Source organism: Ictalurus furcatus, chromosome 15, assembly GCF_023375685.1.
Source record: "Ictalurus furcatus strain D&B chromosome 15, Billie_1.0, whole genome shotgun sequence".
NCBI classification, from domain to species: Eukaryota; Metazoa; Chordata; class Actinopteri; order Siluriformes; family Ictaluridae; genus Ictalurus; species Ictalurus furcatus.
The window spans coordinates 13,240,338-13,312,426 of NC_071269.1; positions in this window are offsets into that span (position 1 = coordinate 13,240,338).

Here is a 72,089-nt window from a genome sequence, read left to right on the forward strand (position 1 = left end):
CAGTGAGTGTAATGTACGTTCTGGGCAACTGGAATGTGGGGGCAGACATCCTGTTGAGGCAAGGGCTGAGGCCCAGAAATTGGCGGCTCCATCCACAAGTGGTGGCGTCCATATGGCGGAGGTTTGGCCAAGCGGAAGTCGATTTGTTCGCCTCCGAGGAGACAACACACTGCCCGCTGTGGTTCACCTTCACTCCTCCCACACCATTAGGGCTGGACGCTGGACATGTGGCCGAGGTCACATCTATATACTTTTCCCCCGATTGCTCTGCTCCCACAAGTTCTAGCGAGAGTTCGCCAAGACTGTCTACGTCTGATGCTAGTAGCACCTTATTGGCCAGCTCAAATATGGTTTTCAGAGACAATATCCCTGCTAGACGGCACTCCTTCAGAGATTCCCATCTGCAGGGATCCACTGTCTCATGCCGGAAGGCTGATTTATCACCCTCGGCCGGAACTATGGAAACTGTGGGTCTGGCCCCTGAGGGGCACCAACTCATAGATTCTGGTCTGAGTTTACAACTGAGGTTGTAGAGACCATGTTGAATGCTATAATGCCATCCAAGATGAAATTGTATGCACTCAAGTTGCAACTTTCTGTCTCATGGTGTGAGGAACGTCAGCTAGACCCAGCAAACTGCGCAATAGCTACAGTCCTGGAGTTCATACAAAGATGTTTCTCAGTGGGCTTGGCTCCTACTACAATCAGGGTCTACATGGCCACCATTTTGACCAGTCCCCTATTTATGGAGCCTCTGTGGGGCAACATTGTCTAACTTCAAGGTTTATGTGTGTGTCAGGAGGCTTAGGTCCACCTGCACACCATGCATAACTTCCTTGGACCTTTCTGTGGTCCTGGAAGGTCTGTCAGGTGCTGAATTTGAGCACTTAGAGTCAGCCTCTGAGAAGCTTCTGACTCTAAAGGTAGCTCTTCTGCTGGCCCTGACATCTCTCCAGCGGCCTTCCTCTATCCTAGGCCGGATTATATTCCTAAAGTGCCTACATCTGCTGCCCAGCCAGTAGTATTGCAGGCTTTCTGTCCTCCTCCGTTCCTCATATGAGAAATTGTACCTGCGGTGTCCAGTAAAGGCTCTTTGTACTTAAGTCCACCACTCCGGCCAGTGGCGTAAGTCAGAGCAGCTGCTGCTTTGGCGGTGACAGTAGAGTTGATGCTGTGTCGAAGCAGCACATCTCTAATTGGATAATGGAAGCAATCTCTATCGCTTATGAGGCGCCTCTGGCATAAGGGTTCATTCCACTAGGGGGGTCGCCTCCTCGAAGGCTTTGTCCAAAGGGGTATCCTTATAGGATATGTGCGCTGTTGTGGGGTGGTCTATGCCACACACATTCATTCGATTTTACAGCCTGGATATACATTTCGACCTGGGCTCGAGTGTCTTGCAGTGACCCTCAGGCTCAGATCTTTTTGAACAGGCTGTACCCTCAGTATAACAGAGTGGGTATTCTTCTTCCCACAGCATTCAGCTAATGCAACGTGGAGTTCCCTTTGAAAAGGAACGTCTGGGTTGCGCATGTAACCTTGTTCCCTGAGAATGGAACGAGACATTGCATAGCTTTGTCATACTGGGGCATGCCTGTGAATTGCGTCTTCACTTCAGATAATAGAGGCTGACGGCACGGTTCACAGGTCATGTATATATCATGTGACACGCTTAATTGCCATGTCACCTGATCACGGCAGGCTTATAAATAAGCATGTTACACAAGCTTCAGATAACGATCACGCACGAGGGCGCTTACCACAACATTCAGTTAACTCAATGTCTTGTTCCCTTCTCATGGAAGAGGGTTACATGCGTATCCCAGATGTTTGTTATTCTGGCTGTCCACAGAATGCGTAGCAGACATCTCCAGCACCACAGTTCAAATTCATCGATCTTGTCTGCCTTTTTCAGCGTCCAGGTTATGTTGCCAAAAACTATCACACTGACCAGTCTGCATTTGGTTGCAGGGCTGATGTCTTTGCTCTTCCAGGTGTTGTTCATACTGACCATCGAATTTCTTCCAAGTGCCAGCTGTTTTTTGATGTCAGGGGTGCAGTTGGCATCGCAATCAATTTTGGAACCAAGAAAGTTGAATTCTTCACTTCAATTTCTTAATTTTTGCTCTTGATTGATGTTTGCATTTTTTGCTGTTGTCATGGTCTTTGTCTTCTTGATGTTCTTGCACAGTCCAACCCTCTCACTTTCTTCTTTGACTTTCGTGATCAGATGTTCGAGAACGTTCTTGTTTTCAGCCAGCAGAGTGGTATCATCGCCGTATTGGAGGTTGTTGATTCATTTGCTGTCTATTTTCACTCCAATGTTGGACTCATCCAGGCTTGCTCGCCACATGACAGCTTTTACGTACATGTTGAAAACTGCTGGTGACAGGATGCATCCTTGGCAGTGTGCCCTTTCCGATCTTGAACCGATCCATGTCTCTGTATGGTGTTTGGACTGTAGCTTCTTGATCTTGATAAAGTGATCTTATGTGTTCGGTCAGGTATGGTGGTGTGCCCATTTCCTTCAGGTAGGTTGAATGCCTTCAAATAATCAACGAAACATATGTACAGATCATTCTGATACGCCCTGTTTTTTTCCATAATCCATCGAAGGTTGGCAATCATGAGTGCCTGACGCCAGCTTGCACATCTGGAATTTCCCCATCGACGGTTGTGCTCAAGCACAATGCATAAAGTCATGTGCATACAGTTTAAGACCTTGATATCAAACAGGAGAATGGAGGAAAATGTGACCTCAGTGACTCAGTGCCAGGTGGGCTATTTCAGAAACATATCTCCTGGGACAAGAATCTCTAGAGTTTACACAGAATGGTGCAACAAACAAACAAACAAAAAACAAAACTTACAGTTGGCAGCAGTTCAGTATGCAGAAACATCTTGTTGATGAGAGTAAAATAAGAATGGCCAGACTGGTTTGAGCTATTAAATATCAAACAACCACTCTTTACAACAGAAACAGAAACATAACAGGTGAACAGAAAACCATCACCGAATGCACATGTTGAACACACTGTTTGGGTTCCACTCCTGTCAGCCAAAAACAGGAATCTGAGGCTACAGTGGGCACAGGCTCAGTAAAACTGGACAGTCAAAGTCACTGAGATCACATTTGTTCCCCATTCTGATTAATGATGATTGCAATTTGCTACTGCCACGTGATTGGCTGATTGGATAATTGCATAACTGAGCAGATAAATGTGTTCCTACACTGGAAAAAAGCTCATTAAATTTATTTAATTCAAATGTGTACATTGGTTCCATGTGAATAAATTTAGTTACATTAACACAATTTGTTTTCGTACATCCAATATGATCTGATCATGCCTATTCAAAGCCCTGGAACAAAAGCAAACTCCACACACTCAGGACTGAACTCAGGACATTGGCACTGTGGGGCATTAAAGTTACCCACTGCAATATTATGCCACACATGATTTAAACAATTTAACATTATGGTTATTTCATCCTGTCAGTGCCAACATTCTTCTGAGACTTACATAAAAATCATAATTGGATCATGTTAGTATTACATAAACTAATAACACTCACTCTACATAATTCAAACTAGTAGATTTTGGTAAATTAGTAAATTTTGGCATAAGCAATGAAATTATGTTTTGATGAGAAACTAAATATTTCTATGCAAACTATACATAATATTTTCACTTAAATCTAAATAATCACATGTTCCTTTTTTTCTCCAGTGCAATAAAGTGGACAGTTAGTGTGTATATTTAAGAACATTACTGTTTGAGCTAAAATACCCTGGTATTTATGATGATGATTGCCGCAAAACAGCTCTGACACATCACTGATCCACTTCCACATTTTACTGTGGGTATCAGGTGTTTTTCCTTCTGTACAGTTTTTCTTTCACCACAACACATGATTCCAAATTTATGTAGTGTGGTGTGTGTCCTGGTTAAAACGTCACCCTATTAACTACGTGGCCAATGAACTATCTTCCTACCACAGTATATAAGTGGATGTTTATGCCTCCCAGAATGCATCACGGTCGAAAACCCGCCTCTTTCTTTTGTTGCTATGGACTACAGAGGTATGTGTTTTTAGCTTTGTCGCTTAGATGTTTGATGCTAGCGTTGTCCACTTACCATGCGATTTACTTGTTTAGTGTGACGTTGGACTACAGAGACTGTGTGCATGGGTGGTGTGCTGCTTACTCTCAGTGCGGTGTGCCGTCAAGGCTCCATCGGTGTAGCATGGTAGTTTAACGTAGCCCAGGTTGGAGCACCAGCTGTTGCGGTCACAACTATTAAAGATGCTATCATGATTTTTGTATGTGCCATTGTGAGTACCATGTCATTGGATCACGGTAGGTAAATCGTTTAGTTCTATTACGCGAGCTAAATGACTTTGTATGCTTTCCAAGTTGAGGTTGTAACACTTGTTTTTTATTCTTAGGGTCCTCAATTTTGCATGCGTTAAGGCGGGCTGAGTGAGATGTGGTCGTTTCGGTATATCTCCTCCCCCTCACTCGCGGAGCCACGCTGCTTGCTTGATTCTGTTTGGTTTTGCTGCTTCTGTTTGCTTTGCTTTTACTTTGCATTTGCTTGGTTTGGGGCTGCTTTGCTGCTTTGGCTGCTTAATTTTGTTTTATTTGTTTGTTACTGTCACTAAGATCAGTTTTATTGAATTCAACTGTAACAGTCTTTATCAATTATCCTGATACCGCTATGTGGTAGTAGTGGTTTTGGTCAGTCTTGGTAAACTTGCTACCTATAATCAGTTTGAGCTCGGGGTTATCTGTGTTTTTGTGACAGTAAGTTTGTCTTTGTGTTTTATTCTTTCGTTTGTCTGCTTTGAGCATATTGTAATTGATTTTGTGTTTTTGTTTTCTCTTTGTAGGAGCTGAGTGCTTCCTGAGTCTGGGGGGAGTTCTTGGCTGCACCTTAGGCTTTACTTAACCAAGGGTTGTTATTATTGCTGTGTTTATTTGCAGTGAATTTTGTAGAACAAACATTCTACATAAAGTGCACATGCAGACGTGTGCTAACAACACAGGACAGTACAGTAACTACTAAAACAGTACAGTAGGCACAGTAAGTGACAGTGTAGCGCTGAACAGTACACAGTTTTAGTGTGGATGTGTCTGATATACAGGTAGTGCAAAAGATAGGTGCCAAGAAGTAACAACATAATTTAAAAATGATATAAATGTAAACATAACATGCTAAGATTGAGTATTCAGCAAATTAGCTTATACCAAATATGAACATACCAGTTATAGTGGTAGCATCCAGGTAAAGTGTATATAAAGTGTATATAGTGACAATAAATTGGATACTATATTTCTATAATACAGTAGCAGCAAAAAATGCAACAGTGTCAATGCAGAAATGTGCAAATATTTCAATGGGAGTTGGATGTGTTCAGTTCAGAGTGTGTGTGGGTCTTGCGATCCGAAGAGGTGCAATTTCCGAACCAGACAGTGATGCAGCTGCTCAAGATGCTCTCAATAGTTCCTCTGTAGAATGAGGTGAGGATGGGAGGTGGGAGATGGGCTTTCCTCCGCCTCTGCAGAAAGTAGAGATGCTGCTGGGCCTTCTTGGCTATGGAGCTGGTGTTGAGGGACCAGGTGAGGTTCTCCATCAGGTGAACACCAAGAAATTTGATGCTCTTGACGATCTCCACGGAGGAGCCATCGATGTTCAGTGGAGAGTGGTCTCTCCGTGCTCTCCTGAAGTCAACAAGCATCTCTTTTGTTTTGTCCACATTCAGAGACAGGTTGTTGGCTCTGCACCAGTCCGTTAGCTGCTGCAACTCCTCTGTATGCTGACGCATCCTTCTTGCTGATGAGACCCACCATGGTCGTGTCATCGGAGAACTTGATGTGATTGGAGCTGTGCATTGCTGCACAGTCGTGAGTCAGCAGAGTGAACAGCAGTGGACTGAGATGTTGTTCCTGATCCGGACTGATTGAGGTCTCCCCGTCAAGAAGTCCAGGATCCAGTTGCAGGTGGAGGTGTTAAAGCCCAGCAGGTTCAGCTTTCCAGTCAGGGGCTGAGGAATGATTATGTTGAATGCTGAACTGGAGTCTATGAACAGCACTCGAACGTAGGTGTCCTTCTTGTCCAGGTGGGTGAGGGCCAGATGTAAGGTGGTGGCGAAGGCATCATCTGTTGAGCGGTTGGTGCGATATGCAAACTGTAGCGGGTCCAGTGAGTGGGGCAGCAGGGTCTTGATATGCCTCATGACAAGCCTCTCGAAGCACTTCATGATGATGGATGTGAGTGCAACGGGATGTTAGTCATTGAGGCAGGACACTGGAGAGTTCTTCAGCATGAGAACGATGGTGGTAGCCTTGAAGCACGTTAGAACGATGGTGCTGCTCAGGGAGATGTTGAAGATGTCAGTGAAAACATCTGCTAGCTGATCTGCACATCCTCTGAGCACTCTTCCAGGAAGGTTGTCTGGTCCAGCAGCCTTCCGTGGGTTAACTCTGCGAAGAGTTTTCCTCACATCAGCTGTGGTTAGACACAGCACCTGGTCGTTGGGAACAGGGATGGTCTTCCTCGCTGCCACGTAATTATGTGCCTCAAACCGAGCGTAGAAGTTGTTCAGTGCATCTGGAAGGAAGGCATCACTGTCACAGGCGGGTGATGTTGTCCTGTAGTTGCTGATTGCCTGAATGCCAACATGCACTGTGTGTCGCCACTATCCGTGAAGTGACTGTGGATTTTCTGGGCATGTGCGCTTTGCCTCTCTAATGGCCCGGGACAGTTTGCCCCTTGCTGTTCTTAGGGCCGCGTTGTCACTGCCCTGAAAGCGGAGTCTCGGGTCCTCAGTAGTGCTCACACCTCTGCAGCCATCCACGGCTTCTGGCTGGAGCATGTGCTGATGGTCTTGGAGACGGTGACGTCAACAGTGCACTTCCTGATGTAGCTGGTCACTGACGCCATGTATTCCTCCAAGTTGGTGGAGTTGCTGTTAGTTGCAGCCTCTCTGAACATGTCCCAGTCAGTGTGCTCAAAACAGTCCTGAAGAGCAGAGATGGCTCCTGCTGGCCAGGTTTTCACCTGCTTCAAAACCGGTTTGGAGCGTCTGACGAGCGGTCTGTATGCTGGGATTAGCATAATAGAGATGTGGTCTGAGGTGGGGGCGGGGCTCCGCCGTGTATGCACCGGGGATGTTTGTGTAAACAAGATCCAGCATGTTTGCCCCCCTTGTTGCAAAGTCAACATGTTGATGAAATTTAGGGAGCGCTGACTTGAGATTCGCATGGTTGAAATCTCTGGCAATAATAAACAGTCCATTGGGGTCTGTGTTCTGCAGTTCGCTAATAGCCCCATACAGTTCACAGAGCGCCTCCTTAGCATTAGCGCTGGGGGGAATGTATAATCTGATTATCAGAATAGTAGTGAATTACCACAGCAAATAAAATGGTCAGAAACAGTCACAAACTCCACCAGCAATGAGCAGTAACTAGAAACTAGCACCGAGTTCTTGCACCATTCCGTGTTGATGCAAACACACAAGCCACCACCGCAAGCCTTACCACACAGAGCTGCATTTCTGTCGGCACGAAACGAGGCGAGCCCGTCTAGCTGAATGGCGGTGTCCGGAACACGGTCGCTGAGCCACGTCTCAGTGAAAACAAAGACGCAGCAGTCTCTAAACTCACGCTGCGTTGCCTGCTGGAGTCGGATGTAATCCAGTTTACTGTAATGATAATAATGAGATAATGAGTCTTTATTGGTCACATATTAGCGCACTGTGAAATTCTTATCTTTGCATACCCCAGCCTATTGACCAGGGAGCAGATGTTGGAGAGCAGGATGGATGGGAAAGCCGGCCAGTTAGGGTTTGCTTTTAGCCTTGCATGGACCCCCGCTCTTTTCCCATGCTTCCGCTTCCACACGCACCGCTTTCAATGTCCCCTCTCCCGGCCACCAGCATCAGGTGACGCCGAGGACTGGAGGCCTAGTCTCCGGAGCAAGCCGAGATCACGTAGCTTCTCCAGCAGATCATCATGCAGGTTGGTTGTTGCATGATTTCTGTATTTTAGCCGTATCTGGTGATGGTAAACATGAACACCTGTTTCTCTGATGTCCATGTGCTGTAAAAAGATGGGGTACAAGACAAAAATAGAAAAAATAGCACCATTTTGACCTGGAGAGGCCGCTGCGTGCTAAAGCCACGCCGCCATCTTGTGCCATAGTTGATAACAGTTACCAGCTATATTTTTTAAATCAGATTTACTTTAGATTTTGGATTTGTTACAACCCAGAAAGGTCATTAAATTTCACTGGACACACTAGCAGAATCTACTACAATGCTGGGACATAGTGGTACCACTAGTCAGAATGTGGAATTTCATTATAATGCTTGTATGATTTTTCAGGGAGATTTATTTGTTGTAATAATGATGGAAAATGACAAAAACATGTGCCATGAATGTACAATTTGTATAGAAATATGATCTTATTCTGGAGTTCAGTAAGTCAGGCAACTGTGGTAAACCAGTGATGATAGACCAAAAACAAATAAACAAAATAGTTTACATATTTGTATTTGATTAGAACATATCATCTGTTCATTTTGAATAAAATATTCAGATTTTGTTACATCTCTACTTAGTTCATTCTCTCTCACATATATAGCATATATAGCTTCAGATAAAGTGTATTTCTATCCCTGTCATCATGACATGTTTTTCTGTACAGAAAATAAGCTTCGGTTAAGGGCAATAGAACAGGCCCCCTCGAAACACCCACTAACACCTGGTGTACAGTATATAGTATTATAAGTCAGGTGCCACCATTAAACTGTGCTATACAATTGATCATGTGTCCATATAAACATATGTACTGTGTTTAGGATTCTGGCTTGCCTGCTGCTGGCTCACTGGCTTAGTTATGGATGGAAGAAAGAAGTCAGTGCACAACTCAATTTTGATTCATGATTAACATAAAGTCATAATACCCGGATTGTGTTCACATATAATTGTATTTTTAAAATAATACAATAAAACATCCATCCAAACAATCAAATGCATTTTGATTGACTCCATTTGTTAACCCTGAAGTATGGCAAGTGTGCCCTGGAAGTAATTTGATGGTGAAGAGGCATTACATTGGATGACCACAAGAATCAAGAGGAATAGGAAAGCAGACCTTTATGTCACTTACTGTATGTAAAGGAGTGACAACCATGCTCTTGTTTATTTATTGTCAAGAGAAGAAGAAAAAGAGGAGGAAAGTGTAGAGGATGTAGGAAATCCAACCCAAACTTACTGCTGCTGTCAATATGCATTACAGAAATAATCACAGCCAACAGCAACAGCACCCTTCAAACTTTCAACAGAAATAACATTCAGCATTGTAAAAAAAAGTCAGCAAAAGAAAAAAAAAACAAAAAAACAATAGAATTATTCTGGGAATCAAATACAGGGAATTTTGACATGAATATCAAACAAACTAAAAGAGCAGACATAATTTTCTATCTCCGTACTACATGAGAGTTTTTGTTTAGCTTGATACCAAGTGAGAAAAGCTAGAGCATAAAAGTGATTTGCGTTAGACCAGTTAAAATTGAGTTAACACTGGCAGGAGTACAGTTTTCTCTATGAAGTGTGACCCTGGGTTGCTGCTCCATGATGAGAAAGCAGTTGTCCTGCAAGTATTTCATTTAAAAGCACATTTTAAGGTTTTCCTAATGCCAATCTTCCTTGTTTTACACTCCAGTAATAAACTACCATTATGTTTTGCTTCCTTTCTTACCTGGAGGATTGTCTGGAGGTTTACATCCATTCTATGGGTTATAGAAATAATGATTCCATACTGAACCTACAGTACAGTTCAGTACAGGCTATCATGAGTACATAACAGTGGTTCATATGTCTTTCTACGTCCATGACTTATTTGGTATGGCCACATGCTTAATGTGAAGCATTCCATTTAATATAACCACTTAAAATGCCATGTCCAATTCTATTCTTAAGTTCTATTCTATTCATTAAATAGGGTGACATTTGATAGAATTTTGAACATTTAAGGTTGCATATGGATAATGTAATTAAGAATTCATGCAGTAGTCATAAGGCTCTGCAACATAACTGAGAAGTTGATGGTGTCATATCACAGCAAACCAGTGACTACATTTCCCATTCTGCACTGCGGCCTACAAACATGGCCGCCATGGACGGCAATTCTCAGTATACTCACATTCATTCTAATCACGCACACCTGAATCAAATTCACAGCACTCACAACCACAATATAAAGAGACTGTTTGAACACAATGACTTTGTGAAGTATTGAGTGTTATCACCATACGAAGCATTTGTACCCTGTTCCTCGTTTTGGTTCATGTTCATTGATCTTGTTTATTGTTTCTCGTTCTCATTTCTTGCCTTCCCTAGTTTATGCCTGTTTGCAGATCGCCTGACCCATTGCCTGTTTTTTGACCACGCTATTGCCTCATGATTTGGATTTGTCTGCCTTCCTCTCTTTATTAAAAGCTCTTTTCTGCACTTGCATCCGTCCTAACCTTCATTACGTGGATTACATGACAGAATACTTTGCCTCACCATGGATGCAGCAGGAAGACAGAGAAGACATCACGCTAGGGAAACGAAGCAAACAGTCCCAGCTTTGGATTTGATCCAGTTACCTCAGTGGACTGTCATAGATCTTCCAGATCCATATGATGGATTTTTTGCCTACCCTGAATATTTTCTTGTTGACTGCCAGTTCTATTTTGCAAGCCTAGTGGACCCCATGCCCGACGAGAAGCAATGGCAAGGTTCATGTTGTCCCGGTTTTTTGGCCCAGCCCGCCAGTGGGTAAAGCGTCTAGTGACCATGGGATCCTGGGGACTTGATAATGTAACTCAGTTTGTGGGACTATTCGTGACGGTGTTCGGGAGTCCAGAATTCAAGGCCATCCTGGAACAACTTTTGGGAGGGGTCAGCCTCGCAGATAAACCAGCAGACAAACAGGGTGACCTCCTCCCCAAGGCTCCAGCCTGAGACCCAAGAGGTGGTCTCACCTGCCAAGCTCCAGCCAGAGGTCAATGTGGTGACCTCATCTCCAGAGCTCCAACCTGAGAGCCACACGGTGGTCTCACCTGCAGAGCTCCAACACAAGACCCACAAAGTAGTCTCAGCTCCAAAGCTCCAGTTGGAGGACACCATGCCGACTTCCTTCCCAGAGCTCCGGCAGGAGACACAGGAGGTGCTCTCATCCCCAGAGCTTCAGCATGAGACCCATGATATGGTCTCATCCGCAGAGCTCCAGCATGAGACCCACGAGGCGGTCTCATCTCCAGAGCTCCAGCATAAAGTCAAGTTTCTGTCTGAGGTCGAAGAGACGACCTCTCAAGCCAAGTTCCTGTCCCAGGTCAAAGAGATGACCTCTCAGGCCAAGTTCCTGTCCCAGGTCGAAGAGACAACCTCTCAAGCCAAGTTCCGGTCCCAGGTCGAAGAGACGACCTCTCAAGCCAAGTTCATATCCGAGGTCGAAGAGACGACCTCTCGAGCCAAGTTCCTGTCCCAGGTCGAAGAGACGACCTCTCAAGTCAAGTTCCTGTCCGAGGTCAAAGAGACGACCTCTCAAGACATGTTCCTGTCCCAGGTCGAAGAGACGGCCTCCCAAGCCAAGTTCCTGTCCCAGGTCGAAGAGACGGCCTCCCAAGCCAAGTTCCTGTACAAGGTCGAAGAGACTGCCTCTCAAGACATGTTCCTGTTCCAGGTCGAAGAGACGACCTCTCAAGCCAAGTTCCTGTCCCAGGTCGAAGAGACAACCTCTCAAGCCAAGTTCCTGTCTGAGGTCGAAGAGACGGCCTCTCAAGATATGTTCCTGTCTGAGGTCGAAGAGACTGCCTCCCAAGCCAAATTCCTATCCCAGTTCGAAGAGACGACCTCCCAAGCTAAGTTCCTGTCCCAGGTCGAAGAGACAGTCTCCCAAGCCAAGTTCATGTCCGTGGTCGAAGAGACGGCCTCCCAAGACACGTTCTTGTCTGAGGGTGACAAGGTGGCCTCCCACGCCAAGTTCAAGCTAAAGGTCGACAAGGTGACATCCCACACCAAGTTCCAGTCCAAGGTCACTGAGATGACCAACCAAGTTCTCCTTATGCCTGAAGCCGAGGTCACAACCAACCAGGTCCTGCCCACGCCTGAAGTGGACGTCACGACCAACCAGGTCCCGCTCACGCCTGAAGCCGACGTCATGACCAACCAAATCCTGCTCATGCCCGAATCTGCTGACACAGACAACCATGTTCTGATCACGCCCGAGTTTGCTGACACGGACAACCAGGTTCTGCTCACACCTGTTGATACAGCCAACCAATTTCAGCCTGCAGATCGGTGAAGAATGACACTCAGCCTCTCTGCGTGGCTGAGGATGACTCTCCGCCTCCCTGCTCCCCTGAGGATGTCGCTCTGCCTCCCTGCTCCGCTGAGGACGTCGCTCTGTCTCCTTGCTCCACTGAGGACGTTGCTCCACACCAAGTCAAGCCCCTGTCTAAAGCTGTCGACACAACTTCCCAAGCCTGTGTCTCGCCTAATGACCCCGGCGAACCAGCCACAGCCCCATATCTGCACCTTGGCTCCTTGAGGAACCTGCTACTTGTTGGACAATTCCTGCATTGGAACCTGAGGGGCTGTGTGAACATTTTGCCCAGAGGACCAGGACCGCTGGGGGAGGGAGTGTATTTTGACTGCCCTGGGTGTTCTGTCATATCACAGCAAACCAGTGACTGCATTTCCCATCCTGCACTGCGGCCTACAAACATGGCCGCCATGGACTGCAATTCCCAGAACACTCACATTAATTCTAATCATGCACACCTGCATCAAATTCACAGCACTCACAACCACAATATAAAGATAGTTTGAACACAATGACTTTGCGAAGTATTGAGTGTTATCACCATACCAAGCAATTGTTCCCTGTTCCTCATTTTGGTTCATGTTCATTGATTTTGTTTATTGTTTCTCATTTTCGTTTCTTGTCTTACCTAGTTTATGCCTGTTTGCAGATCGCCTGACCCATTGCCTGTTTTTTGACCACGCTATTGCCTCATGATTTGGATTTGTCTGCCTTCCTCTCTTTATTAAAAGCTCTTATCTGCACTTGCATCCATCCTAACCTTCATTATGTGGATTACGTGACAGATGGCAAACAGGTGTGACAAGTGAAAACTGTACAGTCCAGACATCAATTCTGGCGAGCGGGACAGGAGGAGTGTTGCAGGGAGCAATGTGACAGAACACCGGATCAGTGGTTACTGAAGGTCAACCACCTCTGTGTCTGAGCCTCTCACTGAATCTCTGGTGTGTATCCTGATGAGACAGAATATACGTCAGGACAGTAGGTCAGTAGGAGGTCTGGAATCTGCCTATTTACTGGTTCTGCCATTTGACTGGATTGTTAAACTGTGGGTGATAACCTGATAAAAGGCTCACACTGATATTCAGATAATATATACACTGATCAGCCATAACAATAAAACCACCTGCCTAATATTGTGCAGGTCCCCCTTGTGACACCAAAACAGCTCTGGCCTGTCAAGCCATGGACTCCACAAGACCTCTGAAGGTGTGCTGTGGTATCTGGCACCAAGTAGTTAGCAGCAGATCCTTTAAGTCGTGTAAGTTGCGAGGTGGGGCCTATATGGATCGGACTTTTTTGTGCAGCATACCGCAGACACTCGATTGGACTGAGATTTGGGGATTTTGGAGGCCAAGTCAACACCTTGAACTCTTTGTCATGTTCCTCAAACCATTCCTGAACAACCTTTTCAGTGTGGCAGGGCGCATTATCTTGTGGAAGATGTCACTGCCTTAGAGAATACAGTTGCCATGAAGGCAGTACTTGTTGCAGTACTTGGTCTGCAGCAATGTTTAGGTAGGTGGGACATGTCAAAGTAACACCCACATAAACGCCAGAACCCAAGGTTTCCCAGCATCACATTTCTGTGCTGGCTTGCCTTCTTCCCTAATATATCCCACCCCTTGACAGGTGTCATTTTAATGAGATAATCAATGTTATAATATCACCTGTAAGATAATCACCTGGCAGTGTTATATAACAAATCAAAAGGAAAACAAATCTCAAATCCCCTAATTGTTTTTTTCTGTGGACAAATCATTTCCAGCCAAATGTCTATTAAAGATTCAGTAGTTATATTTTTCGTTAACAGTTACATTTTTAAAATATATATATTTCATTTCTTATAAATAATCTGACAAATAATTAAGAAATGAATAAAAAAAAATTAAGCCGTTGTCTCAGCACAAGTATTAAAAAGAAAAAAATCTGTTTGGAAACCTGCACTCTGGTCTGGAATGTTTGTTTGTATTTGGATTGGCTTCTTGTCCGTCATTTTATAGACATGCCCTCAATGCCCCTTCAAATCCTCATAGAAAGTTATGAGGAGAAGTTCCATGTTTATGGAGTTGTAATTTGGCTTTCAAGCAGTTTGACAGTGATGCCATGACAGTCCTTGGTTATGGTAACTCTACTTTTGGGGGTGGAGCTTTGTGTACATGGATGGATCTCTTTTTCATAAATTTAACCTAATGCACCTTAATGTAATGTTGCTAGATGATGCCTGTAGTAATTATGATCGATAATAACAAATTATGATCAGGATAAGTGATCTCTGTCTAAATAACAGAGACGTGAGTGCAGAGCTTAATTTGAGCCGGATCCTGCCAGAACCTCCAAAGTATAGCACACCTGCTATACAGAACGATTTTATGTGGATACGGCACCTCAGCAGCTGGATGTTTAAAGTCTCAAGCAGCAATATTATCGAAACAAATAGTTTTAGTTTTTAATTCACCAAAAGTAAAGAAGAAGAAGAACAACAACAAAAAACTGCAATAAAAATGCTACTCTTATATTACTGGTGCTCAAATATTGCTAATAGTCAACAGCCTCCTTCAAATAATGTAATCATTTCAAGTTCAAAGTTCACCTCAATTTGTTATGAAGCGAAGCCTACAGTCATGTAGCGTGTTTTGTACAGTTTGTCAATGCAAAATTTATTATTAGTAGCATTTTTTTAAGAACACAAAAAAAGAAAGTGAGAATATGTAGCAAAATACTAAATGGCGAGAGTCCAAGAGAGTGAGCAGCAGCAGGTCACTGATGAAGCAGTTTAATGACCATTTACATGACTAGCAGTGATAATGCTAGCCTGATTGTGGAAGGTTTTTAGAAGTACTTACGAGGCTAAATGCTGTCAACCTACACGTGGCTTTGAACATGAGATTGACTGCCAGGAATTAAACAGAGATAACAGCCCACGTACAATCATTCTGGCTTTTAGGAGGTACTGGGACTCAAATACACAAAAAGTTCCTGATGGACTAAGGCAGTTGTTGGCCACTGTGAATACCATACCAATCTTGAGTGGAGTATGAGTGGGGTTTCACCAAAATGAGTCTCATTTGTAGCTCACAACATGTATCCCTTCTCATCCCCACCATCTTGTCTCTGATGTTTTTGAACACAGTGGGTCCACTGCTTGCAAAGTTCAATCCCGAGCCATTTGTGCGCTCATGGATACGTAAGAGACACAGGGAAGAGTAAGAGAATACTGACATGACAGCTTTGTGGAATATTTGGTGTTAGGTAAGACACTTTTTTCTTGATTATGTTGTGCAGTTAATGTCAGTTTGTACTGAGAATACTCGCTGCTATAAACTTGTTATGTTCTACTACGTTATGTGACATTCTAGAGGCACTTTTACTGTAAGTTAGGTGATCGGGAACTTCCGCTTGCCTCCCAACCTGCAAGATCACTACCCACTTATTGTTCTGGTGTCATGGATTTCCCCTGAACTACCCGAAGCATGACAGTGCTGTTTGCGGCACTCTGTTTGCTGATCACCTGACCCACACATGTTTATTGATTCTTATTTTGTCTGTCGATTTGATTTGTCTGTCTGCCTCTCAATAAAACCTTTTACTGCATTTGCATCCATCTTCATCCTGCTTATGTGACATCTGGGACCTGCAGATTTACAAAAAAGATCAAAGGTGATGAAGAAAGTTCAGCCCTTGTTAAATAGCTCCACTTGCGCTCTCAGGCAGGATTGTAGGCACACTGAGTGCAGATAAGATAAGATAACATTTATTGATCCCACACTGGGGAAATTCCCTCGTTACAGCAGCTCAGTTACACAAAAAAAACATATAGGAATGAATACACATTAAATTGGAATAGAATTGAAATAAAGTGTGTATATATATATATATATATATATATATATATATATATATATATATATATATATATACACACACACACAATAGGAATAGAAAAATAAGAATTAGTGTAGTAAAAAAAATAATAATGGTAATATGTACACTAAGGACACCTCAATGTATGTACAGATGAATACAAATTTGAATAGATACAGATGTGTAACACCTTGTTTGTATACATGAGTGGATAAATGGATTATTGCACAGTTAATAATAGAGGGGTGAGCAACAAATAATAATGCGTGGGTTGATGATGCAAAAAAACAGCTAGCAGTGCCACATTATGTTGTTGTTGCATTAAAGAGTCTGACTGCTGTAGGGATGAAGGACCTGCGGTAGCGCTTTCATGCACTGAGGGTGCAGCAGTCTGCTGCTGAAGGAGCTGCTCAGGAACCCCAGTATCTCATACAGAGGGTGAGAGGAATTGCTCATGATAAACGCCATCTTAGCTGACATCCTCCTCTCCCCCATCACCTCTATGCTGTCCAGAGGGTAGACCAGGACAGAGCTAGCCCTCTTAACCAGTTTGTTGAGATGTTTCCTGTCCCTCTCTGTGCTCCCAACTCCCCAGGAAACTACTGCATATAAGATATCAGATGCTAACACAGAGTCATAGAAAGTTTTAAGCAGGGTCCTGCACACACCAAAAGATCTCAGTCTCCTCAGCAGGTGGAGACGACTTTGGCCCTTTTTGTACAGGACATCTGTGTTTGTGGACCAGTCCAGTTTATTGTTGAGGTGAACACCCAGGAATTTATATGTCACCACCCTCTTGATTTCCATACCCTGAATGCTCACCGGCATGGACCAGGTTGGTCTCCTGAGGAGGTCGACTACCATCTCCTTTGTCTTGTTGGTGTTGAGGCAGATGTGGTTTAATTCACACCAGTTGACAAAGTCAGTGATGACCTCCTGGAATTCCTGATCATTCTCCTCTGATACTCGTCCAACAATGACCGTATCATCAGAGAACTTCTGCATGTGGCAGCTGTTAGTGTTATGCCTGAAGTCCGCTGTGTATAGGGTGAAGAGAAATGGAGCAAGCACTGTATCCTGCGGTGCTCCTGTGCTGCTGACCACCACATTAGACATACAGGCCTGGAGCCTCACATACTGTGGTCTGTCAGTGAGATAGTTGGTGATCCATGCAACTGGGTGGCGGTCAACTCCAGCGGTCAACTCCCAAAAGCTTCCCCCTAAGTAGTGATGGCTGAATTGTGTTGAAAGCACTGGAAAAATAAAAAAACATGATCCTCACAATGCTCCCAGTATTCTCCAGGTGTAGAAGTGATCTGTGCATCAGATAAATAATGGCGTCCTCAATCCCCATGACTGGTCGGTAAGGAAACTGTAGGGGGTCTAGCTCTGAGCTCACTGCTGTTGCAGTACAATTCTCTACATGGAGTTCATGAGGTGTGAAGTTAAGGCTACCAGTCTGAAGTGGTTTGGCTCACTCGGGTGCACAATTTTGGCTACTGGAACCACACAGGAAATCTTCCACAGTACTGGAACTTGTGCTAGTCTCAAGCTCAGATTAAAGATGTGCAGGATGAACTCACTGAGCTGATCTGCACAGTCTTTAAGCAGTCTGGAGCTGATTCTATCCAGGCCTGGGGCTTTTCTTGCCTTGATCTTCTTTAGCTCCTTCTTCACCTGATTGAGTGTCAGAGAGAGACTGCAGGGGGGAGTTATTCGCGATCCCTGATGAGTGGTATGGGGGAGGGGTGTGAAACCTCCTCAAGTGAGGGATGCTGAGCAGTGGAGAGGTGTGAGCTGTGTAATGCTGATATGCCAGAAGCTCTGAGGTGAGAGTTGGATGATGCCGATATTCCTGGAACCCTGGGGGTGGAGGAGGGGGTGCCTAATGGCCCAAGAGGGAAAGGTTGGGTCGCTGACAGGTCTGAGGTCTGGTTGGAGGGGGAGGAGATGGAGCTGAATCAAATCTACTAAAAAATAGATTTAATTCATTTGCCCTGTCACAGTCGCTGGATACAAAGCCCCTCCCATTGTCTTTGTTCTGGCCTGAAATTGTTTTCAGTCCCCTCCAGACCTCCCTCATGTTGTTCTGTTGAAGGTGCTCCTCCAGCTTTTTTCTGTAGCTGTCTTTTCCTTTACTTATCTCCACTCTGAGCTGTTTTTGAACCACCCTCAGCTCATCTTTGTCCCCCAATCTGAACAGTCTCTTTTTTTCCTTTAACAGAGCTTTGAGATCTGGAGTCATTCAAGGTTTGTTGTTGGAAAAACACCGAACCTGCTTATTAGGCACGGTGTTCTCCACACAGAAATTAATGTAGTCTGTTACACAGTGAGTGAGACTGTCAATGTCCTCTCTGTGCGAACTACAGAGCATTTCCCAGTCTGTAGACTCAAAACAGTCTCTTAGTGCCCCACTGGTCTCCTCAGACCATTTTCTCAAATACCTTGTCATTGGAGCTTGTTTATTCAACAAAGGTATGTAGACAGACAGCAGATGGACCAGGTTGTGATCTGAGCAGCCAAGCGGGGGAAGGGGTGAAGAGCTGTATGCATCTTTTGTGTTTGCATACAGCAGATCCAATGTTTTATTGCCTCTAGTGTGGCATTTAACATACTGTGTGAAGCTGGGGAGAGTTGAGGACAGGGACACAAAATTAAAGTCCCTGGAGATGAGAAGGAGGGGCTGTGGATGTGATGTCTGCAGCTGTGACACAACAGTGTGAAGGGGGGGGGGGGGGTAGACAGTTATTGTGATGATGCGCAAGAACTCCCTCCCTCCCTTTGCTTTCCTGTCCGCTCTCACAAGTTGAAATCCGTCCAGTGTAACCAGTGAATCCGTACTGAGATTGTTCAACCACGTCTCCGTGAAGCACATGGTGCTACACTCCTGCTACTCCCTCTGCAGCCTGCTTAGAGCCATTAGCTCTTCCATCTTATTGGAGAGAGATCTCACATTCCCCATAATAACGGACGGAATGAACGGTTTGTACCGTTTTTTTCTCCCCCGGCGTTTAAGTCCAGCTCTGCTTCCCCTTCTCCTTCTCCTAATTTCCTCGGGGATCATCGGTCTTTCTGTAGGAAGTATCCTGGTGTTGCTCAGTGCTAACAGCTGCTCCCTAGTGTAAACAATAGAGCCGTGGCCTAATGGGTCTCCCAGTGTGGAACGGTACAGTCCAACAAACAGAAAAATAAATATTGCTAACCTCCACAATTGCATATCCATATCTATATCTATTTCTATTAGTGTAGAAAAAAACACGAAGAAAGCACAAAAAACAAGGGAAATATACTCAACTTAGCCGAAAAAGAGCAGAGCTGCTGCAACAGGCTGCCACTCGCGCGGTGCCTAAGTTGAAATATAGGAGATGGAAGAAAGACAAACTTCAGATATCATAAGAAATCCTCAGGGAGTGTCTTAAGTGGTATCAGAGAGTTGTTAAGGAGGCACAGTCAAAATACATGTCTGATTTAATTACACAAAATGCGCAAAGGCAGAAGGTCCTTTTTAGTACAATTAATGCCTTTCTAAATCCCTCTCCTAGTGTTCCATTTGAGATTTCTACTGACCTGTGATCAGTTTTTAACTCATTTTACTCGTAAAATTGAGGGTATTCTGTCTAACATACCATCTCATAGTTCTTCTCCTCTAGAATCACCTCCATGTCAGAGCTCTCTTTCAATTTTTCAACCAGTGTCTCCTTCACAGCTTTCTGATATTGTTTCTAGTATGAAGTCCTCTTTCTGCCCTTCTGATGTTCTTCCTTCGTATATTTGTAAAGAGGCTTTTCCTGCTTTGAGTCCAGTCGAGACCGCTGTTATTAATAGCTCTCTAATCAATGGGGTGGTGCCTGCCACTTTTAAACATGCTGTAGTACAACTGCTGTTAAAAAAGTATAATCTTGATCAGCATGTCATGAATAACTACAGACCCACTTTCAAACTATCTTTCATTTCAAAAGTCTTGGAAAAAGTTGTCTAATCTCAGATTTCTTTGTACCTGAGGGATTTTAGTATTTTTGATTCATTTCAATCTGGTTTCAGGGAACTTCACAGTACTGAATCTGCTTTGTTGAATGTTACCAATGATAACTTACTTACTCTTGACTCAGGTTCTTGCTGTATTTAAATCTTGTTTGATTTGAGTGCAGAATTTGACACAGTAGGTCATGATATCCTTTTGCAAAGACTTGATCATGTAGCTGGGTTTCAGGGGTTTCATGTGCTGGACTGATTTGCCTCTTATCTCAGGAAGAAAGCTTTTCCTGTTAATGTAGGGAAGTGTTTCTCATCCTGTGCTCAAATGTCCTATGGTGTTCCCCAGGGTTCCATTTAAGGTCCTCTTCTCTTTTTTCTATATATCCTTCCTCTAGGTCATACAATTGAGAGACACCAATTATTATATCCTTTCTATGCTGATGACACTCAGCTTTATCTTCCTGTGAAAAATAAGACCTGTTCTGTGTCTAGTTTGTTTGACTGTCTGCATGACAGTAAGTGCTGGATGGACATGAAGTTTTTACATTTAAACAACGACAAAACCGAAATAATCGTCTTTGGTCCATCAGCTCTGTCCTCTGACATTGTCAGTCAGTTTTGTCCCCTCTCTTCTAATGTGTATGACTATTGCTAAAATCAAGATGATGCTCTCCAAGAAGGACCTTGAAACTGTTATTCATGCATGTATAACAACCAGCTTGGACTGTTGTAATTTGCTCTATCTGGGTTTACCTAGAACAACTATTGATCGTTTACAATTGGTACAAAATACGGCAGCCAGATTACTGACTGGCACTAAAAAGATGTGAGCACATTACAGCTGTGCTTGCTTCTCGGTTACCGGTCAATCTCTATGTTGATTTTTTATTTTTTTTTTATCATAGAATTTTTATTGGAAAATCGCATTTTACATATTATAACACCCCATCCAACAACCCCAACAAAATAATCACAGCCAAAACCAAAAGAAAGGGAAAACAAAACAACAACAAACAAACAAACAGACAAACAAAACAAACAAACAAATAAATAAAGAGAGGAGAAAAAAAAGGTAAGATGACTAGTATTTACCATCTACCTCTCCTCAATCCACCTCCAGGGTGCGTACATCATTGAAGTAGGCAATAAATTGTTGCCATTTTCCCAAAAATGAGTCACCCCTGCCTCTGATGTTATACTTGATTTTTTGAAGTTTTAAAAAGAATATTAAACCTTTAAGCCAGACTGATATAGAGGGGGGTTGTGGAGAGGTCCAAGACAGCAGTATTCTGCGCCGAGCAAGTAACGATGCAAAACCCACAACACTAGCTTGTTTATGGTTCAGAGGCTGACGGTGAGATGGAACACCAAAGATGGCCTGTGTTGATTTTAATATTTTGCTTTTAATATTGTGATAATATTTTTGCTTGTAATATTTTGATAATATTTTAATATTTTGATAATATTTTAATATTTTCATGGACTTGCTCCACAGTATATTTGTGATCTTCTCACCCCACACTGCTTCAAGACACCTTCGATCATCCAGTCGATTACTACTTTCAATTCCCCATTCACATTTTAAGGCTAAAGGTGACCGGGCTTTCTCGGTGGCTTCTGAATAGTCTTCCTCTCCACATTAGATCTTCCCCCTCCATTTCTGTGTTTAAATCCTCTTTGCATTATTTATGTTTTAAGTGAGGGTGTAAAGTTTTCATTGTTTTTTTCTCTGGTTTTTGTTTATTCTTTTAATTTTGTTTTAATTCTGTTTCATGTTTCTTGTACAGCACTTTGGTTTCAATATCTGCTGTGTTAAATGTGCTTTATACATCAATAAACTAAACTAAACTAAGCATTGCGTGAGTGTCTACATGGTTGTCACTACATACACCTTAATTTAATGCAATATTTGACTTTTAAGATAAGCACTTATTGTAGTGTGTGTGGCTGTCTAGTAGTAGCAGACCAATTAATAGGTCCATACAAAGAATCCTCTGATAAGTCATTTAAAATGTCATCTACATATTATTGTTCTGCATTTTAAACTTGGCCAGTACTGGCTTTTAATTTTGTTTCTATGGGAGACATTAGAAAAGAGTGCATCCTGTAGTGTCCATAGTGAAAAAAAGTGTAAAACCTCTCTTCCCACAGGATATAACTCAATCTCTATCAACATGTCCATTTGGATGGGATATATATTACCTGAGGTTATTTCTACTGGTCATTTTATTGAAGGTAAAATATGGCCTAATCTTTCCAGCACGCGTAGTCCATAAAAAGTATTGACATGACGGATTTGGCCAGGACTAAAATCCCAGAGATACTCCAGTAATAATTATATTACCATAAAATGTCTTACATTGTCAGGATTTATCACTTTGTCATTATAAAATGAAAGAGAGTGTGGCTGCAGGAAAAAAAACTGTGCGCAGAACCAATAAGGAAAGTGGAAATGCATTTTAATCAGTATTTTGAAAAAATCAACCATAAGGTAACTGTCCAATCATACACTGTGACTAACTGAGAGTCTGAGACACCTTAACAACCCGAAGTATGAACATATGATTTTGCAGGCCTGTGAGAAGTGAAAGGGGGTCTTAGATCTTGTACATACATTTGACTAGCACTGAAGCTTGTGACAACTACTACAATGTAGGACAACAAAATATATTTCTCTGTAAAGACCAGGATGCATTGAACTAAGAGAGATGTGAACACCCTTCTCAACAGTAATGGGCAGAAAAGTCTTAACCTAGAGCATTTCCAGCAGGAGCTGGTTCAGTTGTTTGTACTATGTATATGTGATTTGGCCATCAAACTGCTGGGATAAATGTATGCTTGTGTTCTTTAAATAATAGTGGAATTGAACATAGTGAAATCAACCAAAACAACTTGATTATTAGAACATATCACTTATTACCTGAATTTGTCCATATAGTCTGACATATCTAAAAGATCAAATGCCCTTTTTGGACATGTGATTTTTTTTTTAAGTAAAATTGATTGATTTGTTTGTTTTTTATTTCTTCTCATTAAATAATCATTTTAATCAAGCTCATTTCTATTCTTATTTTCTAATTTATTATCTTTTGCCCATTAATGTTAACTTTTTGTTTAAAAAAAATATTTTTATACTTCTGTTTTATCCTTTAATGCTCTTTGTCTTAATTTTGATTGTACTTATGTACTTTGAATTGCCTTTGTGTATGAAATGTGCTATACAAATATGTGCATTTTGGCCTTCCACTTTCCTTACATGGTCTGTGCTTCCTGTTTTTGTGACCTATGGGCTTGGTAGTTCATTCATCACAACTGTTCCTTCTTCCCCATTAATTAGTTCGACTATTTTACTGTTACTTGAGTAATTATATTTATAAGTAGTTTTACTCGTACTTGAGTAAAATATTTGACTACTCTACTCACCTCTGTACACACAGCTCCCAGCTCCAAACATATCTGCTTTACAGGTGTAAGTCTTTATCACAAGTGTAATTAAATTAGTTGACTACTGCCCCTACAAACACTAACACCAGTGCATTTTTCACTTTGAAAATGTGCAAGATCCCCCCTTCCTCTAATCTGCTCTCCCTCTCCATGATTAATAAAGGGAATGACAGTGATACAGAGCTGTCTATCTCGTTGTGCTCCTGTCTCCTTGGGCTGTGTAGTCACTTTGCAGCATTCTCCATAAGCCTCCTTTTCCATGTTTTATCATGAATTTAAGTGCTCTAACACTGCAAGTCCATATTGCTAAGCTCCCTTTTTGCAAATAATTTCAAGTGCAGTACTTTACATTGTGCTGAAGTGTTGAGGACAGTGCCATCTAAGTTTTAGCATATCAAATCAGACATTTAATAAATTATTAAAATTTGATGGACTTTTATTTACTTATTTTTCATTTCATGGCTTGGCCACAGGTTGTGCTTGTACAATGATATCTATCTGTCTATCTGTCTGTCTGTCTGTCTGTCTGTGTCTGCATGCTGTTGGACCTATTCCAAAATTCCAAAAACTCTCTCTCTCTCTCTCTCTCTCTCTCTCTCTCTCTCCATTGTCCTAGCCCTCTTTGCTTCTCACCCATGTCCTTTCACCTTCTCTTTTGTATTCTTCTCCCTTTTTAGATAGAAGGAGGTGAATGGACAGCATGCATTCGTTACAGTTATGTAGAAAAGAGTGCATATTTGAATGCCCAGAGTAACCATATGAACAAATCTGCATCTCACTGTTAAAGCAGTCGTATGACATCAAAACGAGTGGTGATTTGAGTGCTATTGGTGAATCAGCTTCAGCTGCATGGAAACAAGCTCCATCCTACTAGCACATATATAAGTGTCTTATATATAGACCATTTAAATGAGAAAAACAATAATGAATAATGTCAATTCCTAAAACATTTCTGGGTGCATCTGTGATTATCAGATTTGGTGAGGTTTGTAATAATGCTACTGCAATTCTTGTTGCTGTAGAACAATATGTAATGGAAGGCTTAAGTCTGTGCCACCTGCCACCTGAGGGAACATATAACAATAGAACAACACGGTTCTAAATTTCATTGTGACATCCTTTCCTTAAATAAATCTACCAGGAGTGTGATTTATGGTTGTTTGCTATTGTTTTGAACTCTATTGAAGTCTATAAGCCTTGTCCAGATTTACCCTCATGTACATCTAATTTATATAAAGCACACCCTACTTTATGCAAGTGTTGCAGCAGTGAGCCAATAAAATAAAAAAAAGAACGTCGCATGTTAAGGGGTGTTCTGTCAGGGTTGCTCCGGTTATAGTGCAGAACTACACTACCCATGTCACATGACTATGTCACATACAGTATCTCACAAAAGTGAGTACACCCCTCACATTTTTGTAAATATTTGATTATATCTTTTCATGTGACAACACTGAAGAAATGACACTTTGCTACAATGTAAAGTAGTGAGTGTACAGCTTGTGTAACAGTGTAAATTTGCTGTCCCCTCAAAATAACGCAACACACAGCCATTAATGTCTAAACCGCTGGCAACAAAAGTGAGTACACCCCTAAGTGAAAATGTCCAAATTGGGCCCAAAGTGTCAATATTTTGTGTGGCACCATTATTTTCTAGCACTGCCTTAATCCTCTTGGGCATGGAGTTCACCAGAGCTTCACAGGTTGCCACTGGAGTCCTATTCCACTCCTCCATGACGACATCACGAGCTGGTGGATGTTAGAGACCTTGTGCTCCTCCACCTTCTGTTTGAGGATGCCCCACAGATGCTCAATAGGCTTTAGGTCTGGAGACATGCTTGGCCAGTCCATCACCTTCACCTCAGCTTCTTTAGCAAGGCAGTGGTCGTCTTGGAGGTGTGTTTGGGGTTGTTATCATGCTGGAATACTGCGTACTGATCATGCTCTGCTTCAGTATGTCACAGTCGGAGCGATATTGCAATTGCTTTACTGCACCATTGTGATGAAAAGAGAGCTGAGCCGGAAGGCAAGGCTCTCGATCTACCGGGCAATTTTACTTCCTACCCTCACCTATGGTCATGAAGGCTGGGTAGTGACCAAAAGAACTAGATCGCAGGTACAAGCGGCCGAAATGGGTTTTCTCAGGAGGGTGGCTGGTTTCTACCTTAGAGATAGGGTGAGAAGCTCGGCTAGAAGAACTCAGAGTAGAGCCGCTGCTCCTTTGCATTGAATGGAGCCAGTTGAGGTGGTTCGGGCACCTGGTAAGGATGCCCCCTGGGCCCCTCCCTAGGGAGCTGTTCCAGGCACGTCCAGCTGGGAAGAGACCTCGGGGAAGACCCAGGACTAGGTGGAGAGATTATATCTCCATACTGGCTTGGGAACGCCTCGGGATCCCCCAGTCAGAGCTGGTTAATGTGGCTCGGGAAAGGGAAGTTTGGGTTCCCCTGCTGGAGCTGCTGTCCCCGCAACCCGATAACGGATAAGCAGTTGAGGATGAGGATGAGGCATACTCTTAAGAGTTGATCTGTAGCTTCCTCAAGGTACACCATCAAACACAAAATGACAACATCTCTGGTCATGTTGATGCTAGGATTGCTTGAAGCCTGAAATGACAACAGTAAACATTATTCAAGTTCCTGGTGTAAAAATCATCCACTGACCTTAAAAGCTGCACTTTTTAACACTACATGGTTAAACAATCCTCCATCAATTATCCTTAATGTGCTGTCACAGACACCAGTCTAATGAAACATTGTCATTTCTGAGGTTTCCAGGGAACCAGCTGTGACTCCAGGAAGTCATTGGTCCCAGCAAGGAAATAGTGCATAGCACATAAACTCCCATAAGACCACAACATTTTACATCTTGTATGGATTAAACAAACAAACCAGACATAACATTAATTAGTGTGCTTTAGATGTGCTGGTAGGCAAATTTAGCTAACTTTGGACAGCGCCAGACTAGCTGTTTCCCCATTTCCAGTTTTTATGATAAGCTATGCTTCTGGTTGTAGCTTCACATTTATAGAACAGACAGTAGTATCAATCTGAAAATCTTCCTCTTAGAGAGAATGCCAATAAATGTATTACTGAAAATGCTGACCTATTCCTTTAAGAAGCAAATATACAGAGCTGAAAATCTAAAAGTGGCCATGGAGTGTATGCAAACTATTTTAAAAAGGAATGCAGTTATTTCACTCTTTTAGTAGAGAAAATCGCAGGCTAAACATTACTTCCTGTAGACATAAGTAATAAGCGAATGATATTCCAGCAGTTTGACTACAAAATCCCTAAAATAAAACATTAGCCAACATAATACTCATTGAAGGATACCTTGAGTAGGATGGCCTGCAACCTCAAGCCCATGGTTCCACCCTTGGACTGGAAGAGTTTCAGAAGCCTGGGAGTGTATTCATCCAGCTTGGACATGAACTTTGATTCAAGGTGCACCATTGTGATTCTGTGAAACTCATCTTGGATCTGAAAGATAAATAATGAAACCAGTGTACAAATTGTTCTTACAACATTTTTAAAAGCAAGAATCAACCTAATTCTGACTCTGGAATTTGATCTTGAAAATATGATTTAGAAAATAGTTGACAGTAACATAACGTACGTTTTGCATCTAAGAGCTAAATATGCAAAACCACCAGCGCAGTCGTTCACAATGGACTAGGAATATTTCTAATTTAGCATTAGTAACTCACATGAGATGCCTCAAACAGAGCAGGCCATCAGGCTTTGATGTCCTCTATGCTGGGTGATGATTATGTTTCTTCTGTGTGCAAATGGCTTGCCCATTTTTTCTTTTATCAATTTGTTGTTGTCCCTCTTCCTTACTTCAGAAAGCAACTGAATCCTCTCCTGTTCTTGAATTTCTTCATCCTCTCCTGCTGGGTAAGGGGGGAAGTAGTTTACCTCTGCCTTTCTAGGTTTTTCTACACTCTTTGCAGACTTCTGGTCCGCAGGGCTCTTGCGTTTGAGTGCATTGCATATCACCTCAGGAACACCGTAGCCTCGGAGTTTGGTTCTATAATTGGCCATCTTGTATTTTATGCTTTGTTGCCAGCCATAACAACCTGAGAAGGAGCCAGGTTCTTTGAGAAAAGGATATTTCTTGACAAGTGCCTCAGCAACATCATTTATCTGTGCACTTGATGGATAAGCTGTAAATGTATATATAGTTTCAGACAGCTTCTCAAGTATGTCTGCCTTGACCTTTGAGGTTGTCCGAAGTGTTCCATTTTTCTTGTAGTCTTCAGTGGCTTTTACAAGGTACATCTCGGTTTCATATGCAAACTGTGGAATAGGGAACTGTTTTGGCCATGGCTGGCATCGTTCTGTGGTACTTTGCCGAGGCAGAATAATGGTGTCCTGTGAAGACGATGTTCCAGCAGATTACTCTGCATTTGATGCAGTTGACTCGTAGTCAGTTGACTTTTGACCAAAGGAACTGTCCAAACTTTCATCAAGAGGAAGCAAGTTAAGAAGAATTGGGGCAGCGTGAACAACCTTTATGGTGTCTGTGTTTAATTTGGTCACTTTTATGAAGAGTAAAGTAATCTTCAAATTCCGAGTCCAAATACTGGAGACTGAACTCATCAGAAATTCCAAAGGTCTCCTTCACAACAGTTTGCAGTTCCTCCACAGAGGGTGGGATTCCAGATGGAAGGACCAACTTCTCAATTCAGTCATCAACTATTACTCTGGGCTTTGCCTCCATCTCTGCCAGCCTGACAAGACTGTGAATAGACAAAAGTTTATATATGAAATAAGATATACAGTGAATAATGTTATGAAGAGCCTGGAGTGTGCCACAAGATTAAAGCATTAAAAAACATTTAAATAATCAATAAATATTAATGGTAATTCAATTTGCCAATTAGAACTATATTTCCTTATTCTTTCCATATATCCTTAGTCTTTAAATGATAAATCAATAACTGAACTGATGTAAAATGTAATTACAAATTGCTGTAGTCATTGTAATTAAAAATGACAATTATTTTTTATAAAACTATTTAAATGCATCTTTTTATCATTACTTTTAATCATTTGTTTGCCTTTCATATTCAATTAATTCAGTACAGAACTGCATTTAAGTAACCTAGTAGCTTCTTAAACTCCACTTAAACTAGTCGGACACACAGTTGATTAACTTCCATAAAATATGGCAAATTATAAAACCTGTGGTGTGCAACAATAATTATTAAAGCGTATTAAATATTTGTAGATCCTTTAAGGGTATGCTAATAGCAGGAACACTCAAACGCGTCGTATGCAAATAAGTATGAGGCTAAGAGTAAACCTCCCTTTTTCACTGGCTGAAACATTATCACGCAAATCATTTATATGAATAATAGAACAATATCGCATGGCATATATATAGGCTACTGAGCATGACGTGCTAACATAAAATGTTGCCTACAGTGTAAACGTGTAACGGTAGTCTCAAACAGAAGGACTAATGAAACCTCTCTCTGGCAGTCCGCACCATGCTCTACCGTAACTTACTGACTTCAAACCAGCTTTCACAAAGGCAGTTCAGTGTAATCCGCCAGCATGAGTTGCAGCCACTGTTTGAAAGCATACTCCTACAAGGCGACGGAGAAAAACTGAAAAGGGGTGGTTATGCCATCTGAATCTCTGACTGTGGCCTCATTCTACCATGAATGGAGACATGAAACGTAGGCTACGGAGCTGAGAGAACCTCGGTGAAGTTGGGATTAACGTTAGCACAGCACCACACAAAACACAACAACAGACCGCCGACGATAATAAAGCCAAATAAAAAAGAGGAAATAGCGCACTTTGTTTCAAAGTGTAAAAAGACATGAAACATACTGACCTTTCTCCCGAAACGTATGAAAGCTGAGAAGTAGCCTACTGCTTTTAACAGCATGTTAGGCTACTGGAGTAAAAACATTACCCGAGTACAGTTTACCTGAGAAAATGAAATACAGTAGGCCTAAATCTAACTCGTAATTTTCAGTCCTTGCTATGCTTTTAGTCAAATTAAAGACAAGATAGGCCAACTTCGAATCACTAGCCTACATAGCTTCATTTTAACTTACAGCGCAGTAAAGTTGTCATGTTTGGTTTGATAACTTGCAGTAGCTAACTATGTTTGACTGCTACAGCAACTTGGTTTTAAATATTTTGTTAATTATACAGGTCTTACCTTTGGGAAAATGGCAGTTGAAATGTGTAGCAGACGATGATTGATGTCCATCTGGCGCAAAATGCCTTGGGCAGAAGTGGAAGGTAATTAAAACCAAAGAGCTCCCAATGAGAAAACTTGATCAATTTTCTACATCCTTTACTTTCCTGATAAAATACAATAAAATTATACTCAGTGATTCACAGCTAATTTTATTCAAACAAAACTGAGTAAAAAGCAATTAATAATTAATGACAATTTGTTGAATTCCACTCAAGGTGATTCAAAACTGCACAGTCTTTTTTATTATTTATAGATTAATATAATTTATTTACTAAATATTAATTAACCCCAGTTTCAGTTTTTACAGTGTATGCTTCATATGCTCCATTCATGTTTATTGTCCTTGTTGTCACGTCGTTGGGTTTGCTTGCACCTTATGTAATAAATATTATCTGCACTTTCAGCCACCTTCACCTCCCAAACCTGACATAGTCAAATAATTTGTCTCTTCAGTTCTTCAATTTTAAACTTAATGGCATTATTAATGTGAATACAGATAGTTATAGAAGTAGGTGTTTTTTTATTTTATTTTAATTAAGCTATTTGACGGTAGAAACTGAACCATTTTCCAACTGCACATAAGTAGTTATGTGAACTCTATGGCTACTTTTTTTATTCTTATTACTTATTTTATTTATTGAATAGGTCAGATTTAGATGAAATCAGATACATAAAAACAGATATAAAAATAGGTGAGCAAATAAATACTGAGTTCATGTATTTAAAAAAATATATATAAATATAAGAAAGGTGGATTGACACTTAATAATTGAATACAAACGGCAGCTCAGTTATCATGTGGTGTTCCTCAAGGGTCAGTTATAGGACCCTTACTATTTTCCTTGTAAATGGTTCCTCTGGGCTTTATTTTTCAGAGGTATAGCCTATCTTAAGATTGTTATGTTGATGATTCTCAATTTTATTTCCCAGTGAGCTTAGACAAGAAGTGTTCATTTGATAATGTTATAAATTGCTTTGAAGATAACTATTGGCTGGCAAACAATTTTTTACAATTAAATGAAAGCAAAATGAAAGTTCTGATATTAAGTACTTCCATGTCCTCTTCACCTCTCCTGGTTCCAAAGTTAAGTCCTCTGTCGTCGAATGTACAGGATTATGTGAGTTTTGGTGTGATTTTAGACTCATCATTATTTTTCAACAAGCCAATCAGTGTTGTTGTCAAATGTAGATTTTGCCATCTGAGATCTGTTGCTAAAGTTTGTAAATTAAATAAATAAATAAATAAAGACCTGGAAATTGTGATTCACTTGCTAATTTCATTGTGGTTATACTACTGTAACTCATTTTACATTGCTCTCCCTCAAACTGTGTTATCCTGCCAACAGCTGGTTCAAAATGCAGCAGCTGGAGGCTTTTAACAGGGTCTAGAAAGAGAGATCACATTTCCCTTGTATTACTGTAGCATCTCTACATTGGCTTCCATAGAAATTCAGGGTTGATTTTAAAATCCTGTTTTATTTATTCTGCACTTTCAGGTCTCACACCCTAATATCTTCTTCCTTACTTTTTAATCTTTAGTTTTTGAATCGGTCTTTAAAAGGTTGAAATTGGTAAATACTTAATGCGATATTTAAATGTATCTATCTATTAATTAATTAATTAATTAATTAATTATTATTATTATTATGTATGCAATAACAACAACAACAATAATAATATAGTTATTTTATATAATTATATACAACTTATTTGTTGATCAATCTGTAAAACACTTCTGTTATTTTTAAATGTACTCTATAAATAGAGGTTGACTTAACCAAAATGGCTAAGCACATTTAAGTATATACTGTACTTAATAACAAATGTATGAGAATATGTTTATAAACCCTTTGGAATTGTCTAGATTTCAGCATTACAGCTTCTAGATGATCTTTGACTAAACCAAAAAATAATTTCGACCGGGCAAGATTATTAGGATTATCACAACAATTTGTATGGGGTTAACACCTTAAACTGCAAGGCCTATAGTACATGAGATAAAAGTTCAAAGAGTTAAGCTTAGAGTGACAGGTGGACATAGTGATAGAGCTATTCTTACGGCTTCATTCATATGAAGTGAAATCCTCACTTGTGGAATTACTAAGAATTCTTTTTGAGATTGGGGCATAATGTCATATTTATTGTCATTATTATGACTAAAATCAGTGTGCATTTAGAAGAACTTGAAACATGAAAGAAGAACTTGAAACATAAAAAAACCTTAAGGATTTCAAAAGACAGTGACTGGATAAGGAGGGGATTAGGCAGAGAAGAAACCGAGAAGCTAAGGCTAGGGGAAGGCAAGGGAGCTTGGAGGGTTTGGGGATATACTTACACAAGGTACTGTATCTGTTGTTGAACACTTGTGTTTCTATTTTTGGAAGCCTAAATAACACTTAAGCCACATATATTCTTCTATTATGATGCATTGTGTCCAGCTTCCTGAGTGCCAATACACTAGGACAGATAAGGAAAATAAGTGATTGAATTGTCCCCTCAGTCATTAGATTACATAACCATTAGCAATGAGTGGAATTTGGTATTGTATATGGTATGGTACTTGTGTGTGTGTGTGTGTGTGTGTGTGTGTGTGTGTGTGTGTGTGTATCTAGAAAACAAGCATGAAACAATAAACATGAGAAACAAGGCATAAAGCTTTAACAAAAGACAAACACAAGACTATCAGTGCGGTGCAAAGTGTGACAAATACAAATACTAATTAACCAAAACCAATGTCCTCAGTGGAGCAGGGAGATGGAATGATGCTCACAATAAAGCCACAACCCTCAACATCCTCTGCAGTTCCTATCTAGAATCTTCTGAAGGAACTCAAAAAACCCTGCTGCATCCAATGATCAATCAAGCTCTCTGTCCGGAATTAGAGGTGGAGGCAGATGCAAGTGCAGGTACTTTATTGTGGAAAGTACAAATAAGACAAACAAAACAGTGAAAACAAGAACCATCAACATAAACTACAAAGCAAGAAACCTACAAACTCTACGCAATAACATAACAAACACTAAATGACAACATCAACAAAAGCTTGACAAGGAAAAACTGAAACTTAAATAGTGGCATTAATCAAGGTGAAATAGGAAACAGGTGTGAGTGATCAGTGAACGTGTTGTAATATCATGTGACATGCAGGGGCTGATGGTTAGTGTAATTCTCTGCCATTCTGTGCCACCATGACAGAGAAAAGCAAAGAGTGAAAGAATCAGGCAAAGAAAGATAGAGACAAAGGTAAGCAGTAGTGTTTTATGCCAATATATGGTTCAAAATGAAGACTGACTAGCAAATTTAACAAAATGCCTAAAAAAGGTACAACAAAATTGCCTTTCAAATGAGCCGGTAAGCATTCTTTATGTAGGGCATTGTATAGGGGTTCAATATTCCTAGCATATTAATAGTGCACAATCCAGGCAAATATGGAATAAAAATGATTTTCGGATAGTGTTTCCTTTTAGCATTCTCACTGACCAGAGAGTAGTGACCTTGAGGCATGGCAAATACAATTTATAGGAAGTACAGACAGCAAGTCAGAGATAAAATGTGTGTGTGGGTGTGTGGGTGTGTGTGTGTGTGTGTGTGTGTGTGAGGTAAAGGGTGTATGTCTGCTCCAGGGGATCAGTTTAGTGGCAGCAATGAAATGTGACGGGCACAAACGTTAGAGGCTGTGCAAAAAATAGTCACCATACGGCCATGACAAGCACAGGCTGACAGAGCTAGAGTAACACTTTTGACTGGCTCTTCTTTCTGTGTGTGTGTTCTGTTTCTGTGTGTGTCTGAAGTCTCATTTACAGCACCCAAGTTGGCCAGACAAAATTTCTGTAGCAAAATAGGACACAGAATCGCATGTCAACAAGCAGCCTTAAGTTGCACGACCAAAGCTAAACATCGTGTAACATTAATAATGGATAACCGAGAACATACACCATTTGGTGTGTTGACTGTTATGTGTGATGACCAGGTAGGGCTGTTATTAATCAGAGCTGTCCATCCTTAACTGTCAATGCAGTCATACAACGTTGTCTCACATTTACATCCATTCATGAATAACTTACTAAATATATGCACAGGCCAGCTCATAGGAATAGTTATGACTGGGTCAAGTTGTGGTGAAAGATGGCATTAGCTGATGGGGTAGCTTTATATCTTGTCTTAAGGGTTAGCTGCTTATAATTTCATGCATGTTTATTTGCTCATTAGAATTCCTAGGAATTTTTGGCAAATATCATTTACCAATCTGGCAAAAATTTTAGTAAACAGACATTAATTTAAATGAGCATAAGTGAATGTCGAAAAAAAATTGAGAGGTGAGGCAGATGCAGTTAAGTGTTTTATTTGAAGTGCAGACAGACAAATCTAAAACATGAATCAAAATCTTGAATGTGAAACAAGAAGAGGTCAGGCAATCACCAAAAAAAAACAATATCAAGGATGTCCAAAATACAGCAAAGAGGAGACAGAACTAGATCAAAAACAAGAATACAGCAACATGGAATGAAATTAAAACAGCTAAGTAAAGACAGGGGATTAAACACTGAACAATACTTCTTGTGGAACAGAGAATCACTCTGGAAGGGTTTAAATATACAAACTAATTAAAGGGTGAACTGAAAACAGGTGTGAGTGATAAAAACACACGAAGGAAACAATGACTGGACACTGGTAGAAACAGGATATGAACCAAAACAAAAAACGTGGTAAAGTAAACAAGTATATGACAACATGGAAGCAGGTGCTATAGCACTGCAAGCTGTTATGCACGTTGAGCACTTCTGCATGCAATGCTTTGCACATGGGGTACCCTCCCAAGGGTGCTGTTCCAGCAGTGCCTTCGAATACTCCCATTGGTGATCCGGCCCCTCTGGGTAAAATGTCCAAGCAAAACCCAAGGCCCCAAGAGAGGAATTGTCTGACATGCTGACTTTTTACATAGGAGACAGAGAGCAGATATGGGATATACTGGCAGGAAGTAAGTGGTGGGTTGGAGATATCCTTGCTGGGATTTGGTAGCACAGCTAAGACGAAATCGCCGGGGTCAGGTGGTGGAGCTGTAATGAACACGCCAGGGTCAGGTGGTGGTGTTGGGACAGGCGTGCTGAGGTCAGGTGTTGGGGTTGGGACAGTCTCACTGAATTCACGTATTGGGGCTGGGACAGTCTCGCTGACGTCAGGTGGCAGGGATGGGACAGTCTCGCCAGTGTGAGCAGGACTTGGGAGGCTGCGCCATCAACCTCAGGCAGAGGCTCCACTGTTGGCCTCAGGTGTGAGCAGGACTTTCGAGGCCCTCTGCCTCTGACTGGAGTTTAGCTGGGAAGGCCACCTCGTTGGCCTCTGGACGGTGCACTGCAGGGGAAGCCGCTCTGTCAGCCTCTGGCTGGATCTTGGCAGGGGACTTTGCTGCCTCTTCATCACTAGCCTTCCACACCTCATAGTATCTAGAGAACGTGGACTGGGTTTGGCCGACAGGTTTGACCGCATTAGCATGGAGAAACACATTTATTGCAACACTTAAACAATATATCCACAAATCACACACAGAAAATATGCATCCTGGAGAAGCATGGATATGTGTAGCTAGAACTGCAGTTTAAGCAGATAAATTGTATAGAAGGAAAGAGAGAGAGATTTTTATTGTGTCATACTATCCATCGTCCATGATTTTCTCTCCTGGTATTCTCTGCAGCCCAAAAGCAGAAAAGCTAAACATTTCCCATTCAACAAAAGGACAAAATCTTGCACATGTACTCTCATGAGGTATACATGAAACATTAAGGTTTACTTTGCTAGATTTACTGGTAACCCAGTTATGTAACCTTACATAATCTTGGCATTGGAAGGATATCACAAAAACACTTCTGAAACTATTGGAATGTTTAGGCCAATTCATTTCTTTTTGCTGTAGACTGAAGAAACTTGGATTTGAGATCAAAAGATGAATATGAAAAGAGAGTTCAGAATTTCAGTTTTTATTTCCTGGTATTTATATGTAGATGTGTTAAACGACATACAACATCTGACACATTTTGTATCAGATTACCCAATTTGTATGCAGGCAAAAATATTGGAACATGTGACTGACAGGTGTTTCTTGTAACCATTGTTACCCCTGTGTCCTGTTGGATTGATTGTTTAAACATTCTCTGAATGTATACTCTTGGTTTTAGCCTTCAGTTTCACTTGTAAAGACTGCATTTGTTTTAAGAAAAGAATAAGCCAACATGAAAAGCAGAGAAATGTATATAGAAGATAAGCAAGCCATTCTGAAGCTGAGAAAAAAGGGAAAATCAATCAGAGGCATTGCACAAACATTGGGCATAGCCAATACAACAATTTGTAATGTCCTAAAGAAGGACACCACTGGTGTACAGAGCAACAGACACTGAATGAGTTGGCCAAGGAAAACAACAACAGCTGATGACAAACATTGTGAGAGCTGTGAAGAAAACGTCTGGGTTACGCATGTAACCCTGTTCCCTGAGAAGGGAATGAGACATTGCATTTGCTGAACGCAGTGGGATTTGCCCTCGCATGTAACCGGTATGTGAAGCTTACCCTAGTGGAATGAGCCCTTATGCCCAGAGGCGTGGCAAGATCACATGCCTCATAAGCGATAGAGATAGCTTCTACTATCCAATTAGAAATATGCTGTTCCAACACAGCATCACCTCTGCTGTCACTGCCAAAGGCGACCAGCAGCTGCTCTGATTTACGCCACTGGCTGTAAGTGGACGTAAGTACAGAGAGCCCTTACTGGACACAGCCGGTGCAATTTCCCTTGTTCTAGTATGAGGAACAGAGGAGGGCAGAAAGCCTGCAACACTACTGGCTGGCCAGCAGATGTGGGCACTTTAGGAATATAATCCGGCCTAGGATAGAGGAAGGCCTTGGCTAGTCCAGGAGTAAAGTCAAGGCAGGAACGGGCAACAGAGAGCTTGTAGTTCTCCTACTCACTTGAGAGATGTCAGGGCCAGCAGAAGAGCTACCTTTTGAGTCAAAAGCTTCTCAGAGACTCCAAGGGCTCAAATGTGGCACATGGCAGACCTTCCAGGACCGCAGAAAGGTCCCAGGAAGGTATGCATGGTCTGCAGATGTGCCTCAGCCACCTGACACCAAATATATCCCTTGAAGTTAGAGGATGTTGCCTCACAGAGGCTCCATAAATAGGGGCGTGGCTGGCCAAAATGGCGGCCACATAGACCCTGATTGTAGGAGGAGCCAACCCCGCTGAGAACATCCTTGTAAGAACTCCAGGGCTGTAGCTATTGCCCAGTTCGCTGGGTCTATCTGAGGTTCCTCAACCCACGAGACAAAAAGTTGCCACTTAAGCAGATACAATTTTGTTGTGGATGGCGTTCTCGCATTCTACATGGTCTCTATAACCTCAGTTGTGAGACCAGAATCTATGAGCTGTTGCCCCTCAGGGGCCAGACCCACAGTTTCTGTAGTTCAGGCCAGGGGTGATAAATCAGCCCTGTGGATGGGAATCTCTGAAGGAGTGCCGTCTTGCAGGAATATTGTCTCTGAGAACCATATTTGAGCTGGTCAAAAAGGTGCTACTAGCAGCAGAACTTGTGGGAGCAGAGCGAACGGGGGAACAGCATATAAATGTGACCTCGGCCACATGTGCACCATGGCATCAGCCCTAATGGTGCGCCAGGAGTGAGGGCGAACCACAGCGGGTTCACATCCACTCCAGCTTGGCCAAACCTCCGCCATATGGACTCCTCCACTTGTGGATGGAGCCACCAATCCCTGGGCCTCAGCCCCTGCCTCAACAGGATGTCTGCCCCCACATTTCAGTTGCCCAGAATGTACATTCATGCACTGACAAAACGTTCCCTCTGCCCAGAGAAGAATTAGTTGAGCCTGCCTGAACAGGTTGATCCTCCCTGGTGGTTGATATATGAGACCACCGCTGTGATGTCTGTAAACACATGGTGACCTCTCAACTGAGGAAGAATTTCAGTGCTATAAATATGGCCAGCATTTCTAGGCAATTTATATGCCACTCCAGATGAGGGCCGCTCCAGAGACCGTGAGCCGGACAGTGTCTAAGACCGCGCCCCAGCCCATGAGGGAGGTGTCTGTCATTACCATCTTTCAATAAGGAGACACCCCTAGAGTGTGACTCAAGGCTAGAAACTGGGTATACTTCCAGATTCTAAGAGCACGTAGGCATCGCCGCATGACACTAATTACTCTGAGGTTTCGTCCACGGACAAAACCCCCAGCTTCTGAGCCACCATTGAAAAAAACTTTGTGAAGGTGCGAGGGGTTACAGCTAGCCCGAAGAGAAGAACCCGAACTTGGTAAGCGTTGCCTCCAACACAAACCCCAGGAACATCCTGTGAATGGGTGATATTTATGTGGAAATATGTGCCTTTTAGATATATCGTCACAAACCAGTCCTCAAACTAATTCTGTGGAATGATAAGTTTGGGCGTCAGCATCTTGAACCTGTATGTCCGAAGAGTACAGTTCAGATGACTCAGATCTAAAATTAGCTGCATACTCCTCTATTTTTGAGGACCAGGAAATAACGGCTGTAAAAACCTCCCTCCCTCAGGGAACGGGGTACATGTTCTATGGCCCCCTTGTCCAAGAGGGATCTTACTTCCTGCACTAATGTCAGGCTCTGCTCTGTGCTAACTACAGTAGTGAGCATACCTCTGAACCGGGGGGTTGAGCTCTGAACTGGACCCGGTAACCATTTTCTACGGTAGACAGAACCTATGGAGACACATTTGGCAGTAGTTTCCACGCTGCCAGATGGTCTTTTATTGACGTTAACTTTTCCACATTCTATTGGAGGGAAAGCATCAGATTTTCGTTGCCCTATGACAGCTCGCTGAGCAGACAACACTTGGAAATTTGGGACAGCCTTGGCTAGGGGAGACCCTACACTACACACTGCACTGGGACTAACTGCCCTAAAAACCTCATGTCCCCTGATATTATCTGCTTGGCCTTTATGACCATTCTCAGATCAGGCCTAGTAGCAGGCCTCGACTGTGGCCACTCAGTTCCCCTGGCCGTCAGCGGGGGTTGGCGGGCTGCCGTATTTGCCTTCTGTGAGTCCCTCGCACTAGTGCTGGCCTGGGCTGCACTGGTGGATGCCTGAGTGAACTCATCACAACAGGGAGGAACTGGCTGAATGCCACAGTATGTTGAGCTCACTCAGCAGGTCTGCTTGGTAGGCCTAAAACACTGCCATTGTCTGCAGAAGTGTGATATTTTGTCATGCACTTCTGGAAAAAAGGGGAGTTTTCTGCAGTGTTAGGGATTTACTTTCACCGGGGAGAAAAAAGTTCAATCAATTCAAACAGCTCTTTATATGCTGCTCTCAGTTTTCACACCCTTCTGGCTCCTCAGAGTCAGAGAGGAATCTTTTCTTTTTTTTTCTTTGTGTGGTTTCTTTTTTTTCGGCTTTGCTTAGCAGAAGGAGGAGTCGCGATGGGAGCTCCAAAATCCAGAGGAGACCTGGACCCTGAAGCCCGAGCAAGAGCTAGAGCAGCGCTCGTCTCCGCCTCCTCTTACAGATCCATACGAGATCCCCCTGGATGGCTAACTGCCTCGGCAGCGGCTGGCCCAGATCCGCGAGGCTCTGAAATCCAACTCGCTTCGGCTTCTGAGAAGAGAGCGAGTCATGTGCGGAGCTGCGTAATGTAAGGTTTTACAATGTGCACAGCCAGACCTCTCGAGGGCTGCCATGTGCACTCCATCGCTAGACACTTTACACAGAAAGTGTGCACTCCTCCACATGATGAAACGGGAGCAAGTCGTAACACACTTCCTGAATTTTCTCACTCATACTTTTCTCTCTCCCTCATTCTTTTTTTTCTTCTCTTTTTTTAAACTGATAGAAAAGTCCAGAGATTTTGAGAAAAGATAGAGAGGAAATGAAGCGTATTTTTGTTTTTGTTACACAAACAACCGACAATCAGTCTCGCTGAAGCTAATAAGGATGACAACGCAGTTCACAGGTTTCATTTATATATCACAAGACGCGCTTAATTGGCACAACAACTGATCACGGCAGGCCTATAAATAGGCATGATGTTACACAAGCTTCAGATACCGGTAACGCGCAAGGGTGCTTCAAAATGCGTTCAGCTAACGTAACGTGAAGTTCCTTTTGAAAGGGAACACCAACAGGCAGTGACATCACCAACAACCTCCACAGGGCAGGGGTGAAGGTATCACAATCCACCATTTGAAGAAGACTTTGAGAGCAGAATTATAGAGGCCATACTACAAGATACAAACAACTCATCAGCAGTAAGAATTGGAAAGCCAAATTGGAATTAACAAAGAAATACAGAGATGAGCCATGAAAGTTATGGAACCAAGATTAACCTCTACCAGAGTGATGAAAATGCCAAAGTGTGGAGAAAGAAAGTACTGGCTCATGATTCAAAATATACAAGCTCATCTGTGAAACATGATGGAGGTAGTGTCATGTCTTAGGCTTGCATGGCTACTTCTGGAACAGACTCATTAATCTTTATTGATGATGTAACTCATGATGGTTTAAAGGAACATTTTGTCTACCAATTTTCAGAGAAATGCAGATTAATCTGAATTAATCGGGGGGAACTTTATCATGCAGCAATGATCCAAAACACACTGCCGACTCAACAAAGGATTTTATCAAGCCGAAAAAGTGTAAGGTTTTAGTCTGGCTGTCACGATCTCACCTGCAGATGGCGCTGAGGTGGTGACGTGCACGGAGAGCCGGAGGGCAAACGCTCGTGGATTACGAACTATGGGGACTTTGTTTACAATGGACACGTGCATTTGTTTTGGTTTCTGTTCTGTCTCCTCCTTGTTTAGACATTGGTTGGTTTTCGAGGGTGTGTGTTAATTATTTCAGCTGTTTACATTCAGGTTTGATTATGTATGTTACTTAAGCCCCTCGTGTTGCTGCGCACTTCGCGCAGTATTAAATGCATAGACGCCAAGGATATGTGAGCTACCTTGATGCTAAGCGGTCATGTTTTCGTGCCATGTGTTTGTTCTATGATTTGAACCTAGTCTCATGTTTAGTACCTCGATTATATCTTTTCCAGTTTGGACCGCGATCCCTGTTTGTTAAGTTCTGGTTGTAAATAAAGACGTTCATCTGCAATTGCTTCTGCATAGAGTCCGTTTCGTAATACTGGCCAAGTCAATTACCAGACCTAACCCAATTGAGCAGCATTTCACCACTTCAAGAGGAGACTGAAAGGAGAAACAACCCCCCAAAACAAACAATAACTGACAGAGGCTGCAGTAAAAGCCTGGAAAAGCATCACAAAAGAAGAAACCAACAGTTTGGTGATGTCACTGAGTCACAGGCTTGATGCTGTACCTTGAACCCTCAAAGCTCCACTTGCTCGTTGATTCACCTTGGCAGAATATTCCTGAAGTGTTTGCCAACCTCCTAAATCAATGTCCACAATGTTATAATCCACAGCAGGAGCATTAGCATGGCCCCTGGCAAACACACACCATCAGTTCCGCCATTCTCACCTGGCTCTCATTTCCGCCCCCCGCTTCCTTTCACCTCTTTTTTTTTTCCTTCTTCTGTTCTGTTATGATAGAAAACTCAGCATAATTCTAAGTCTGAGTTTTTTCGGTAGTTTATTTATACTGATTATTTATTTATTTGTTTATTTATTTTCTTCTGTTAATTAAAACACCAGGGAATGGAACGGACTCCACCTCTGCATCACTTTGCAGCTATCCGTTACAATGCAGTTATTGCAAGCAAGGGATATGCAACCAAATATTAAGTGTTTTTTACTTTAATTTACTTCCAGTCTTATCTGTTCCTATACCTTTGCTCACCTAAAACTTGGATGGTCTGATACAAAAGGTTCTATGCTTTGTTGTTTAACACATCTAGATGTAAATAGTATGAAATAAAAGTTGAAATTCATATTCATCTTTTGATCTCAAACCCAAATGTCTTTGGTGTATAGCACAAACAAATGAATTGGCCTTGGTGTTCCAATAAGTTTTGAGGGGACTGTGTTAGTATCAGGGGAAATAAATATGCACATAACTCATACATTCCTCTAATATAATTTTATTGTCTAGATTTTGAAAGTTGTTGTGGTCCAGACAGTCATGTATGCTTGGTGAGATCAAGCACAGTTTCATGTTCCTGCTATTCATCAAATATAAAAGATACAAGAGCCTTGATACTGAAATACACAACAATCAAATAATCAAACTGTAACATTCCATTTCTTGGGCACATGCATAATATTTTATCTCATATCTCTCTTTCCCTTTAAATATCTCTCCTGTTTCTATCCTGCACTGAATCTCACTAATTCCAGGACCTTGAAAATTTTGGTGATAAATCAAAGCTGCCACAGCAAAAATACATACAGATTCATCATGCCATTAGTGCTCCATTTTATTAATTTTCCTTTTCCTATTCCTCAGTCTTCCTTGCTCTCTATCTGTATCATGCTTCCTCGTGATACAGGCCGAGCACACTGGCGCACACCACACACACACCCCCACACACACACTTCTCTTAAGCAGCTCATATTGAATTTGAGGTAGTTTGCTCTTATCTGTAATCTGGAATGATGGGGAATGAAAAGTGACCAAGTTCAATAGTCAAATGCGGCTTTGAACCATATCCTGGGGTAAAATAGAGGACAGTGTTTGATGCATAGGCTTTTTACACTCTGTGTGGATATGAGGTGAATTTTGACACAGCTAATGGACTGCCATGTGTATGGGAGGGTGTTATCAAAGAGAAAATGATGGGGCTGCAAAGCACAGTGAATTGGAGAAATGTGAAAGGTATGTAGGTGTATTTAAATACAATACAACCAAACTTCATGTGCAAACATCTTCACAAAATGTATGAAACATCTTACAACAGCGCCTTGATTTATTTACTGCCCATAAAGGTTTTTCTGCATACTGCAGTGATACAAGCGAGGCACAGAAGACCAGCGGAAAGATATCAGAGAAAAGAAAGTGAGAGGGAGGAAAACACCTTGTCACATATAGGCCATGGTGTAAAATGAAAGGGTAACTAACAAGGCTAGAGTGTTACATTACCTAAGGGAATGTTGGTCTATTAAAACCTCTGGCACAGCATCAGCTCCACCTGTCATACTGACTGATGGTGTGGTCAACACAAATGTACTCCCTACACTTGCACATGCAATTACACATATTCTTACACACACACACACACACACACACACACACACACACACTCATACAAACAGACCATGTGTGAGCTGCATGCACTGCACACACAGCAAAAAAAGTGCTGAATGTCTTTTTGTAGATATAGAAGGAAAAGAGTGGTGACAGAGCTTTAAAAGGGGCAGGGGGATGAAAGGCAGGACAGAGGGCTACTGGTGCAGATACAAAAAGCTTAGTGTCTGGGAAGAGTGATCACCTTTGCTCTGGACCTGAAGGAAGCAAAGTTGGGATATCAGAAAATATTCTAAAATATTCAAACCTGTGAGTATGCTCACTAAATTTCATATAAATGATGGTGTAAAAATCAAACTGCCAGAATTGCCAGGTCTGTGTGACAAAAGAGGCCCAATCAAAGCCATTCCAGCCTTCAATAAATTCAGCCCAGTATCAAAACTCAATATGTTTCTTACAAACCATATACACTGCTTTCAGTACAACGCTATGACTGAGACAAAGAATAGGTAAGAGAATGAGTAGGCCAAATCCCCCAAATATATTCATACATTTGTATACAGTGATCATATAAAAATAGGCATGCTAATACACATTTTAATATTTAAGTATGTTAAACTCCCAACATCCAATCCACAGACCATAGTGGCATTTTAAACTGTTACACTGCCAACTTCGTAGTATACATGCTTACAAATGTCACAAATCAATTTGCATGAACTTTTACAGTGCTGATTTTGTTATGCTAACATTAAAGCTTCATGGTGGCAGAAACATGCTATAATTCTTCGAAATTGCTTGCTAACATTAGCAACTGTTCAAGAAAACAATGGTATTGTCGTGAGAAAAATGTTTTATCTTCCTATAAAAATCTTCTGATATTTGCTTAAGGCTATATAATGCTAGAACAGGCATACTTGATGACATGTCTCTAAAAGTCAGTCATGAGTGTGTATTTGTTTACCTTTCTCATGTTCGTGCAACATAATACATTCACCCTAGTGACATTTTACACTTTAAAAAAAAATATATATATATATATATATTTTTAAGTTATTGACAAAAACTGTTCATCTATAGTTGACTAAAACTGGTATATACTACAACTAACAATAACCATAAATAATATTTATTTTTAGTAGAAGTCTAAGACTAAAACTAAATACAAAATATTTATCATAATTAACGCAAGGAAGGTGTCACGAATCGTGACGGAGCAGAGATAGGACGGATGCAAGTGCCGGATGAACAGTTGTTTATTAGAAAGAGAGACAGGCAGACAAATCCAAAACGTGATCCAAAACGTAATCCACAAACATGCAAGAGGTCAGGCGATTGGCAAACAGGCATACACGGGGCAAGGCAGGAATCTAGGTCGATAAACAAAACAAGAAACGAACTATGACGAGGGACTGGAAGCGGATAATCCAGCGCAAACTAACTCTAAACATGGACCATGACTATGAATACACTACGAACTAAACTAACTCTAAAGTATTATTAATCTTCCGCCTTGTGTGCTGGGAGGCGCGCGGTATATATGCGGACATAATCAGCGTCTAAACTGCTAGCAGCTGAGAGCAATACAGACCCACGTGAAATCCTAGCCAATGACAGAACAGGGAGGAGACATGACAGAAACATAAACAAAAACCACACGTGTCCAGATGTCATTACGGTCAACAACGGAAAAGCAGGTGCTCGTGCATTCGCGCTTAGAGCACGCTGCTTAAAGGGGGAATCGTGACAGAACCCCCCCCCCCCAAGGCACTCCTCCCGGAGTGCCATGAGTCATCCCATTTAATTGGTGGACCCGGCCCCCTGGACTGAATGTCCCAGGCAGAGCCAGGGAACTGCATGGTGTTCTTGGCAGCGCAGGGAAGCGGAGCGACGTCCTCGGCGTAGCAGGGAAGCAGAGCGACATCCAAAGCCGGGCAGGCAGGCTGAGCAAAGTCCTCGGCGGAGCATGAAGGCAGAGCGACGACCGCAGCAGGGCAGGCGGGCTGAGCGAAGTCCTCGGTGGAGCATGAAGGCAGAGCGACGTCCTCAGCGGAGCATGAAGGCAGAGCGCCGACCACAGCAGGGCAGGCAGACTGAGCGAAGTCCTCGGCGGAGCATGAAGGCAGAGCGATGACCGCAGCAGGGCAGGCGGGCTGAACGAAGTCCCCTGTAAGGCCAGGGAGAGGAGCGTGGGTCTCCTCGAAGCAGTAGGGGGGAACGACGTTTGCCATGGAGCCGGAAGGCTGAGCGACGACCTCAGCTGAACAGAGGGGGCTGAGCGACGACCACAGCTGAACAGGGGGGGCTGAGCGACGACCTCAGCTGAACAGGGAGGCTGAGGCTCTGAGGTCACCTTGGGCATGGGCAGAGCTTGGCTGGCCATGTCAGCAGACTGGGGCGCGGGCGGAGCTTGGCTGGCCGTGTCAGCAGACTGGGGCGCGGGCGGAGCTTGGCTGGCCGTGTCAGCAGACTGGGGCGTGGGCGGAGCTTGGCTGGCCGTGTCAGCAGACTGGGGCGCGGGCGGAGCTTGGCTGTGCGTGTCAGTAGTCTTGGGCGTGGGCTGAACTTGGCTGTGCGTGTCAGTAGTCTTGGGCGTGGGCTGAACTTGGGCGACCGAGTCGGTAGACTTGGGCGTGAGCAGCATTTGGTCATTAGGCTGAGATATTAGCAGAGCTTGGTCAACTGGATCAGCAGGCTTGAACGTGAGCTCAGGGACGTGAGACTTGACTTGGACCTCAGGGACGTGAGGCTTGACTTGGACCTCAGGGACGTGAGGCTTGACTTGGACCTCAGGGACGTGAGGCTTGACTTGGACCTCAGGGACGTGAGGCTTGACTTGGACCTCAGAGTTGAGCTCTGCATGAAGTTGCCTGTAGTAGTAGGTAAACGGCAGGGCAGGTTCACCTGCCAGACTTACCCCCCTGAGAAGTTGTTCTAGCTCGTCCTTCGCCTCCGGACTCCCGAATCGCACCATGAATTCCCCCACAAACTGTTCTACACCGTCCAGGTTCCTACAGTGCTTATCCAGTTTGAGCTGCACCCATTGACGGGCCGGTCCAAAGAACTGGGACCACATGAATCGGAGCCATTGCTTCTCCTCTGGCTTAGGGTCTAACAGGCTGGCGAAATAGTATTGACAGTCTACCAGAAAATATTCAGGGGCACCGAAAAATCCGTCAAATGGATCAGGAAGCTCCATAAATGTCCATTGTGGGAAGTGGACGGAGTCCATAGCGGGGACGGTTGGCGTCGACTTCCGGGTTCTGCGTCTCCTCCGTTCTCCTGCTGCATCCATGTTTTGGCGGAAGATTCTGTCACGAATCGTGACGGAGCAGAGATAGGACGGATGCAAGTGCCGGATGAACAGTTGTTTATTAGAGAGACAGGCAGACAAATCCAAAACGTGATCCAAAACGTAATCCACAAACATGCAAGAGGTCAGGCGATTGGCAAACAGGCATACACGGGGCAAGGCAGGAATCTAGGTCGATAAACAAAACAAGAAACGAACTATGACGAGGGACTGGAAGCGGACTAACTCTAAACATGGACATGGTTAGCGCGAACTAACTCTAAACATGGACCGTGACTATGACTATGACCCAAACTAAACTAACTCTAACCATGGACCGTGACTATGAATACGCTACGAACTAAACTAACTCTAAAGTATTATTAATCTTCCGCCTTGTGTGCTGGGAGGCGCGTGGTATATATGCGGACATAATCAGCGTCTAAACTGCTAGCAGCTGAGAGCAATACAGACCCACGTGAAATCCCAGCCAATGACAGAACAGGGAGGAGACATGACAGAAACATAAACAAAACACACGTGTCCAGATGTCATTACGGTCAACAACGGAAAAGCAGGTGCTCACGCATTCGCGCTTAGAGTACGCTGCTTAAATGGGGAATCGTGACAGAAGGTAAACAACAGCAACAAAAACATTCAGATTATGGGCAGGTTTAGTGTTTGTAACTTTTCTTATGCCTACCGTAATGCATGTTTTATTAGATGAGGCAATAATCCATAATCATAAATCCAAGAGTAATCCATAATTATAAATCAATCAGCCAGAGTTCAAAACAAAGTACACAGAACTAGAATTCTATTAGAAGGAACTTGAAGGAACTAGGAATAAGAGAAACAAATGCTCAGTAACACACATTAACAATGATGAGAATTTATATTGAGACAAAGTTACAGGAGGGTATACACCGTCCTCGACTAATATTGGCACTCTTGGTAAATATGAGAAAAGAAGGCTGTGCAAAATTGGCTTCATTGTTTAGCCTTTTGATTTTCTGTTAACAAAATTCACAAAAATTACTCTGCTCTCATGGATATCAAACAATTACAAAAACAACAGAGGTTTATAAAAAAAATATCTTTGTTAAATATAGGTATGCAACAATTATTGGCACCCTTTTAGGCAATATTTGTGTTACCTCCCTTTGCCAAGATAACAGCTCTGAGTCTTCTCCTATAATGCCTGATGAGGTTGGAGAATACATGGCAAGGGATTTGAGACTATTTCTTCATAAAGAATCCAGATCCTTCATATTTTGAGGTCCAGGCTGGTGAACTCTCCACTTCAGTTCACTCCACAGGTTTTCTATAGGTTTCAATGGCCATGGCAAGACCTTGATTTTGTGGTCAGTAAACCATTTTTGTGTTGATTTTGATGTATGTTTTGCATCATTGTCCTGCTGGAAGATCCAACCACAACCCATTTTAAGCTTTCTGGCAGAGGCAGTGAGGTTTTCATTTAATTTCTGTTTATTATTTGATAGTCCATGTATCCTAACATAATGCCCAGGTCCTCTGGCAGAAAAAAAATAGCCCCAAAACATTAAACAGCCATCACCATATTTAACCGTGGTCATGAGGTACTTTTCCATATGGTTACCTCGCTGTGTGCGCCAAAATCATCTCTTGGTTTCATGTGACCATAGAACCCGATACCATTTGAAGTTCCAGTAATGTCTGGAAAAACTGAAGACAGTTGAGTTTGTTTTTGAATGAGAGTAGAGGCTTTTTTCTTGAAACCATTCAAAACAACTTGTGGTGATGTAAGTAACTTCGTATTGTAGTTTTGGAGACTTTCTGACCCTAAGACACAACTAGTTTCTGCAATTCTCCAGCTGTGATCCTTGGAGATTTTTTGGCCACTCAAACCATCCTCTTCACAGTGTGTTGAGACAATATAGACACGCGTCCAATCCCAGGTTGATTCATAACATTTCCAGTTGACTGGAACTTCTTAATTATTACCCTGCATGCGCTATTTTCTTATAAGCACTTCCCATTTTGTGTACCTTTTGCCACACATCACAACTATATTCCTTGGTCTTAATTAATTCTTAATCATTCATTGTTATGAATAACTAAGGGAATTTGTGTTACATCATATTTATACCCCTGTGAAACAGGAAGTCATGCTTGAACAATTTCCTGTTCCTAGTCACACAGGTGTACTAACATTTTTTAAATATCAATGGGAATGTACTTCAAATATATTTTTCTCATATAAATTCATAGGGGTGCCAATAACTGTTGCACACCTATATTTAACAAATATATACTTTTGATAAACCTGTGTTGTTTGCAATTGTTTGATATCTATGAGAGCAGAGTATTTTTGTGATTTTTTTTAAAGACAAGATCAAAATGTTAAACAATATATTTTTTTTTTCTCAGTTCATATTTACCAAGGGTGCCAATATTAATGGAGGGCACTCTGGTTTCCTAGTCCAAAGACATGTGTTGTAGGCTGATTGGTATTTCCAAATTGTCCAGTGTGAATAGGCACAATGCACACCGAGGAACAAATGTTGACACAGAACAGGACACAGAACAAAACTAAGAACATGTGGACACAGTTGCAAAAACACACCCCAATGACAGGACAGGGGCTGAAACAAGACTCAAACACACATGCCAATGTAGACAAAAAAAGCACATGGAGGGAGATCAAAGCAACAGCACTTGTCCTATTGGTAAGAGGAATTTATGACAACTACATGCATACAGAGTTTAACAAACCCTAACCACATTTCCCCCGCATTCTCATTCATTTTTGTATGAATTGCATCCCTCCAAACTGTTACAGACTCACTCACAGGGACACTGGGTCTTTGTTTGTTAATGCTTGAAAATGAGCCGCATATCATTAGGAGAATGAGTAAGACTTGAGCATAAACTGTGTTTAGGATGTGCAAATCTTTAGAGTATCCAAGTGATACCAGCCACAACAGCAGAAAGTGCAATTATCTAGAAGTTATTTATATCCAGAGAATTCAGTGGTTTATGATTTAAATGTAAAAGTGACTACACATGTATTTTATTTCCATCTTCAGATACACATTGAGATAACACACGCACACAAACTATTATTTGACTTGAGTGCACACTATATCTTTTCTAGAGGCATAAGCTCCAATACCAAGCACACCACATACACACTCATGCTTTTATCGTCTACCCATCCCTTTCATCCTTTCACTGTATTCTCATTGAAGCTATGTTGAAAATGTTGCAGAAGACAGGTTTATATTTAGCTGTCTCTATTGATTTTGCTCTGTTACACTACACTATACCATCTTCTCTTAATATCTCCTATTTACTCATGGAGAGCTGAAACTGCTCAATGTGATTCAATCACTGAAATAGTCAACTCTGTAACATTGTACACAGAGAAATATGATGAGGAAGCTATTCTCACTGTCTCTCTCTTGCACCATGTTCACACCACACACTGCTGAAAAGTAGTCTCTTTTGCAGCTGAGATTTATGGTAATATTTGGTGTGGCATTTGTGATATAACTTTGGCTATTTATGTGTGTAGCTACCAGAGGTGGAAAGTAACGAATTACATTTACTTGTGTTACTGTTATTGAGTAGTCTTTTTGTGTACTTCTACTTTTTGAAGTAGTTTTTAAAATCTGTATTTTTACTTTTACTCAAGTATGTTTTGTTTGAAATATTGTACATCACTACAATTCAAATCACATTCATTACTGAGAAAAAAATGTAAATAAAAAATGCAATGGAAAAAATGGCATGATTTAAATGATGGGTAGGAGAACAAACTAGTGCTAAAATCACACGAAAGATGGAGACGGCTAAGTCAGACACCAGAGGTTCATACCCAGCTGAAAGTGAAACTCTGTCGTATTCTGCTGAAGTTGAACTTGAAGGAAATGAATTTAACCCCTAGCCATTTTTAAGAGACCACTTCAAGTGCAAAAAGGCAAAAGCTTTATTGTGCAGTGTAAACTGTGTTTGCCCATAGAGACGGAACTAGCAGCTTATAAAAACTCGACATCAAATCTGCTCAATCATGTAGAGATAAGTTAAATACTATGTGTACCATTGCACTGTTAAGTAAAAAGCAGTTTACCTATAGTTTAGTAAGAGGCTTTGCTTAAATTAGCCAAAAAGCCATTGGTGCATGACATTGCTAATGTTGGTTGGCACTAGCAACCTGCTGGTAACTAGTTAGTAATTATGCTAACATTAATGATGTGCCATTAATATTCCCACCTGTTTGAATGTAAATAGGGATATGACATCTTATACAGTCACACAAAATTAACAACTGTGTCTCTGTTTACGTTTACATGGACAGCAGTAATCTAATTATTGACCTTATTCTGAATAAGACAATAATCTGATTAAGGTGTTTACATGAGTTGCTTTTAGAATATTCCTTTCATGTTCCCATATTACATGTTACAGAACATCAATTACAGATCACAGATTACAGATCAATTAATGGCACGTCATTACATCCCCATGCCACACTGTCTGATGTTCACTACAGAATTTCACGTGTCAACATACAGTTCATCTTTGTTATTGTACCATATACAGTTTTGGTTGTTTAATTTTTAATTTTACGAAAGCTTCAAGTGCAGTTAATTATTTGTCATGATATAAGTGCAAACAGACGACTGCTTGAAGCCATAGGCTGCGTCTGAAATCACATACTTTCCTACTATACATGCCGAAATACATGTTTTTCACCTACTATATAGTAGGTAAGTACGCGGTTTCGGATACAGACTGTTAAAGTGATAGTTCAGTTGTTTTGAAGTGGGGATGTATGAGGTACTCATGCCTAGTCAGTGTATTACCTGCCGTAGACAGCACTCAGCACTCTCCCTGTTTGGAGGAGCAGAGAGATACTGCTGGGCAGTATCAAATTCAGTGTGTTTAATCAACATGATATTGATTTACATACTGATGAAAACTTTTTGTTCACAGAGGAAACATCCATCAAAGCTGAAGGCCTTCAGTGACTTTGTGACAACATGGAAGCAAACCCTGGATCCACCAGAAACACCAAGGAAGCAAGCAAAAATAAGTGACATGATGGCAGTAGGTGCAAACAGACGTGTGCCACAGGCGAAGGTTGACAAGCTCATGATTAACTAAATTTGTGAGGGTCTTCATTCATTTTCTGTGGTTGAACAACCTGCTTTTAAGAACTTTTACTGACACTGAATCCTCAATGCAAGGTCATTTCCAGACCCACTCTTCGGACTAGAATAGAGGGAGCTGCCAATCAGATGAAGAAGACTTTGATTTTGCCCCTCAGTAAAGTCAGCTATGTTGCCACCACTACGGATTGTTGGACAGTGCACCAGCAAAGTTACATAGGGGTCACAACTCATTGGATAGATGAGGAAACCTTTGAGAGGAGATCTGCCGCACTTGCTTGCAAGAAGTTGAAATGGTACCACACCTTTGATGTCCTAGCAGGTGCCCTTGATGACATTCATTGTCAATACAGAATAAGAACCACAACAGACAGCGGCTCAAAATTCATTAAAGCCTTCAGTGTGTTTGGTGAACAAAACCAGCTTGAGGAAGCAGAGTCAGAACAAGACTTTTCTGAAGAACCCATAGCCGACTACCTGGACACATTCAGCATCCTGAAACAAGATAGCGGTCTTGAGTACCAGCTTCCTCCACTTCAAAGGTGTGCATGCCACCTGTTAAGCTTAGTCCCCACAACAGATGCTGCCATGGCAGAAGAGAAGAATAACACATACAAACGGCTATCACATGCAGCCTTTGGGAAATGCCAAGCAATCTGGAACAAGTCAGGTCAGTCATACATGGCAGCAAAAATTGTGGAAGATAAATGCAAGCTCCAGCTCATCCGGCCAAATCAATCTAGGTGGAACTCGACATACATGGCTGTGTAGAGAATCATATGGATCATACAAGAGAAGGGGGAGGATGCTGTCAGGAATATCTGTGAAGAATTCAAAGTGAAAAATTTGAATTAAGTTTTATTTCTCTTTTCTAAAGTATGAAATGTGAATGAAACAAATAAAAAACATTGCCCGAAAGCTAAATTACTTTGCTTATTACTTTGTTTTTCCATACTTATATAAAATTATCAAAATACATTTCCATATTTGGCTATATATTCCACACCTATTACTACAGGAAATTTGCTAAAAGTTGTATAGGTTTGATTTATGTCATACAGGCTAAGTCTAGCTGAAATTGCTTTCCTGACTGACTACTGCACTGTGATGAAGCCTGTGGTGAAGACTTTAAACAGCCTTCAGTCTGAGACCAAGACACAGTTGGGGTCGCTGCTGTTGGTGATCTTCCAGCTACAAGCAAAACTCAGCATACTGGAGACATCCTCCTAGATGTGTCTGCCACTCATCAGAGCCATTCAAGATGGTGCCCAAAAGCACTTTGGTAGGATGATGGAAGACCCTGAACTGATTGCTGCAGCAATCCTTCTGCCAAAGATCAAGACCACCTGGACTGACAGGGCTGATATCATAGACGCAGGTATGATTTCATTATTTAATATCATACTATAATCAGTTGTTAATTATTAATCCTAGTTCTGTCCACATAGGTTCTATTCAACACAATGTCATAAGTGCAATAATTTAAGTCTTTCTACACAAGTTGTAGTTATTGTAATTTCTGCATGGTGATGCACTCTTGTTGCCACATTAATCAAAGTTTAATTGTCAGAAATATTCAATATGCATTGTTGTGTGTTTGTCACTCAACAGGTCTGATCTATGAGAGACAACACCTCGACCAGATAGCAGAGGCTGTGGTGGAGTAAGTCGGGCAACATTCATCAGATGAAGAAGATTTGTTCTCCTCAATGAAGTCCAGAAGTTCACAAGGTACCGGGGAGCTGGATTCGTACCTTGCCTGTGTCTCAAAGAAGATGGATCTGCTGAACTCATTTCCACACATCAAAAAACATTCTCTCAAACTCAACATGAGCCTGTCTGCCTCAGCTACCTGTGAGCATCTCTTCAACTGTGCTAGACTGCTGTTCACTGCAAAGCAAGTACTAATTTTGAAAACCAACTGTTGCTCAAACTTAACAGGAGGTTCAGAGAGTAATGCTCTCGATGCTAAAGATGGATACACAAATAAAGGAACTGTAATCTGGATATACAGTGGGGCAGGTCAACTTTAAAAAGTTTTTATAGCAGGCGCCATGCGTTTCATTTCACATGTTTTGTTATTGGACAGGTAGAGTGATGTCTGATATCAAAGAATGGCACAGTTTTGTCTTAAAAACAGCTTGAAAGTCCCTGATATTTAGACTTTGGTCTTCTTTGAGCCAAGTAGGGAAAACCACAAGACTTATGGCCTTGACCCATTTTGATTTATAGATTTCCAGTATGTGTCAAGTCATGGCAAACTAGTGATTCTATTTCCCAGAATGCACCATGAACTACAAACATGGCCGACGACTGCAACTCCCAATGTGCATGAGCAGTCTCTTAAGTAGTGTAGTGATGGTCAGTGTGATTGGGAACAGGTGTTTGTGATTAGTCCTCAGGAGAAGGTGACATGTCTGTGTGTTCCATTTGGAGTTGTAGTCACTGGCCATGTTTGTAGTTCGTGGTGCATTCTGGGAAATGGGGTAACTAGTTTGCCATGACATGACACTAACTACAAATGTGTGTATTCCTATTTTATATCATTAGTCATGTTAAGGTAAATGTACTGTTAGTATTCATTATTTTCCTTAATATATTTGTTACTACAATTTCCAACTAATGGATGCATATAATGTGTTGATATGTCCTTTCTCCCTCCCTTTCTCTTTGTCTCTTTTGTCAGCTGGCAGGCATCCTCTTACGCTATTCCAGCATCTACTTAACTTTGCAGGTCTGGAGCAGCATCTCAGTCATCAGTTGGCCCATCTGGCCGTAGATGTAATGGCTCTGTTTGAATGGCTTTGTTCTTCTCCTATACCACCAGCCATGCCACTGCCTACACTGTACTGCATAGATCCACCTATGATCCACATGTCTACTAAAACAGAAGCCAATTCTACTCCTGCAACCTTCATTGAAGGCCCTGTTGTTCTGTCATCTGATGATGATTCTAGGCCTAAAAGCCCCACTATGTTAACTGATAATTCTGATGACACTGTTTCTGTTCTGGCTAGTCCCACAGATTATTCCCCGACCAGTCCTGTCTATTAATTATTCCTTTCTGTTCCCAATTCTCAATAAACTTTGTTTTACTGTTGCTAGTGCCTCTCGTATGCTTTTTGTGTCTCAATTTTATTCCTACAGTGTTGTTGGGAGATACTGTATGAACGACCATGCCCTGCACGAGTAATGAGTCAATCACTGGTTGTATGCCTAACTCCTTTTCTGCAGATAAAGGATACTGCTTACAATATACAGGATGAGTGGTTTTGAGGTTTGCAGCATAAGGAGTTACCTGGATAAGGCCTTCTTCATTAGTATGCTTTGCCCTTAAAGTTTTAGGCACCGCCTCTAATGCTTCAGGCAGCGGACACTTCGTGCAGTCAGGCTCGTGCTCATCATCACCCATAGATTAGATGGAGTTAGCAGAGTGAATCTACCATTAGGCATTGTAAGAGTACACTTCTGTTTAAACATTAAATCTCTACCTAGTAGGCTAAAAGGAGAAGACGGAATGATGACAAATTTGTGCTAAAAGTATCATATCAGGATCAGTTGAGCGCACTCGATACACATATTGTTTAAACACATGTTTATAAATGTGATGTATTAACTAAAAAGAATACACACAAGACTCATATCTGAACTTCATTATCACGTTTTTACTATGAACTTCCTGAATTTCCCTGCATGCACCAACACACTACAGAATCTCTAATGTCCCAAAAAATTATAAGCACCATCATTGTGATACATTACAGTAAATAAAAATGGAATGTTCCCCGGTTAAACGCATCTGTGAATTGTTTTCCAATTCACTCTAGAAGCAAATTAAAAACAAGCTATTCGTGGGCATGCTGTTTAGTGTTAGCCGCATGTGAAATATCCTGTTTCCCTCAATTCTTCACTGCAAAAATGTACATAACTCAGCATAAAAGTTAGCAAGATGATCTGGGTCAGCCCAGGTATATTCAAGCAGTCTACTTGCTTGACCTATGCCTTGGACACTATCATGAGTTAAGCCCAGTGTGGTAGTGCCTGCGATTAAAAGTTCCTTGGTGACATCATGACCAAGGACATTTAACAAAATACAGTGGACATCTGGACCTGGTAACTAAGCATATCTAATCTGCTGTTTAAGCGATCAACAAAGTGCATCACATATCACTTTTATTTTGATAATACCAGGAGGTTTCAATATAAAAGTCTTTCCTACTTATACATGATATTGGAATCAATAAGGCACACTTCAGCTCCTTCTGGTTCTATCCACTGTTTGCTCAGTTTGCACAATAACTATGGTAGATTTTGTTATCTTTTTCTTCTCTACATCGATAAATGGTGGGGGTGCACTAGGCATCGGGCTAGATGCCATTACTAATTTTACTGTTTGTCCCTTTTTGTTTTTTTCTTTGTTAGAAGACTTCGTGGATTTACCCTTTTTCTTTTTATCAGAATGTTCATCATCCCATTGGGTTTTACTGTCTTTCCATGTGGATAAAGCTCATTTCATATATTCATAATCCCAGCTCTCATAAACACACAGATCTGCCACAAGAAAATGTGCCTCGTCAAAAGTTCCATCACAGGGGTAAGAATGAAACTGAGGCTGAACTCCTGTCCAGCATGCTAAATTATTGACGAAAGGTTGGACAAAAACACCTTTGCCATGGTCATACATCCACTGATTTCCACCCATATCAGACACTGCTGGTTATAATGTTCAGTCAGTAAAGGGTATCAGACATTTTGTCAAATCACGTGGTAATCTGCACCCGCAGAAGCACCATGAACTAAAACAGTGTGATATTTCAACCTATGTAGTTTCTTTTGAAGTAGTAACAGAATTTTGTCGAATCACATATGCACATATGGAAATACTGTGAGACAAAATGTGATATTTCAACCAATACTTCAAGATTTATTAGGATATCTACACGGAGGTAGAACGAATTAAAATCATTCACGTACCTCTATCCTGATATCCCCACTTCTGGAAACTGTCAAGTTCTTGTCCGAAACCAGTCAGAACCAAGATTTGGACAGTGCAGTGACTGATTCCCTCTTGTCTTGGACCCAGGAAGAAGTCACACTGACACTGAATTCATTGAAAGCTTTTTAGTGTAATGCTCAAAAAGGATAGCATATATATACACACAGGAAATATTGATAAAGAATAATAAATGTCATTTGGAACAGGTCACAGATCTGAACATCTATTACATCTATTATGTAGATTCAGGTGATACAGGAACGAAAGACATCTATTCTACCAGATAAAAAGAAAAAGAGCCAAGAGAGAGAGAGAAGGAGAAGGGTGGGGGGCATTTAGGTGCTAACAAAACAACACATTCCAAGAATAGAAAACAATTCTATCTGTTCTGGTACATCATGACACAAACTAGAGACCTTCAAACTTCATGCCATAAAAACTTTAGTTACATCAGTTACATAATTAGCCTAGATGGGGTTACCATTAACCAAGCAAAAGTGTCTGCCATCACAGAGTGGCCAGCTCTGAAGACAGTCAAGGACTTGCAGAATTTCCTAGGTTTCGCCAGCTTTTATACGCACTTCATTCTGGGTTTTAGCGCCATAGCTCACCCACTGACCTCACTCCTCAAAAAGGGGACAAAGCACCTGGTTTGGAATTCATAATTATTAGGAGAAAAACCCAAGCTTCACCCTGTGGCCCTGGCCCCTGTGCACTACAGTTTCCTGCTGTTAAACCTGCGCCCAAGCTAAGGTCCCACAAACTCTACCAGCCAGTAAGCTACTACCCTTTCCCATACCACAGAGACCCTGGTGACACATTCCTGTGACTCATTATTGATCTTCTGGAATCCCAGAGTCACACCACCATCCTGGTCATTATTGATCAGTTCTCAGTGTCACTATGACTCATTCTACTGCCTGGCTTATCCATTGCCTTTTGCTACAGATGAAATCCTCTTTAACCATGTATTCAGGTGTTTGGGGATTACAGAATACGTTGTCAGTGACAGAGGCAGTCAATTCACCTCTCGAGTTTGGGCTAGTTTCATGGACAAGCTGGGGGTAACTATCAGCTTAACCTCAGGATACTACCCACAGAGTAACAGACAGGTAGAGAGGGCCAACCAGGAGATTGAACTTTCTAAGAACTTTCTGTGCTAACAACCAGGAGGATTGGTCCCAGTTTCTGCGTTGGGCCGAATATGCACCAAACTCATTACAACACTCAGCCAACCAGCTCCCCCTCTTTCAGTGTGTGCTCAGATAGCAGCCTCTGTTATTTCCCTGAAATGCTAACTTGAATGATTCACCAGCTGTAGATGATTAGTTTCAAAGAAGTGAACAAGAAAGTACCCATCAATGTCTGGAACAAGTGTGCAAGTCTAGTAAAGGAAACACTGACCAGCAAGCAGGAGAAAACCCCTACCACTAGCAACCTGGGGACAGAGTCTGGTTAGCAACCAAGGACTTCCATCAACCCCAAGCCTGCAAGAAATCAAGCCCCAGATACATTGGCCCTTTCAAAATCTTCAAGCAAAAACAAGAGGTTGCTTAGAAACTAGACCTGCCACTTCAATACTGCATTGCTCCCTCATTCCATGTTTCATGCCTGAAACCCATAATACCAGGATCTCTTGCCACTGACACACCTTTGTCACAGCACAAAATTCATTACAACACTCCATCTCATCCTCTTTCAATGCTCAGATTGCAAGGTGTTCTAATAGCACATGGGTGTAGCTGGTCAGATATCCACATACATTTGGCCTTGGTCTGGTTCCTCTCACAGTTTATTTCTCATGTCGACTCACAGAGTTTTCCATTGCCACTATTGCCTCTGGATTTCTGTAAAGCTACTTTTTGACAAAGTTTGTTGTTCAGAGTAATAAAAGTTAATTGAATTGAATATCCATAGAAATTGATGAAACCATGTAGAATCCAATAAAATTAGCCTAACTTGTGCACACTACTTCTGAAATTGGGGAGAACACAGACTGCATTAACTTGTTTTCAGCAGTACAACTTCTGATTCAGAATCACTGGAAAGAATGTGTATGGAGGAGGGACAGCACGGAAGGATATCTGGCAGCACTGAGCTGTTCAGCTGCTCAGGTGGAATCATGACTCAGCCATGTCCTCTAGTCCAATTCATGACTCGGCCATGTCCTCTAGTCCAATTCTGGAGCATGCTCAATTTGAAAATTAGCAAAGCTGATATGTCTCAGCATTTCTGTCCCTCGGCTACTTAACATCCACTGTGTCAGCGCCTGCCCTCCACACCAGCTGTCTGTGTTGCCTTGTGCCCAGTGACAAGCATTCAACATCTTGCATAATTAAATTCCAGACGCTAAAAAACTGCAGCACTTCAGCTCCTAGCTTTTATGTGGTCCAAAAACATCTGCAGTTTTGTCACCATACCAGATTTGTTTTGAGTTTTGTTTAGAAGCTTAGCAGGGTGTTTTTTTGGGGAATCTGTGAGCTATAATAAAATTACTATAATTTTTTTGTGCACAGCAAAATCACCAGTGTTGATTTAACCCCCACATGTGTGCTGAATTCACACCCTACAATGTTTATATAAGTCCACTGGACTCAAATAAACACTCTGGGTGTTAATTCAACACTAGGGATTTTACTGTGTAATCTTCTAACATGGTTAAATTTATATATAAATATATTATACACATATTATAATAAATATATTATAATACATGTACAATGCTTCTTTTTTTTGTATTTACGTTCTGAACACCCTTGAAGGGAGGAAAAGCTTCAGTGTACACAGACAGACACACTTTAAAGTGTGTGTATGTGTCCTTCCAGTGGGGAAATGTATCCACTGCTTTTTCTTGCTGCACGGTAATGCAGAGAAAGCATTCCTCTTGCAGCCCATTGCACTGTGCCACTAAAGTGTATGTTCCCCAGGGACAGTTAACTGCACCCTGTGTAGAAACCCAGCAAAATGCCATACACACAAAATCATGGAGGTAAACACTTTGCATTGGGGCCAAAACCTTACCAGTTTTTCTCTCTTTCTCTCTCTTTTTGCGCCTCTCTCTAGACACAAGCTACCAGAGCAGAAGCTTTGTTCTTTATGTCACTTTTACTGCCTCCCTCAGAGTGACCTCCTCTTAACTACACACATAGAGCCAAAGTGCTTTTTCTGTATGTACAGTATATTCATGCTTATACCATAGCACTGTTGAATTCTCAATTCTGATCATCAATTATTCCTTACATATCTTACACAAGTACAGTCCCCCTGCAACCACTGGAATGGCAAGGCCAATTCTTATTTTTGCTATATACTGTAGACATTTGGGTTTGATGTCAAAAGATGAGTATGAGATAATGGATCAGAATATATGCTTTCATTTCCTGATTTTTACATCTACAGTCATATGAATAAATAAGTAGAACCCATGGAAATTGTTGGCATTTTTAATATATTTGGACAAGCAAACATTTGATCCTCTTTGAAACAGTACCTCTACTGTAGCTCATCACAAAATCTGTGCCTGGGAGGGTCTGCTAAATGCACTCCGAGTTGAAAATTGCAGTTAAAAGCCACTGTCAAATGATGGAACTGGTCAACCTGTGTACAGAATAGTATTCTGTGTACAGAATAGGTTACTCTGGATAAATTGTGTGCACTTCATTTTGCTTGTGGTCAGCTGTGGCTCCTATAACATCTAGGACATTTTTAGACAGAGTCACAATAGTCCTGTAAAGGCTAGATCTGCACCCCATTGAACAAGCAGTATTATAACATGCAGCTAGCCTGAATAGTTCACTCACTCATTTACATACTCTCAGTAAGCACTTTATCCTTATCAGGGTCCTGGTTGATCCGGTGCTTATCCTGGGAACACTGACTGTGAGGAGGAATACACCATGGATGTGATGCCAGTCCATCACAGGGCATGCCTGAAAAGAAAAAAAGATCTGTAAGAATGAATGAAAAACAAAAAGTAAACAAGCAAAAGAAAACTGAGCCATGTCAACAGTTAAAAATTGTCCCAGTTCAACAGAAAAATTGCTTTCCCGGCAATGCTAACTAAACTGCACTGAATGACATGTTAATTTACATATGGTTTTGGAAGGCAGAAACAATCACCTGCAAACTGCCCACTACTAATTACCGAAAGCTTAGTACAGTGCAAGGTATATGTACCCATACTTCCCATTATTCTCACTCTTTTTTTGTGCTGACTTATCACTTTTTGCATGATTTACCTATATGAGATGGAAAAGCACAATGTATTTGTGTGCCTGTACATAAAGTTTTTGTACCTAAAGCCCAAGGGGTTGTAAGCCTAAGGTGGTCTAGCTGCACATGAAAACTACAGTATCTCACAAAAGTGAGTACACCCCTCACATTTTTGTAAATATTGATAAGATGACCACTGCCTTGCTAAAGAAGCTGAGGGTGAAGGTGATGGACTGGCCAAGCATGTCTCCAGACCTAAACCCTATTGAGCATCTGTGGGGCATCCTCAAATGGAAGGTGGAGGAGCACAAGGTCTCTAACATCCACCAGCTCCGTGATGTCATCATGGAGGAGTGGAAAAGGACTCCAGTGGCAACCTGTGAACTCTGGTGAACTCCATGCCCAAAAGGGTTAAGGCAGTGCTGGAAAATAATGGTGGCCACACAAAATATTGACACTTTGGGCCCAATTTGGACATTTTCACTTAGGGGTATACTCACTTTTGTTGCCAGCGGTTTAGACATTAATGGCTGTGTGTTGAGTTATTTTGAGGGGACAGCAAATTTACACTGTTACACAAGCTGTACACTCACTACTTTACATTGTAGCAAAGTGTAATTTCTTCAGTGTTGTCACATGAAAAGATATAATCAAATATTTACAAAAATGTGAGGGGTGTACTCACTGTTGTAAGACACTGTACCTCAAACAGCTTAATACATGTTGCCCATTACCAAAGACATATTACTGATCACTGATACTCCTCCTTATTAACCATTCTGACACTTAAATGGTGGATTCTCCATATAAATGGATTAAAAATTGTGCAGTCGTTGACATGGTGCAGCTTTCTATCAGGAATTTACTGAAAGGAGCATTAGCGCTTTGTAACAGTTTGAGATAAAGCTGGTCTTTTAAGCAATGGGAAAGTCTATACTGCAATGGGAAAGTCTTCAGGATGGAGGGCATTATGGTTCCCATTCAAAGGAAACTTCACGTTGTGTTAGCTGAACACTGCGGGAGCGCCCTCGCGCGTGACCGGTATCTGAAGCTTGTGTAAAATCATGCCTAATTTATAGGCCTGCCGTGATCAGGTGACGTGGCAATTAAGAGCATCTCATGATATATAAACGACACCTGTGAACCGTGCCATCAGCCTTATTTTCTTCAGCGAGACTGCATGCCAGTCCTTTGTGTAACGAAAACAAAAAGACGCTTCATTTCCTCTCTATCTTTTCTCAAAATCTCTGGACTTTTCTATCCCTTTAATAAAAGAGAAGAAAAAAAAAGAATGAGCGAGAGAGAAAAGTATGAGTGAGAGAATCTAGAACGTGTGTTACGCCTTGCCCCCGTTTCATCACAGGGAGGACTGCACATTTTCTAACTGTGCGCACTGTGAATGCTTTACATTAGGTGGCTCCGCTCACGACTCGCTCTCTTCTCGGAGGCTGAAGCGAGTTGGGTTTCAGAACCTCGAGGATCTGGGTGGCCGCTGCCGAGGCAGCTAGCCATCTCAGGTCCAGGGATCGTATGGATCTGGAAGAGACAGAGACGAGCGCTGCTCTATCTCTTGCTCTGTCTTCTGGGTCCAGCTCTCTGGATTTTTTTTTTTTGGAGCTCACGTTGTGACTCCTCCTTCTGCTATGGAAAGCCAAAAAAAAACACACAAAAATAAAAAATAATTCCTCTCTGACTCTGAGGAGCCAGAAGGGTGTGCAAAAAACTGAGAGCAGCATATAATTAGCTGCTTGAAGTGATTACTAAGGCTGGATGAGCTTTTTTCTCCCCATTGAAAGTAAATCCCTCACATTGCAGAAAACTCCCCTTTTTTCCAGAAGTGCGAGACAAAATATCGGCTTCTGGGGGAAAACTATGCATAAGCTGTATTTATAACCCCGCAATGTCGGATTATTTGGCCATTGTGGGGAATGAGTGGCATGGCTATTTAGCAATGCTGAAGGTGGAGGAGGCGCTTGCGAGCTACCTATGTCCATCGATGGCAAGTAATTTAGGGGCCGGCTTTGCCATCCAAGCCATGTAAGGCCACCATGGCATTGGTGGGCAAGGCCTATGCAGTAGTGGGTCTTGCTTGTGGGTCACTGCAGACAATGACAGTGTTGACATACTGCAGCATTCAGACAGTTCCTCCCTGTTGTGTCGAGTTCACCCAGGCATCCAAGAGTGGAGCCCGGGCCAGCGCTAGAGTGCGGGAGGCACACAAGGCGAGTACGGCAGCCCGCCAAACACCGCAGACAGCCAGTGGAACTGGGCGGCCACAGTCGCAGCCTGCTACTAGGTGTGAAGCCAATTTTAGTCCACTATCTTTATCTTTTAGTCCACTATCTATTCAAACTTATCATAGAATTGGGTACTTACATTCAAAAGCTTATTGAAGAAGAAAGAAACACAAAGAACCAGTGAGTGAGGAAAAGCAAAGGTCCAAGTTTATTGTTCCACCACACGAGATCCACACAGTTGAGACATACGAAGAGTGATCTAAAAAACCCAGAAATGAGACTCCCCTATTTATACAGTTCTTCTTTCTTAGTTCCCGCCCCTGGTCATTTTCCCGACATCAATATCTCTGAATTGTGGGTTATTTCCAACCCCATTATGTCAATAGAAGTGTGTTTTCTTTCACATATTATCTCCGGGTTTCTGTGAATTCTGATAACCCCTATGTTTGCATTTTGGGTGGTTTCCAATCCCCTTATGTTTGCCCTATCTTTGTGTCTATTTTTTAAAATCTGACTTCTGCTTTTCATGTGATTATTGAGCTGACTTTCACTGAGAGAGGATCTTGGCCGCACTGCTCTTTGTTTTTGCCTAATCGTGGGGTTTTTATTTTAGTCTAATTCTACCTAATGTATGTTTGTCCTGCCATTTTATTCCTGACTATGCATTCTGGGTGTGTGTGTGTGTGTGTGTGTAGCTCCTACTATTGTTTTCAGGTAATCCAGTCCCTAGCTCTATTTTCTTTCCCACCCTTACATTTCTGTGTGTGTTTGTGCTTCTTTTGTTTACTGAATCATTCACCGGACCGTTTCTTCTCCGTGTCTTTCTACAGCTGAACATCAACTCCTTTTTCCCCCCACCTTTAAAGATTTGGGCTTTGACCTGAATACTCACTATCAGCCCGCACACCTCTCTGCGGATTTGGCCCTCTTGGTTGAGGTTCTCCGCACTCCCTCTGACTTTTCTGGGTTTCCACCACCCCTGAGATACAGGATCAGTCCAGCTAAAGTGTATGCGGATGCTTCCACTCAAACTGATCCCTGCCTTGTTACCTCATCTGACAACTCATCTGACCAACATGCTGATGATGACATGACCTATTCCGATCCTGGCTCTGACCTCTCTCCTCCCTTCTCCCCTAGTAGCCCCTGCTACACTCCTCCTTACACTTCAGCACGTTCTGGTTCTTCCCCTGGTCACACGCCATATTATCAGCCCTTTTCTCCCCTTGATTAATCTCCCACCAATCCAGTTTACCCTCAATAAAATCAATTACTTTTCTCATACTTTGTCTCCTTGTGTTTTATTTTTATTTGATTTCCATACGACATAGGCCTGACCTGAGAATGGACAAAAAGGCCAAGCATACAAAGAGGAGCGGTCCTGAGGGGCTGGGGAGGGGCGTATCAGGGGACATGAGGTTGTTAGGGCAGTTAGCCCACAGTGCAACTGTAGGGCATCCCCTAGCCAAGGCTGTAACAAGTTTACAGTGTTCTCTGGTCAGCAAGCTGTCACAGGGCAACGAAAATCTGATGCTATCCCTCCAATAGAATGTGGAAAAGTTAACGTCACTAAAAGACCATCTGGCAGCGTGGAAACTACTGCCAAATGTGTCTCCATGGGTTCTGTCTAACATAGAAAAGGGTTACCTGGTCCAGTTCAGAGCTCGACCCCCTGGTTCAGAGATGTGCTCACCAAAGTAGTCAGCACAGAGCAGAGCCCGACGTTAGCGCAGGAAGTAAGATCCCTCATGGACAAAGGGGCCATAGAACATGTACCCCGTTCCCTGAGGGAGGGAGGTTTTCACAGACATTATTTCCTGGTCCGCAAAAAATAGAGGAGTATGCGGCCAGTTTGAGATCTGCGTCATCTGAACTGTACTCTTCGGACATACAGTTTCAAGATGCTAATGCCCAAACTTATCGTTCCACAGATTCACTTTGAGGACTGGTTTGGGATGATAGATCTAAAAGGTGCATATTTCCACATAGAAATATCACCCAGTGACAGGAAGTTCCTGAGGTTTGCATTGGAGGCAACACATACCAAGATCTTGTTCTACCCTTTGGGCTAGCTTTATCCCCTCGCACCTTCACAAAGTGCATGGATGTCAGTCTGGCTCCATTGTGACTCCAGGGCATCCATGTACTAAACTACCTGGATGACTGGTTAATTCTATCACGATCCAGGGAACTGGTGGTTCAACATCGAGATGCTGTTCTCGCCCACATGAAGAGCTTGGGGCTCAGGTTGAACCTCAAGAAAAGTATGCTTTTTCCAGTGCAGTGGACAACTTTTCTACTGGTTATAAGGATTCTACTATGATGAGGGTGTTTCTATCCCCAACATGCGTAGTGTCAATCCTATCAACATTGAGCAAGATAAAGCTGGATCTTGGCATCCCCTCCAGTCTCTATGAGAGACTGTTGGAGCTTATGGCAGCAGCAGCCAAAGTCATACCTTTGGGCCTATTGCACAGGAGACTGTTTCAGTGGTGGCTGAAAAGTTGGGGGTTTTTGGTCACGGGATTGGTGGCTCCACCCACAAGTGGTGGAGTCCATATGGCAGAGGTTTGGCCAAGCTGGAGTGGATGTGTTCGCCTCCGAGGAGACAACACACTGCCCGCTTTGGTTCGCCCTCACTCCTCCCACACCATTAGGGCTGGACACCATGGTGCACATGTGGCCGAGGTCACATCTACATGCTTTCCCCTAATCGCTCTGCTCCCACAAGTTCTAGTGAGAGTTTGTCTAGATGTTCTACGTCTGCTGCTAGAAGCACCTTATTGGCCAGATCGAATATGGTTCTCAGAGACAATATCCCTGCTAGACAGCACTCCTTCGGAGATTCCCATCTGCAGGGATTTACTGTGTCATACAAGAGGGCTGATTTATCACCCTCGGCCGGAACTATGGAAACTGTGAGTCTGGCCCCTGAGAGGCACCAGCTCATAGATTCTGGTCTCATAACTGAGGTTGTAGAGACCATGTAGAATGCTAAACCAGCATCCACGATGATATTGTATACACTCAAGTGGCAACTTTTTGTCTCATGGTGTGAAGAACGTCAGCTAGACCCAGAGAACTGCACAATAGCTACAGTCCTGGAGTTCTTACTAGGACGTTTCTTAGCTGGGTTGGCTCCCCCTACAATCAGGGTCTATGTGGCCGCCATTTCGACCAGCCATGCCCCTATTGGTGGAGCCTCTGTGGGGCAAAATCCTCTAACTTCAAGGGATATGCATGGTGTCAGGCGGCTGAGGCACATCTGCAGACCACGCATACTTTCCTTGGACCATTCTGTGGTCCGGGAAGGTCTATCAGGTGCCGCATTTGAGATCTTAGTGTCAGCCTCTGAGAAGCTTCTGACGCTAAAGGAAGCTCTTCTGCTGGCCCTGACATCTCTCATGCGAGTAGTAGATCTATAAGCTCTCTCTGTTGCCCCTTCCTGCCTTGTCTTCACCCCTGGATTAGCCAAGGCCTCCCTGTATCTTTGGCCGGATTATATTCCTAAAGTGCCTACATCTGCTGCCCAGCCTGTGGTCTTGCAGGCTTTCTGCCCTCCTCTGTTCCTCATGCCGGAACAAGAGAAATTGCATCAAGTGTGTCCAGTAAGGGCTCTCTGTACTTACGTCCACTTACGGCCAGTGGCGTAAGTTAGAGCAGCGGCTGAGTCGGCTTTGGTGGTGATAGCAGAGGTGATGCTTTGATGAAACAGCGCATCTCTAATTGGATAGTCTCTTTTGCTTATGAGGCGCACAGTCTCACTACACCTCTGGGCATAAGGGCTTATACCACTAGGGGGGTCGCCTCCTTGAAGGCTTTGTCCAAAGGGGTATCCTTACAGGATGTGTGTGCTGTGGCGGGCTGGTCTAACCCACACACATTCATTTGATTTTACAGCCTGAATATACATTACACTCCGGGCTCGAGTGTCTTGCAGTGACCCTCGGGCTTGGGTCTTTTTGAACAGACCGTACCCTCAGTATGACGGAGTGGGTATTCTCATTCCCGCAGCGTTCAGCTAACATAATGTGAAGTTCCATTTGAAAGGGAACGTCCAGGATACGCATGTAACCCTGTTCCCTGAGAAGGGAACGAGACATTGCGTAGCTTCGTCATACTGGGGCATGCCTGTGAATTGCGTCTTTGCTTCAGATAATAGAGGCTGACGGCACGGTTCACAGGTGTCGTTTATATATCACGCGATGCTTTTAATTGCCACATCACCTGATCACGGCAGGCCTTAAATTAGGCATGATTTTATATAAGCTTCAGATACCGGTCACACGCAAGGGCGCTCCTGCAGAGTGCAGCTAATGCAATGTCTTGTTCCCTTCTCAGGGAACAGGGTTACATGCATAACCCAGACATTTCTCAGTACTATGACAACTTTAAAAGTGAGGAAAAAAAGACAGGTTGATGAGAGAATAATTATTTCTAGCTGGTATAAGTGATACAGGAACTAAACTGTTTCTTGGGTGGAACAGTAAATGATCTATAGTATAAATGGATAAAAAGTGCAACCTGTTATTCTTTAATATATTAAAATAAATGTCTGTAAACATCTATAACAGGAAGAAAATACTTTTGGATAAGCTGTTGTTGGAAAGCAGTCAACTGAATATTGATTATTGGTTGATTATTTTCCTATAACAGCATGCACCATCATTTATTTATTACCTATGAATAGGTAATCATTCATTCTTTAATAACAACAGAAATTGTTTTATATAAAAAGAGCAAACAACATTTATAGATTATTAGAAATCATTAACTACTACCTTATTAACATTAAATCATAAATGATTTTATTAATAACTCTTCAGACATCTCTGTTATCTAAGTTGCAATTATCTTAACTTTAATATTATCCTTAGCAGATAGGTTATAGAAAGCAAACAGCCTGTCTGCCTTTACATTTGCAACTTAACTCTATCTGTTTATTGAAAAAAAAACAAAAAAAACATTAGTGACACTTTATCACAAAATGTAGGTAAGATGGGGGATATGCAATCATTTTAATCATTAGCATCATCTACACCAGTCTCTCTAGTCTGATGTTATAGTCAATTCCAGCATTTAAACATCTGAGTCAGATTGTTGTTCATTACTCAACTGATTTTTGTCCGAAATCTGACATTCACTGTGTGAAGAAAATCATACTTAACTAGCAAGTTTTTAAGGCACATGGACTGTTTTTACAACAGGGTTTGATAAACTGGCTGCTTACCCAATGTAAAGGGAGAAGTCCTAGGTAAGATTAAATAGTAAATAAAAAAAAGTCCATTGTTTTGGTGAAATATAACCTAGTTCCCTTTCAGTTTCCCTTTTATAGGCCAACTCTCTCACTTCAGCTGAACCTTGACAGCGGCCGGCTCAGATCCTGGGGTCCTGTATGGATCTGGAGAGGGAATTGGACAGGAGCACTATTCTATCTCTTGCTCTTTCCTCTGGATCCGACTTTCTGCTTCCGGGTTTTAGAACTCATGAAGCGACTTCTCCTTCTGGCATGGAGAGTCAACCCACCTCAACTGAGGAACCAGAGGGGGGAGCCAGTGCATGGGAGTGAAGCATACTGCAGCAGCCCTCAAGGGGTCTGATTGCGCTCATTCTGAAAAACATATGTATACAGTGGGGGAAATACTGTAAGTATTGAGCACATCAAAAATATTTCAGTTAATATATTTCAAATGAGGATATTCACATAAAATTTTCACCAGACGTTAACTCAAGAAATCTGGAAATATAAAGAATTCACAACATTAAAGTCCATAAATAACGTTATGTGTAATAAAATGGAATGACACAGGAAAAAAAGTATTGAACACACTAAGAAAAAGCTATGTTGTCTGGAGGTTAGCACTCCTGGTAGTGTTTCCTTGGCAAAATGGTCTGAGCCGAGGCTCCAGATGAATAATGATCCACCTAAAGACCTCCATGATGGTGACTATTAAGACTGAGTGAACCTTGCCTGGAACAGGGATACCGGGACCCACCCCTGGAGCCAGGCCTGGGGGTGGTGTTCGTTGGTGAGTGCCTGGTTTTGGGCTGGGCCTGGCCAGATTATGTAGGTCGCCCTACATAACCTGGCTGGGCTCAGCCCAAAATGGCTGCATAGAGCCAGCTTGTGGGCCCACCACTGGCAAGGAAAAGGGTGTGGGTCTGGTGTGATGCCAGATTGGCAGTGGTAGGGATAGACCTAGATGGACTGGACCTTGGTAATTCGGAATAGCTTGAGGGACGTGGAATGTCATGTCACTAGTGGGGAAAGAGCCGGAGCTTGTGGAGGAGGTGGAAAGGTATCAATTAGATATAGTTGGTCTCACCTCCATGCATAGCATTGGAACTAAATTTCTTGATCTGGGGTGGTCTCTCTCCTACTTCGGAGTGGACCTATGTGAGCAGCCCTGTGTGGGTGTGGGGATACTCACAAGTCCCAGGCTGGGTGCCGCACAGTTGGAATTTGTCCCTGTAGATGAGAGGGTCACCTCAATGAGGCTTTGTGTCTCAGAGAGGAAAACTTTGACAGTTGTCTGTGCATATACACCAAACTGCAGTTCAGTGTATCCAGCCTTCATGGAGAAGGTGGGTATGGTGCTTGATAGGGTGCAGCCTACTGACTCTGTAGTCTTATTAGGAGACTTCAATGCACACGTAGAGAATTATGGAGATATTTGGAGGGGGGTGGTTGGGAGGAATGGCCTCTCCAATCTGAACCTGAGGGGTGAGTTGTTATTGGACTTATTTGTTAGTCATGGATTGTCCATAACAAACACCATGTTCAAGCACAAGGTTGCTCATAAGTGTACTTGGTACCAGAGCACCTTGGGCCGAAGGTCGATGATTGACTTTATATTTGTATCATACATACGGACCTAAGGCCGTATGTTTTGGACACTCAGGTGAAGAGAGGGAAGAGCTGCCAACTGATCACCACTTGGTCGTGAGTTGGATCTGATGAATAGACACGGCAGACACAAATGGGCAGTAAGGGTCTGCTGGGAACATCGGGCTGACAATGCTGTGAGGAAAGATTTCAATTCCCACCTCTGGATAAATTTCTCCTGTATCCCAACTGAGGCCAAGGACATTGAGTCTGAATGAACCTTGTTCAAGACCTCAATTGTGGAGGCGGCCTCAACAAGCTATGGCATGAAGGTGGTTGGTGCCTGCCAAGACAGCAACCCCAGGACCCGCTGGTTGGAAACTATCAAGTCGAAGAAGGAGGCCTTCTGAGCAATGCTCGTGTATAGGTCTCCGGAGTTGATTGAGAGGTACTGGCTGGCCAAGAGGGCTACATCAGGGGAGGTCACCAAAGCAAAAGCTTGGGTATGGGAGGAGTTTGGAAAGGCCATGGAGAATGATTATTGGATGGCTTCAAAGTTGTTCTGGCAATCCATTCATGCCTTATGATGAGACAGTGGGACAGCTGTCATGCTGTTCTTAGCAAGGGTGGGGAAACGCTGTCCAATACTGGTGAGATCATTGAGAGGTGAAAGGAACAGACCCGGTGAACAAACTCTCCATGCAGGAGGGAGTGCTGGATAGTTCTGGTGAGATTGTATATATCGCTGTAGCTGAGGTTGCTGTGGTGGTTGAGGGCCTCCACTGCGATAAAGCTGCAGGGGTAGACAAGATTCATCCGGAGATGGTAAAAGTTCTGGAGAATGTTAGGGTGGCATGGCTAACGCGCTTTTTCAATGTTGCATGGAAGGCAGGTACAGTTCCACTTGATTGGCAAACTGGATTGAAAGCACCGCTGTTGTCCCTCCAACAAAATGTGGAAAGTTAAAGTCACTAAAGACCATCTGGCAGCATGGCAACAGTAGTTTGCCACATGGGTTCTGTCCTCTACATGGGTTCTGTCCCCCCCCCCCCCCCAATGTGCAGTAGTAAGCACTATGTAGAGCCTAACTTTAGCCCAGGAATTAGACATGGGGCATAGAACATGAACCTTTTTCTCTGAAGGAGGGAGGTTTTACAGCTGTTATTTCCTGGTCCATAGAAAAGATGGGGTATGCGGCCAATTTTAGATCTGTGTCATCTGAACCATACTCTTCGGACATACAGGCTCAGGATGTTGATGCCCAAACTTATTGTTCCACAGACTTAATTTGACAATTGGTTTGTTAGATCTAAAAAAAATGCATATTCCATTGCGCAGTCACAGGAAGTTCCTGAGGTTTGTGTTTGGAGGCAACATCTATCAATGTCGTTTCTTCCTTTTGCTAGCTTTATCCACTCACACCTTCACGAAGTGCATGGATGCCATGCTAGCTCCTTTCTGACTCCAGTACATCCATGTGCTAAACTACCTGGACAACTGGTTAATTCTAGCGTGGTCCATGAAGTTCAACATCGAGATGTTGTTCTCACCCACGTGAGTAGTTTAGGGCTCAGGTTGAACCTTAGGGAAAGTTGCTTCTCCAGTCAAGAGCAAATTTTCTAGGGTTTATATGGGATTCAAATACGATGAGGGCACTAGTAGGGCAATCTTATCAATATTGAGCAAGATAAAGTTAGGTCTGGACATCCACTCTACTCTCTACGGAGACTGTTGGGGCTTATGGCAGCAGCAGCTGACATCATACCGTTGGGCCCATTGCAAATTAGACTGTTCAGTGGTGGCTGAAAGTTCAGGCTGAGCGTAATCAGTGTCATGCAGCGATGACTACATGCTCTGAGAACTTGGAGATGTCCCCGGTTTTTAGCCTCGGGTCACACACTAGGGGTGTCTCTTATCACAATATGGTAATGCCTCCCTCACGGCCTCTGGAGCAGCCCAAATCTAGTGTGGCATATAAATTGCCTAGAAGTGTGGGCTGTACACCTAGCACTGAAAGTCTTCTCCTCAGTTGAGAGGTCACCATGTGTGACATGTGTGACAATACAGCAATGATCTCATATATCAACCACCAGGGAGGATTATATTCGTGCCCCCTGTTCAGGCAGGCTCAACTAATTCTACACTGGTGTAGGTGAAGTTTTGTCAGTGAATGCAATGTACATTCCGGGCAAGCAGAATGTGGGGGCAAACATCCTGTTGAGGCAGGGGCTGAGGCCTGGGGATTGGGGGCTCCGTCCACAAGTGGGTGAGTCCATATGGCGGAGGTTCAGCCGAATGGAAGTGGAGAC